The sequence below is a fragment of the Nicotiana tabacum genome, chromosome 19 (assembly GCF_000715075.1).
Source record: "Nicotiana tabacum cultivar K326 chromosome 19, ASM71507v2, whole genome shotgun sequence".
Taxonomy (NCBI): Eukaryota; Viridiplantae; Streptophyta; class Magnoliopsida; order Solanales; family Solanaceae; genus Nicotiana; species Nicotiana tabacum.
The window spans coordinates 98,271,177-98,341,641 of record NC_134098.1 but is presented as its reverse complement, the minus strand read 5'-3'; the positions used below and the strand labels follow the sequence as shown (position 1 = coordinate 98,341,641).

At 35.2% G+C, this 70,465-nt stretch overlaps 6 protein-coding genes across 17 annotated transcripts; 3 read left to right on the top strand and 3 right to left on the bottom strand.

Annotated features, from left to right (window-relative positions):
- Positions 1–17,208: 17,208 nt before the first annotated feature.
- Positions 17,209–21,674, top strand: LOC107831334 (AT-hook motif nuclear-localized protein 1-like). Of its 2 annotated transcripts, none has more exons than XM_016659096.2 (6): positions 17,209–17,571; positions 18,155–18,532; positions 19,276–19,343; positions 19,931–20,062; positions 20,861–21,025; positions 21,113–21,674. In XM_016659096.2, exons 2-6 carry the CDS (start codon positions 18,187–18,189, stop codon positions 21,398–21,400), a joined length of 999 nt encoding a protein of 332 aa, XP_016514582.1. In that variant the 5' UTR covers positions 17,209–17,571; positions 18,155–18,186; the 3' UTR covers positions 21,401–21,674. The 2 variants fall into 2 exon arrangements, with proteins under 2 accessions (XP_016514582.1, XP_075094341.1); XM_075238240.1 differs by having other exon boundaries at positions 17,236–17,571; positions 19,964–20,062.
- A 357-nt stretch (positions 21,675–22,031) lies between these two features.
- Positions 22,032–25,512, bottom strand: LOC107831335 (protein cornichon homolog 4-like). Of its 2 annotated transcripts, none has more exons than XM_016659097.2 (5): positions 25,355–25,512; positions 24,722–24,903; positions 24,494–24,616; positions 24,312–24,390; positions 22,032–22,475 (listed from the first exon to the last, which is right to left on the bottom strand). In XM_016659097.2, exons 1-4 carry the CDS (start codon positions 25,427–25,429, stop codon positions 24,363–24,365), a joined length of 408 nt encoding a protein of 135 aa, XP_016514583.1. In that variant the 5' UTR covers positions 25,430–25,512; the 3' UTR covers positions 22,032–22,475; positions 24,312–24,362. The 2 variants fall into 2 exon arrangements, with proteins under 2 accessions (XP_016514583.1, XP_075094343.1); XM_075238242.1 differs by lacking the exon at positions 25,355–25,512 and adding an exon at positions 25,143–25,337.
- Positions 25,513–27,344: 1,832 nt separating this feature from the next.
- Positions 27,345–32,090, bottom strand: LOC107831337 (uncharacterized). Of its 2 annotated transcripts, XM_016659099.2 has the most exons (8): positions 31,895–32,090; positions 31,688–31,743; positions 31,463–31,519; positions 30,222–30,347; positions 28,450–28,519; positions 28,060–28,152; positions 27,866–27,979; positions 27,345–27,764 (listed from the first exon to the last, which is right to left on the bottom strand). In XM_016659099.2, the coding sequence occupies exons 2-8, from the start codon at positions 31,696–31,698 to the stop codon at positions 27,711–27,713; spliced, it is 525 nt and encodes a 174-aa protein (XP_016514585.1). In that variant the 5' UTR covers positions 31,699–31,743; positions 31,895–32,090; the 3' UTR covers positions 27,345–27,710. The 2 variants fall into 2 exon arrangements, with proteins under 2 accessions (XP_016514585.1, XP_016514584.1); XM_016659098.2 differs by having other exon boundaries at positions 31,688–32,089.
- A 1,306-nt stretch (positions 32,091–33,396) lies between these two features.
- On the top strand, positions 33,397–39,367 carry LOC107831338 (ATP-dependent DNA helicase 2 subunit KU80). The gene is made up of 12 exons (XM_016659100.2): positions 33,397–33,640; positions 33,814–33,906; positions 34,014–34,065; positions 34,641–34,772; positions 35,267–35,670; positions 36,526–36,812; positions 36,934–37,129; positions 37,230–37,436; positions 38,057–38,224; positions 38,329–38,658; positions 38,759–38,889; positions 38,980–39,367. Exons 1-12 carry the CDS (start codon positions 33,626–33,628, stop codon positions 39,098–39,100), a joined length of 2,136 nt encoding a protein of 711 aa, XP_016514586.1. The 5' UTR covers positions 33,397–33,625; the 3' UTR covers positions 39,101–39,367.
- A 1,178-nt stretch (positions 39,368–40,545) lies between these two features.
- LOC107831339 (peptidyl-prolyl cis-trans isomerase FKBP43) lies at positions 40,546–45,507 on the bottom strand. Its single transcript, XM_016659102.2, has 11 exons — positions 45,304–45,507; positions 45,093–45,166; positions 44,139–44,511; positions 43,374–43,644; positions 42,611–42,742; positions 42,221–42,457; positions 41,617–41,896; positions 41,429–41,516; positions 41,306–41,347; positions 41,158–41,206; positions 40,546–40,977 (listed from the first exon to the last, which is right to left on the bottom strand). Exons 1-11 carry the CDS (start codon positions 45,314–45,316, stop codon positions 40,893–40,895), a joined length of 1,644 nt encoding a protein of 547 aa, XP_016514588.1. The 5' UTR covers positions 45,317–45,507; the 3' UTR covers positions 40,546–40,892.
- Positions 45,508–46,171: 664 nt separating this feature from the next.
- Positions 46,172–57,753, top strand: LOC107831340 (glutathione S-transferase 1-like). 9 transcript variants are annotated; one of them, XR_012702865.1, is made up of 7 exons: positions 46,172–46,449; positions 46,559–46,687; positions 48,999–49,088; positions 49,203–49,274; positions 49,594–49,647; positions 49,741–49,816; positions 57,423–57,753. XR_012702865.1 is itself a non-coding variant. In XM_016659103.2 (7 exons), the coding sequence occupies exons 1-7, from the start codon at positions 46,257–46,259 to the stop codon at positions 57,452–57,454; spliced, it is 639 nt and encodes a 212-aa protein (XP_016514589.1). In that variant the 5' UTR covers positions 46,174–46,256; the 3' UTR covers positions 57,455–57,753. The 9 variants fall into 9 exon arrangements, 3 of the variants coding, with proteins under 3 accessions (XP_016514589.1, XP_016514591.1, XP_016514592.1); XM_016659103.2 differs by having other exon boundaries at positions 46,174–46,449; positions 49,210–49,274; XM_016659105.2 differs by having other exon boundaries at positions 46,184–46,449; positions 46,588–46,687; positions 49,210–49,274.
- Positions 57,754–70,465: the final 12,712 nt, after the last annotated feature.

The window sequence follows — 70,465 nt, the reverse complement described above, 5'->3', positions numbered from 1 at the left end:
TTTCTCTTTTAAAAGTCAAGAAAACGATGTCTAGCCTTTTAGAAATTTATTTACAAGGTTCGATATGATTTAAGCATTTTAAATTGACAACAAGATTGTAAATATTACAAGTAAAGCATGCTTTTGGGTCCTAGGCTACCCGAACATAAGCATAATAGTAGCTACGCACGGACTCTCGTCGCCTCGTGCGTACGTAGCCCCCACAAATAGGAGCACACATTGATTTATTTTACCTATGGGGTAAATTCCTTCTTACAAGGTTAGAAAGGAGACTTACCTCACTCTGAAATTCCATAACCGCCTCCAAAGCCTCCCTAGCACCTCAAACTGATGCCCGTCGCTCCAAAACTAGTCAAATAAGTTGCAACCCAATCAAAATATACTCTAATACTCATACTTAATCAATTTATTACAATTTCCAACTCCGCTTGAAAAATCGATAAAATCACCCCACGGGCCCACGTGCTCGGATTCAGAAAATTTTCGAAGATAAACTTTTCCCATGACACCACAAACTCAAATATATAATTCATTTCCAATTATATGCCCAAATGCGTGATCAAAATCCACAAATACCAAATTCTGGGTTTTCCTCTTAAATTCCCAAATTTTTACAAATTTGCATGTCTAAATCCATACAAAATCCAAGTATTTAACTTGCAATGGGTGGGAATCACTTACCTTGATATAGATGACAAAAATCTCCTCTTGAAGCCTCTCCAAAATCGCCCAAACCAAGAGAGAAATGACTGAAATGGGCAAAATTCCTGAATTAAAACAATCTGTCCAGGCCCCGTTCTTCATCGCGTTAGCGACCTATGCCTCACGTTCGCGAAGGCCAAATGTTCCTGCCCAAACATTTACTCTTCGCGTTCGCGACCTCCTCGTCGCGTTCGCGATGACCAACTGACCTGCTCCTTCGCGTTCGCGTTCGTGAAGGCCAAGCGACCTCAGGCCCAACTCCTCCATTTCCTTCTACATGTCTGCGACTGGCCCCTCGCGTTCATGTAGGCTCCTCGGGCACCTCTCTATGTTTGTGAGTCCTCCTTCGCGTTCGCGAAGGCCAAATCCAGCATCCCCAAAATTTCTTCTTCGCGAACGCGGGACTTCCTTCGCGTTCGCGAAGAAGGAAACCAGACACATCAGTTCCAAACATCTCCAATTTGGTCCGTAACCACCCCGAAACACAACCGAGGCCCCCGGGACCCTGTCCAAATCATATAAACCAATCTCATAACATAACACAGACCTGCTCGAGGCCTCAAATCACATCAAACAACATCGAAATCAGGAATCGCACCCCAATTCAAGCTTAATGAATTTTGAAACTTCAAACTTCTACATTCGATGCCGGAACCTATCAAATCACGACCGATTGACCTCAAATTTTGCACACAAGTCATAATTGATATTACAGTCCAACTTTCGAAATCGGAAACGGAATCCGACCCCGATATCAAAAAGTCCACTTCCGGTCAAACTTCTCAAAACCCTTCAAATTTCTAACTTTCGCCAAATGACTCCAAAATGACCTACAGACCTCCAAATCCACTTCCAGATGCACTCTCAATATCTGGATCACCATACGGAGCTATTCTCAGACTCGGAATTCCAAACGGACATCGATAACATTGAAATGCACTTCAACCCAAATTTATGAAATTTTTCCAAAATGCCAACTTCCACAATAGGCACCGAAACGCTCCCGGGTCATCCAAAACCCGATCCGGACAAACGCCAAAGTCCGAAATCATCATACGAACCTGTTGGGACCTTCAAACCCTGATTCCGAGATTGTTAACTCAAAAATCCAACCTTAGTCGATTCTTCCAACTTAAAGCTTCTGAAATGAGAATTTTCTTTCCAAATCAACTGTGAACTCCCTGAATCTCAATTATGACTACGCGTACAAGTCATAATACCTGAAGTGAAGTTGGTCATGGCCTCAAACTACTGAACGATGCGCTAGATCTCAAAACGACCGATCGGGTCGTTACATTCTCTCCCACTTAAACATACGTTCGTCCTCGAACGTGCTAAGAACTGCGCCAGAGTTGTCCGAAATCATTGTTTAACACCTCGTGCACCTACCCGTGCTACCACAACTCAGTTGAGCACATTAGCTCGATCAAATCTGAAGATATTCTCTTTTATTTAGGCAAATAAGCCTTAGAGCCCAGTTCCAACATCCGAAATTCTCTCCCAGGCCTGCTTCTAACATACAAACACCTATCAATCACCACACGATGTACCAAAACACAACTGCATACCTTTGTCGAATTCATACCATGCACCGCAACATTCACATGACCATAATAACATTCTATAATCATAATAGTCGACATCCCCCGAATAATGATGCTCACCATGCACCTCATGACATATATAAGTCTGGTTCCAACTCTTGCAATACCTTAACGACATAATAGACGTGTAGAAATTCATAACCGACTGCCGAGTCAACAAATCATTGAGTCTCTCCTCCTGACTAGAATCATCAGCCCATTATAACCAAATAATGGTATTTTCTTTTTGCTATACTTCATATAATCCGATCGCACTGATCCCGGATCCAATAATCTCGTCTCACCCCAGTACAAGATGCTCAGAAAATAAGCCACCTCAGACACGATCAAAAGTCTCATGTGATGCCACAATGTGCCAACAAGCTACCAACTCGAACATGATACATAAGGAAAATGAACTCTGGAAGGGACTACTCAACCCACGTAACTTAATTAGACAACCGAAAAGGTGTCATGAACCTTCCTCGGAAAATGGGACACAAAACACGCAAAATAGAATTTAAGGGGTTGTACTCAACATCACACTGTTACAGCGTGCAACCCGATCCAAATAACATACTTGTGGAGGTGTGCCACCCGATCCGCACAAAAAGAATCTATAAGGAAACACTTACCGAGCTAAAATGCTCATTATTATAAAATATCTGAATATCGGACACAAGCACGCTAAGTGCATAATACCATCCCTGGGAGTACCGACAGTGCGATACGCTACAAAACCCAAGCACAATTAAGGTGTGATATATGATCTGAATCTTGAGAGCCATCCTTCTCACATAACACCATCGCTATGCGGAACCTCAACACACATGAAATTAACAAGCCGTTTCACAACTCACACGACACAATATAGTATTACCTGAAATAGCTGTCGACAAAATGACATCCAACGTCCGAATACTCCTCCATAAGGAGCGCTATGCTGAAATGAACCCATCCGGCCTGATATAGAGCCCATATTCATATTTAAATCTATCCACATACCTCAAGACAATTCTGATCGCACCGTACTAGGCTAATAACCTTTCAAGGATCCATAATAACCCTTTTTCCCATAACATACAAGAACATCCATCATAACCGGAACAAACTTCCACAATCCACAACCAAATGAACCGAGCGCCCTCCATGCATAAATTCTTGAATAAGCGATATCGCCACAATCTTCATACTTGGTTTTAATATTCACTCAATCAAGTGACTACACGTCATACTTATACCATCTTCCCGTGGGATATGCTCCCACGACCTTCTGCACCAGGTAACAAGTCTGCACATCCATACCACCGACCACACTAAAGTTGTAAAGCAAATCAAGAATCCACAAATCAATACACAAAGTCCCTTACACATGACATCGACCTTAGGTGACGCCGGAAATAATACCATCTTACTTTAAACATCTAAATACTTTTTCCTGCTCATCCAAGCTCATGACATCCTTGTCAACACCGAACTGCAATCTCGAATCCTCAACTTTCGAATTCCATGCTACTTGATGCGCTTAATCACACCAATGCGCAAGAGTACAAGAATTTTATTATAACTTCTGAACCACTAATAGGGTAAACACTTCATCATATAGAAACCTTATACTTAACTCATTTCAATAGAACCATTACAACACGTGACTGAATTCTGATATCCGCAAAAAATACCAACCTCAAGTAGTGGTCTAAACCACCATAACTCTTCCGGGATCCATCTACAAATAACATGCCATAATACTTGAATTCCTCCAAATAAAATCAATTACGGCGGTCGTCAAGCCTCGCACGTTCCGCCACAAATCACATGCATAACTTAATACGCTAAAGGAATTGATCATTTTGATAATACGCTGAAGGAACTGATCATAACTTAATACGCTGAAGGAAAAACAAATCTCATTTTGAAAGCTTTAAGTTGGAAGAATTGACTAAGATTGGATTTTAGAGTAAACGGCCTCGGAATCAGAATTTGAAGGTTCCAGCAGGTTCGTATGATAATTTCGGACCTGAGCATATGTTCGGATAGGGTTTTGGTTGCCCCGGGAGCATTTCGGCACATATTGCAGAAGTTAGTATTTTGGAAGAATTTTACTAATTTGAGTTGAAGTGCATTTTAATATTATCAATGTCTGTTTGGGATTTCGAGTCTGGGAATAGCTCCGTATGGTGATTCCGGTATTGGGAGCGTGACCGGAAGTGGATTTGGAGGTCCGTAGGTCATTTTTGAGTCATTTGGCGAAAGTTAGAAATTTGGATAATTTTGAGAAGTTTGACTGGGAGTGGACCTTTTGATATCGGGGTAGGATTCCGATTCCGGAAGCTAGAATAGGTTTGTAATATCAATTATGACTTGTGTGCAAAATTTGAGGTCAATCGGACACGGTTAGATAGGTTTCGGCATCGAATGTAGAAGTTTGATATTCTAAAGTTCATTAATCTTGGAATGGGGTGCGATTCATGAATTCGACATTGTTTGATGTGATTTAAAGGCTCGACTAAGTTCGTAATGTGTTTTGGGATGTGTTGGTATAATTGGTTAAGGTCCCAAGGGCCTCGGGTGGATTCCGGATGGTTAACGGATCGAGTTTGGACTTGGAAGAAAAGATGAGGCAGCTGATATCTGGTATGATCGTACCTACGCAATAAGGGTCGCAGGTGCGAGCCAATGGTCGCATGTGTTGTTTGGGCGAAGCTGGGCAGTGACCGCAGGTGTGAAGGGATGTCTGCACCTATGAGGTCGCAGATGCGGAGGTGCGTCGCAAGTGCGAGAGTGAGAGAAGGGTCTGGGAGCGCAGGTGCGAGGGTATGTCCGCACCTGTGAAGGCACAGATGCGGAAGGAAAGGCGCATGTGCGGAGTCGTGCTAGGTAGAGGGAATGTGCAGGTGCGAGGTTTTGGCCACACCTACGAGACCGTAGATGCGACGAAGAGACAGCAGATGCGAACGTCGAGGCTGGGCAGTGTGTTCTTTAAAAATGAGGGTTTGGCTCATTTTCACCCCATTTTCTCCATGAGAGCCGGTCTTGGAGAGAGTTTGGAGCTCATTCTTCGTCATCAACACCAAGGTAAGTGATTTCCCCTTATTATAAGTTAAATACATGGTTTGTATAAGGATTTAAACATGGAAATTAGTATAAATTGTGCCTAAAATTGGTATTTTTGGATTTTGACCATGAAATTGGGTATGGAATTGAGAATAAATAATATATTTGAGTTCGTGAGGTTACGGGTAAAATTTATCTTTGAAAGTTTTTGGAATCCGGGCACGTGGGTGATTTTTATCGACTTTTCGATCGGGGTTAGAAATTGCTATAAATTGAATTATACTGAGTATTTGAGTATATATTAATGGGTTTGCATAATTATTGGCTAGTTTTGGAGCGTTGTGCATCGATTCAAGTTGTTGAAGGGATCGAAAGCCGGTTATAGAACTTCATAGCAAGATATGTCTCATTTCTAACCTTGTAAGAGGGAATTTACCCTATAGGTGAAATAAATCAATACGTGCTCCTATTTGTGGAGGCTACATATGCACGAGGTGACGAGAGTCCGTGCGTAGATACTATTATGCTTAAGTCTGGGTAGTCTAGGACTCAAAAGCATGCTATACTTGTAATATTCACAACCTTGTTGTCAATTTAAAATGCTTAAATCATATCGAACTTGGTAAATAAACTTTCTAAAAAGCTAAACATCATTTCTTGACTGATAAAAAAGAAATTTCCATTTCCTTGGATAATTCCCCCTTGATGAAGTCTCGATTGACTGTTTGAATGTGTTTATCTTTGTGGAACGGGCCGAACGTCTCGGCATATTAAATAGATGCATCTATGGTTCGCGCCATTCGACCCTCTCGCAGTGCACAGTTTAAATATTTGTTGGATCGGGCTGTACGACCTCGGCATGATTTGCGCATGCTTGTATTGCTTGCCTTGAAATTTATAAATAATGATATTGCCTCATCGGCCTGAGTTAAATTGTTAAATAATGGGAGATACATTTTTGGAGATTTCTTAATTATGAAAGAACTGCTTACTTACTTCAAAATATTGCGCTTGCAACCATTCATATAATCCATACTTAATTATATCATTGATATCCTATTTATAGCCCATAGTAAGTGTCGAAGTCGACCCCTCGTCACTACTTCTTCGGGGTTAGGCGGGATAATTATTGGGTACGCGTTGATTTACGTACTCATACTACACTTGCTGTACATTTTTGTCCAGGTACACATATGTTTAGCAGCCTTGTGGGCGCAAAGGCGCGATTATGGCGAGAACTTAGGTGAGTTGCATTCTATACGACGCACCGCAATCAGCAGAGTCTCCTTCAGAGTATTGTATTTTCTTTCCTGTCCAAATTATATTCCGGACAGTTATTGTATTTTATTTTAAATTTCTAGAAAAGGCTCATGTACTTGTGACACCGGGTTCTAGAATTATTATGAGATGTTCAGTATTGAAATTGGAAAAATATTGTTATTTATTTTTTAAGTTCATATTTTACTAGATAAATTAAAGTAAATTTACGATTTCAAAAATATTAAAAATGAGAATTTAATTAACTATTAAGTGTTGGCTTGCCTGACAGTGGTGTCCGGCGCCATCACGACCTTTAACGGATTTTGGGTTGTGACAGGTTGGGTAGTGTGCGGGGTGTCGGTCACGTGGATTTTGGGTCGTGACAATCACTTTTGGCTCCTTAATCTAAACATAAGAAAATTATCCTTACCTTCACTGGGAGTACTATACCATCACCGACATAAGAAGGCCAACTAGGTTATGTACCTAGTGGCAAGTATCATATACACTACTTGCTCAGGTCGTCTCATCGTAGTGTCATACAAATTGACTTAGCCATGCTAATAATAGCACAAAATAGTACTCTCTCGAGGGAGAACACTCTGTCGTAGTCTATACCACAATGTGGCCATCTATGCCTACACTGACACGTGTAGTTTCATGACAATGAACACAATATATCCGAAGTCAATCTCGGTATACACAAGTAACTCCCAAAATATTTGATACTTCAAAAATAGAAGCACGAAAGCACATTTGCAAACAACTTAAGTATTAACTCAAAACATGCTTTTAGAGAAAGTCCCTCAAGTAGAGTAAGTTTTAATCAACTCACCTCGCTTTTGCTTTATTTACATTCACAAGTTTTCAATCCTCTTCCATCATTCCAATGTTGATTAAAATCTTCAAACACCATCAACAAGTCGATATCTTAATTACATCAAAATATGACTTAAGATATTGATCAATATCCATAAATGGCTCATAAGTTGGCTACAATTCTCCAACAACTCAAATCGCCAAATAAATTTCCACTCCGTGCGTATCCACCTCTGAATGCTTTCTTGTCTCCTCAATTCAATGCCAACGATCCGAAACTGAAATTCACCCCTTAATGATAATACAACGATCTACTTTACTAAGCAACTTCAATCTACAATATCAACATCCATTGGGACCAACATTAGTAACCCATTCCATAGTTTCATTGTATTCATAAATTTCATCGCCAAGATTACCATTCACCTTCTCTCTTATTTTCTCAAAAGTACTATTCATGCCATGAACTAGAGTTTTATAATCCAATCTTTCAACTATTAAAACTTGTAACAAATGCTTCAAATACTTCTAACTACTCATAATAAACGAGTTTGAAGCATTGCAATTAACTTTAGTAGATCAATCTTGAAAAATAACAACTTTGGTGAGTTTTGTGTTCTTGAGGATTTGATGATGAAATCTAGTATTTGGATATAAGAATGATGTTAGAACTCATGTATATTGAGTAAGAATCAATCCAAAACATCATTAACAACTTACCTTAGTTGATTGGACTTGATTTGAGCTCAAAATCGCCTCTTCACCTCAAGAACTCTAACCCCCAATACACAAAATACTCTTTTTCCCCGATTTTGTATTTATAGGCCCATATTTCTGGGTTTCGGACGCGGCCCCGGATGCTTTGCATCCGCAGTTCACTCCTCTTCGAAGCTCGTACGCAGACCCGAATGCTATGGCAGTACTTCACTGTCAGCCTTTCTTTCGGGCGCGGCCCCGGATGCTTCGCATCCCCAGTTCACTCCTCTGCTAGCCTTTGGTAATTTGGTCATAACTTCTTGTAGGAATGTTCAAATGACAAACGGTTTGAAGTGTGATAAACTACACTTGAATAGCTTTCATTTAATAGGTTGTACATCACATAAATCCTTATATATATGTAAATATGCTTGTCCAAATTTAGGTTTTATGCGTACTCATTTGGAACTTTAGTTTATCATGTAATTTCCAACTTAATTTGTCCCAAAGGCTCTCCTTATGCCTTATATCACTTCAAATACACCTCGTACACTTATTATCATATCCAATTAATATCCATCATATTAATAGTCCTTATCTGTATACAAAATAATATAATTAACGCACATCAACTTTCTTAATAGCGCTTACGTATTTCGAAATTTTTTCGGGGTGCTACAAAGGTAAAGCCTAACAAGCCATTCGACTAGTATTATCTGATGGATGCGAGCAACCCAAAGAAGAAAGTCCAGCCTTCTACCACCATAGGCCTGTCTGATGAGCCAATAGTAGTAGCTTCTGAGGTAGTTGATTTTCTATCAACCTCTGCTGAGCCTTCTACCAGTGCCACTACTATTTCTCCACCATAATCTTCAGCTCTTACCACAACCCCTCAAGTTTCTCTAAAGCCAATGCCCATGCTCACAGTTCCACTATCTGCGCTGTGAATCTCCCAGATGTTGGCGAGTCTCAACAACTGGATGTAGACAGCTACTGCAAAACTGTCTGACTTGTCTAGTTCTGTTGCAGTGCAGCCCCCTTCACATGCACCACATGCTCCTTCTGACATTGATGGGATATTTAAGAAGATTTTGGAGAACCAGAAGATGATCATGGACACCTTGATACATCACGAGTAAGTGATTGAGGAGCTGGGAAAGGACGTAAAGAAGATGAGGAAGTCCCATGTCAGCAAGAAATCAGTGGACAAGCTCCGGCAGGAGGTGAATAGACTAGTTATAGCTGGAGATCTTCCTTTTGATATGTTGCTTGACCCGCACCAGTCCGACCTAGATCCTTCAGCACCATCTGCACTGGTAGCACTAGCTGACGAGCCAGACCTTGTTGCCGACACTGCTGAGGCAGTGCGGGAGATGTTCACCAACCCATTCACGCCTAGATTTGATGATGATGAGATTCAGTTGGCTGATCCTGAGGGAGATGACATTTCCGGGGACACTGAGATGTCCAAGTATCCTTAGGGAGTTTTCTTCACCCTCTCTTCTTTTACTCTTATTTTGCTAAGCATTGGGGACAATGCTTATTTTTATCCCCGGGGAGGGGGGGCGGGGAGTTTATTTGACACATTGATACACTTTGATACATTTGGTCTGTAATAATTTTATTATACTCTTTCTTTTCTTATTTGTATTTATCTAGCTTCTCTCTCTTCTCTTATGTATATTTATCTCTCTTTAGTTGTTTTTGCTTATTAGATTCTTCTTTTTCCCCTTCCATATTAGCTCTTATTTTGTTAAGTAGCTTCTTTTTATGCTTAAGTAGATAATAAGCCTTTGATTTTCTTAACGCCACGGTTCTTTCCAAAGGTAGTTGTTGTGTGAACCGGGTGACTCGTCTCAACGATGGATAGCGTGACAACCTTCTTAAGGGAATGAGTTCTTTTTTGTGTTTAGGTAATAGTGGTGGTAGTAGTAGTAGTGGTGGTAGTAATGGAAGTAGTGGTGGTAGTGGTGGTAGTAGTAGTGGTAGTGGTAGTGGTAGTGGTGGTAGTGGTAGTGGTAGTAGTGGTAGTAGTGGTAGTGGTGGTAGTGGTGGTAGTGGTAGTAGTGGTAGTAGTAGAGTGGTGGTGGTAGTGGTGGTGGTAGTAGTGGTAGTAGTAGTAGTGGTAGTGGTAGTGGTAGTGGTAGTAGTGGTAGTGGTAGTGGTAGTGGTAGTGGTAGTGGTAGTGGTAGTGGTGGTAGTGGTAGTGGTAGTGGTAGTGGTAGTGGTAGTAGTGGTGGTGGTAGTGGTAGTAGTGGTGGTGGTAGTAGTGGTAGTAGTAGTAGTTAATCATGCTTCAATTGGTAACAATACACTTAACTGTTTGCGTAGTTTGAGACATGATTTTTGAAAGAAATAACTCTAGTTAGTGACTTTGTGACTCTTGAGTTGACTTTGGTAATAATTGAATGGTTTAATTGGACCATAGTGATCTTTAAACTTGAATGTGGTCGTAATAGGCTCTTGACTCTATCCTCTTTTACAATCTAGTTGTGTGAGGGGTGAGATGAATTATTTCTAGTCCAAGTATCTGTGAGAAGGATCTAGAACTTGCCCCGAATGTGTTTTAAGGCGAAATCCTAAGTTTTGCTTGGTTTGAGAGGTGATTGTAGGCTTTTCTTGGCACGTTTGAGCTTTCTATTGCTAACCAATGTCGTTATCCTAGTCAACCCATGTTGAGCCGCTAGCCTTTCTTATTTGATAACCATGTTATAAGCCTTTACCCGTTTTGTCATGACCCTCTCTTGGCACCTGAACTTTCTTTAACACACTTGTGAAATAAGTGGCTTAAAATATAAGTTTGGGGGAGAGATGAGGAATTTGAAAAAGGTATCAAGGCACAAAAAGAGAAAAAAAATAATCTCTATGAAAAGAGAAGGCAAGAAAAGAAAGAACAAAAAGAAAAATGCAAAACGTGAATAAGTGGAAGGGTTGATGAATTCAAAAAAAGAGGTAATGATCCCTAGCATGAGAAATCAAAAAGGGAAAAAAAGAATGAAATGAATAAGAAAGAGTGATGTTAAGTCTCTCTAGTCCCCAATGAAAAGAAAATGCCTCTAAGGATTGGTAATTGTGAGCTGAGAAATTAAAATGTGGAGTGCTTAAGGAAAGATGTAATCACTTACCCATATGGTACCCCTACCATAATCCAAAAGCCTTCATTATAACCCAAAAGAAGTCCTACTTGATTTCAAACCAAGTGAGCTTACATTAGTGGCGATCTACATGAGGGGCAAGCCTATGATACTTGAAGTCGTACTTATGACATTCTCTCGTGAGAGATGAGTGGACCTTTCATGAATCTTAAGAATGAGTGCTAAATTCTTAAGTGAGCTTAGAAAATAGAAAGTAGAGGAGGAAGAGTTTGAAGTCCACCATGACCTACATGATAGAACAAGAGTCCTTGATGAGTAAAGTCAATTCTTGAAGCTCAAATGACACATTAGAGCTATATGTGCATGAATATTTGACTTGTCACCCTATTGATAATGCATAAGTAGTGTGGGTAATTGTTGGTCCCAATTGATACGTGAATGGCTCATCTTTGACTCGCTGAAATGACCCTTAACTCTAAGGTGAGAACTAATTTATTTGCTTGATGACAAGTAAAGACTTAAGTTTGGGGGAGTTGATAAGTGGAGATTTTGACTACTTATTAGCATCTTTTTACTTTTGTTTTAGTTCGAAAGTATTGATTTATGTTCCCGAAACTAATGAAAGTGTACAAATTTCAGGAATGTTGTAAGTTTGGCCTACAATGATAAAATCCAACGCAAAAAGGAGTATTCTGAATCACAAGGCAAGAAGGGGCGCATAACTTAAGAAGTGCGGTCCACATAAGGATTTCTGCTGCCGCAGAAGAAAGTGCGGACCGCAGAATTCCATATGCGGCCGCAGAACAAGTGAAAGAGCCCAACAGAATTATGGCCAATGTGCGAACCACAAATGAATTGTGCGGCCGTAAAATAAGGTTTGCACTGACAAATGATTCAAAGTTCAGAGAGTGTGCAAAAGACCAAGACCTGAAGCCTTGTTGAAGTGAGGATCGCACAAGAATTGTGCGGCCGCAGAAGATGCTTTGCAGCCACAATCCAAAATTGTACGGCGGCAGAATTCAAGATCCGCTAGCTGAAGAAATCTGCAGCCTGCACATAGAATTGTGCGGCTGCAGAACCTCCCGAATGACATTTTTATCAGCGAATTTTGGACCACTATAAATAGACAAGTTTCACTTTTTAGGTCAAGTTTCGAAGTTTGAGCTGTTGTAACCGTTATATTTTGCCATTTTAGAAATTGTGACTGTTTTAGGTCTTAAAATCATATTTTACTATTATAATCTTAGATTATGAGTTTAATTAGCATTTCTTCTTTATTTTCTTCAATTCTCACTATGAGTAGCTAGATTCTTACTAGGGTTGTGACCCAACGCTAGTGTATAAATCTTATGGGTACTTAATTTAATACTTGTTTATGATTGTGTGTTGATTATTTAGCTTAGTTTATGCTTCAATTTTAGAATTAATGGTTGCAAACATATACTCATGCCATTTCAACTTGGTCTCTACTTGAGAAAGATGGACCTAATCTAGGATAACTTGGCTAACAAGGAATTGGGCTAATTGAGGGTTTGATTAGCTTAATTAAAGGGTTCAAATTAGAGATAGTGAGAACCCGACTTGAGCTCATATCAACTATTTTGTTTGATACCCATTTGGACTTGAGAAAGTCAAATTGGGCAAAATCACTCTTTTACCGAGATGTATTGAGTGAATAACGTAGAGTTGAGAGCTATAATACACCACAATCAATAAAACAAGTATTAACGTATTTAACCCATTAGGAGAACACCTAGGTTATAGTCACATCCCTAGGCTTTTTAATTTATTTGGAAAAATATTAAAAAAACACTCATTCGCTTCTAGTTTCTTTTCTTAGCTTATAATTGCTAGGGTAATCGTAGAACTAGAAATCAAAACTTGTTGTTTGGAAGCATAATTTAGTTATTCCATTCACTTTCGTCAAGTGTATACTCCTAACACCCATTGTAACTCCATGTAGAAATAGACCCCGACTCTTGTTGGGTACTATTCTTTCAACGGCCGTTTTCACTCACTATTGAGTGCGGATTGGACGTGGATCAACGGGCTATAATTTTCACTAAGGGGCGTCCTAATATAAAAAATTAAACAACTGCAAAGCCAAAGAAATTCAACGTATAATAAATATAAATTAAAAAAAAATTACCTAGCAATACAATGCAATTTTCCGGTGTAGGGGTGTCAATTGAATGAGTATTGATTGTTAATATCCTTTATTTAATTTTCACTATATAATTTTTAGTACAACGTAAATAATTATGTCATTTGATTTACGTGTTTTACAAGTTTATCCTAGACATAAGACACTAGCTTTATACTCAGAATTGTATTGAATTATTAACAACTTCAACGGCAACAAAATAGCAATAATGTCATGTTTTCATTCAATTTAGTTATTTTTCACTTTGTTATGTATATATTAGTATAAGTAGCCGTGCGATGCGCGTACATAAATCATGTCAAATTATAATTTGGGTTATTTGGATTATGTGTAGATAACCTCAAAATTAAACCTTCTATATAGAAAATGTAAATAATTATTAGAGATTAATTAAAAAGCAGGACATAAAATTATTTTTGAAATCTCATAGTGGATAACCTATTTTCTTTTTCTATACCGTAATAACTCATCCCCTTGATTTTGGCACTTGTATTTGTTTTACGTCAATATTAAAGAACACTAAACAAATAACGTTGTGATTTGACTTGTTTGAGCACATTACATCATATTATTTTAGCAAAATTCTTACTACCACTTTATTTTTCTTCTCAAATTCAAATAAGTCTTATCCTTCAATATTTTTAGATATAATTTTTTTCTCTTTTGTTCTTTGCTTATAGTTATTGCATTATTTATAACTTAATATTGTTATACTGTCATGCGATCTTTTATTAGCTTATAAATTCACTTAATGTCTTGCTTATTACCTTATTAATAATCATCAATAAATATAAAAAAATTTATTCTTAAACTTTAGTGTATTTTTACACTATTATCCTCTTACTCGGAACTCTTCCATCATTTAAATCTATCAATACATTTTTTAGTATTCTTTAATAATTTTTTTTAAAATAATGTAAAATATAAGTATCATCGCACTATCTCTATTTTCCTCTCTATATATTCTCTTTCCTATTAAAAAATATTAATTAGTTTTTTCACAAATATTTTGACTTATACTCAAAATAACATCATGTTTTATTTTAAAATATAACTTTGAATTAGTCTAAAAATTAGTACATAAGTTATTTTATAATGGTTTAAATCTATTGAATTTTTTTATAATTATTTTTTGTATTGCATGCAATTAATTGTTTTTAGTTTCAAAATACAAAATTTAGCTTTTAATTTTCATTAGTAAAATTACCTACATGAGATTATTATTTAGTATATTTAAATTTTTAATTTGGTATCAAGTTGTTATTTTTCTTTATCTAGCAAGACTTTAATTTTGTGGTCATATTCATATTTTGAGCATTCTCATCATAATTTTAAAAAAATTCTAATATCAAATTCAAATAGTCTTTTATGTTATTTTTAATATAGATTTTGTTTTGAATTTTAATTGTTTTTCTTACTTTTCATATAAAATTATCTAACATGTAATATTATCACATTTTCATGTGATTTTTTAATTAACTTTACACTTTATTAATTATTCTTATTCACTACTACTTTTTAATATAATATAGATAGATATGTATTTTTATAATAAATTAAATATATATTTTATTTTTAAACTATGCTTGAAAATTTTAAATTGTTTAAATTTTTCAATAATATTTTTAAGTATTGTATACTTACTTTACTTTATTTTCTAAGGTAATTCTTAGTATAAATATCCTCACATGACTTCTAATTTATTTTTATTATTCAATATTTTTAATTTTTTTATTTATGTATTAGATTTTAGTTATGTGGCCTTATCCACATGCATGCCATTTCTTACCCTACTTATGCAAAACTTTCTCATCTCAAATTTAAATAAGTTTTATCCTTTTTCTTTTGCATGATGAAATTTTTAATTTTTTTCTCTATTTGTTTCTTAGTTTTACTATTATATTATTCAATACTTAAAATTATTATAGTGTCATGTGATTTTCATTAGCTTGTCTAAATTTAATATACATTTTTACCATACTCATTCTAATACAGTAGAAATAAATATAAGAATTATTTCAATAGTAACTTTGACTATTGCTCATATTACAAAGTGTGATTTTTTAATCATATTTTTTTATAAAAAAAAATCTTATCTCAAATTTTTACAACAATGGTTCCATTATATTTTTTTTCTACATAATATTTCAAAAACAAACACATGAAATAGAAGAAAAGATATAAATATAGATATATAGATTAGATTTGTCTAAGATATATTTAGATTATGTATAAGATTCATTCAACTACTTCCATTAATTATGTTTTTATTTATAATTTTTAATTATTAATGTTGTCCTAAAATTGCCAAGTGGCTTCATTTTAGCTTGACACTTGGCTTAACCACAATGCATACTACTCTCCTTTTAATATAACTATATATATATATATATATATATATATATATATATATATATATATATATATATATATATATATATATATATATAGAGAGAGAGAGAGAGAGAGAGAGAGAGAGAGAGAGAGAGAGAGAGAGAGAGAGAGTATATCTAATTGTTGTAATAATATTCTCACTATCATTTTATTTCCCTATGTAACATTTTAAAAAATATAAATATTATTAAATGGAAGAAAAATGATCATGTAATTAGTGAATAACTACTAAAATAGGAATTCTTATTTTTGGATAGCTTTTAGAATATATTTACTTTAAAAATTATAAGTCAATCTTAGTTGATTTTTACCATAAATTTAATTTAATCAAATTTAATTTGCCTTAATCATTATTAGATTTATCCAAATTTATTTAAATTATGCCTTAAAAGTGTCAAGTGATATTTTTTCAATATACTATTTGGTTTAATCTCATGTTTCACTATCCACCTTTTAATATAACAAGATATACATAAATATTAGGTTAGAGATGTAGGAAAGCTAAAGAGATAAGTAATATTCTTTGCAGAAAAAGATTTTGAAGATCTTTCTGAAGTCCAAGAAAAACTACTTGCAATCCAGACAGTAGATTGTTTGAATTACCATATTTAAGAGGATCATTTGATAGATTCGGTTGCATGTCTCCCACGTGTGAGAAATTCAGTTCCGCAAGATTAATGAAAAGAACAAAAATGTAAATTAATTATTATTATTATTATTATTATTCGGGCCAAGTTGCATAGTATTTTCAAGAAAATATTTTCATAAAAAATTATTTTTTGATGTTTGATTATTGGAATTTCTTGCAAAAGAAACCATTTTCCACTAAAGATTTTTTTTTTTTGAAAAATAAATCACATTAGACAAGTCCAATACGAAGAACCCCGGAAACTATCAACTTATTTTTCTTACAAAATCATAATAATTAATTTCATATTACTTGATCGGACTAATCGTTGTACCTTATAATAAGTCTTGTTGTTTGGTCGAAATGTTACCTTATAATCCATCGTTATCTCTCAAAAATATTATCTAAACAATCTTCATTTTGTTTTATTATTTTTAATTTTTAATATTCTCCACCCAACAAACAAAAATATTTTCTAGACGATTACCAAATTGGAGATAACCAGATAATATCAGTGGCATGGATTAGTAATTAAACGAAGACTTCAGGGGCATAAGTTTTAACCTCTCACATATACACTTCGTTTGGAAAAAAGGACAAAAGGTAGGTCAGCGGCAAGAAAAAGGTTGACCGCTCTGACAACCTTTTGGTCCCCTACTTCACTTTTTCAGCTTTAATTTGTACAAAATTTAATCCAGTTTTCAAAAAGAAACTTTATCTTTTTCCCCATATAACCTATATAGATCACTTAATTTACGAACATACCCTTCTCAATAATTATATGTGGAAGTTTTTAACTTCTTTACTCGGACTTGAAATTCATCTTAATCATATTTCATTTTTTGGTTTTGGTGCAATTAATAGTTTATCACTAAAAAGGAAAAAAAGAACTTGTCTTGTTTTTTTCTAGTGAACTTGCATTGCATTCAGAAATTTGCTTTCCACTTTTTTATTATGGTCTAAAGAAACTGATTTTGCCCCACCTGAAAACTGGTTTTCTTGCCGGGAAACAGCCATTGTTAATTGTTTTCCTCCTAAAAACCACTAAAAGATTAAAAAAATTAGTTTTATTTCTTTTGGTTTTAACCATTTCTTCCTTTTTTTTCTCTTTTACATCTTCATAAAATTTTGATCTGTGAAGGTAGTTTTAAGGAGCTTTAGATATATTACATCAGTGTAAGTCAAACTTCACTCTCATTCCTAATTTTTTTTCTCTTAAATCTGTCTTCTGAGACCAGTTTCTTTAAAATTTTCTTGGTAGTATTTTTGCAAGTTCAAGCTTTGATTTAAAAAATCTTTTGGATTTTTGTTTAAACATTTGGTTTACTTTTTCTGATCTTTAGACTTTAAAACAGCAAGAACATTCTTTCTGGTCTGTACTTTGGTTATTTCTGGTTCAAGTCTTAATTTTTGTCAATAGAAAATTAAAGGGTCAGAAAATGTTGTTTCTTTTTTTCTCTCTGTACATTCCTTTTCTTTTCTGGTTTTTCAACATAGTGAAGTAAAAATGTTGAATTGCCATCTTGTGTTTGTCTGCGAAGAATTTTAAAGAAACAAAAAGTTTCTCTCTTTTTTTCTTTAGTTAGTTCTTTGAGGGTCTTTTTTATCTGTTTATTAAAATGTGCAATAATGTTGGTTGAGTAGTACAAAAAAATGTAATCTTGTGCTGATTATTAAATGTACTTGTTCTGATTCTAAACTGAGTTTCTACAGAAGTAAATATAAGAAAGATCACTTCTTTTACTGTGTTTTCTTACAGTTGCAAAGCATTAATAATATCTGCTAAAGAAAATGGAGTCAAGAGAAGCCATGAATTCAGGAGTTACAGTGATAGCTCCAGAAGCTCCATCAAACTATCAAATGGCACCAAGAACGGAAAATGCTCTGGTGCCGGCGGGAACATCGCCGGCTGTGACACCTCCGGTAGCTACTGGCATTCCACTTAGCTCAGAGAAGAAGAAGAGGGGCCGTCCTAGGAAGTATGGGCCAGATGGGGCAGTCACTCGGACACTTTCACCTATGCCCATTTCGGCGTCGGCCCCACCAACCTCCGGCAGCTTCTTGTCGGAGAAAGTCAGTGTTGCTCGGCCTGCGTCGGAGAAAAAGCCTCGCAATAAAGTGGGAGCAGAAAATTTAGGTAATGGAGATGTTTATTGAACTCTATTTTGTGTGTGGGTATGTTTTGTAGGACCTGGAATCTTGGGATCTTCAGTAGATATGAACATGTTGAAATAATTAGGATATGGGGTATTACTGGATTTTTATATTTATTTTTTACATTAATAAAGTTAATACATTGACACTGGAAACTTGTGGAAACCTGGGACTTGAATTTGTCCATTTGGTAATTTAGTACTAATTATTGTAGTTCTGAGGGGACCATGTATGCTTGATTTCATGATGCATAGCTGATATCACTGTAGTTTCTATCTTCTTTTCTATTTTTCGTCATTTTTGCCAAATGAAGATTTGAAATTTGTTTTTACAAATTATTAGAGATTGATTTGTAGGGCCTGTTGGGACAAACTGATCTGTGGTAGATATGTGAATGGATTCCTTCTGAATTGGGAAAGTGATTCTCTAGATGCTTAGTTTTGTGCAAAGAAAAATTAGATACTAATCCCTGTTTCTCAATTTACTTGACCAGCTTTACGTTACTCTTTCGTTGAGTAAGAAAATATCAAAAAGGTGATTTTCTTGTATTTTTACTTTGGTTGCATGTAGAGAGTGGATATTGGGAGAACTTATATAGCCTTGTTGAATCCAAAAAAAAATTTGGACGCTAATTATTTCCTTTTCCATATTGATTAATTTCCCCTTAGTGGTGCTAAAATTAGCAATGCAAATCTTGTAACTGATTAAGTAGATCTCATCTTGTAGGTGAATGGATTTCATGTTCCACTGGTGGCAACTTTTTACCACACATGATCACAGTTGAAGCTGGTGAGGTATGCTTTGGTATACAAGGAATTGCATTAACAGATAGAAAAGCTTTGTTTGTCTTTCCTTTGTGATTATTGCTGCCTTTCCTACTCTTTCATGTATATGTAATTGGTGATATATATTTCATTTTTCTTGGGTGGGGTACTGGTTGAGTGATGTCTCAATTCTCTCGTTAGTCATAACTTGCAAAGGTAAACCTCAACTTCCTTTGCTGAAGAATAAAGAGTGAGTGATATTATTTCTAAAAAGTGAAGAAGCCCGGCTTCTGGACAGGGATGGGTGATTTAAGGGAATGCTTTTTCATTTCTCTGTAAGTGATTTCTTACATGGTTATAGTCGGTCAGATGTTCTTCAAGAACTTCTACAATTGGAGCAACCATCTTTTCTAATTTTATTTGGCCCGTTTCTGCACTTCTGTGAGAGTATAGATTATGCTTTATGCATTATCCTTTTCCATGCAACTAGAGTTTTCTTTTGTAATTAGAATTTTTAACCAGGACTTGTCAATACTACCCAACCCTCTTCTTTTTTGTTTATTTTCTCTGCTACTTCTCCAAATCAGAAAATATTTACTGTTTTATTGGCTGTTTAGGATGTTACAATGAAGATAATCTCATTTTCTCAGCAAGGACCTCGAGCTATTTGCATTATTTCTGCTGTTGGTTTGATATCAAATGTTACTCTACGGCAACCAAATACTTCAGGGGGGACTTTGACTTATGAGGTTGGTCATTTGAGTGCTCAACAGTCAATAGCTCTTTGTTTTGCATCACATCATGGTGGTTATTATTTTTCTTTATCAATGGATCACCCTTTCTTTGAACCTTGTCAATGATTGAACTTAAAGATATGAACTGAGGGTTGCTCATTATATAGTTTACTCGCAAGCATTGTAGTGCTGAAGTTGCCTCACAGTTTGATCGTAGATGTATAGCAATTTCAGTAGAACTTATCGTGCTAGAGATGGATGCATGTTTGACAAGGCAGGGTCCAAGTTTTTCTTTTCTTTTACTACAAATGTCTTTTGTGTCTCTTTAGATATGATGAGGCGCCATTACCAGAATATCTTAGCTTATGTAGATATGTATTATGCTTTACTTTAATAGTTCACTCCAAAAAAATTTAGTTTATGTGATATTATATGCTTTATTTCAGTAATTTACTCCAAGTTAATTATTTCAGTTTCTTCAAGTTCGCTTGGAAATATGTTTGAATTGAAAGAAGAGGCCATCATTTGATCGAAAAGAAAAAGGACTACTAGATAGACAAACAAATGATAAGAAAAGGAAGTTAAATTTTGTGAGAACATTCATAGTCTCTAAATTGTCCTAAAAGACAAATTACTGGTTAGTGAATGAAACGTGCACAAATGGAGCTGAATGGATATTGAGAAATCATTTATCTGGCCCCAACTAGTTTGGAATTGAGGCATAGTTATTGCATTAAGAAAGCTGCATTCCTGCTTGGTGCCCTCAGTGACATTTGACGAGTAATCAATCCCTTCTGTAATATTGTTTTGTAGGGTCGATTCGAAATCCTTTCTTTGTCTGGATCCTTTACTCCAACAGAGTTTGGGGGTTCTCGTACTAGCAGAACCGGAGGAATGAGCATTTCTTTGGCAAGTCCCGATGGTCGTGTTGTCGGAGGTACACTTGCAGGACTGTTAATAGCTGCTAGTCCTGTCCAGGTAACCTATTTATGTACTATTGCAAGAATTCTAATAATTGAGGGTGGTCAATCTTATGCTCAAATTTTGCTCTTTCAATATAATCAGGTTGTGGTGGGCAGTTTTCTACCAAGCAACTACCAAGAAGCCAAGCCAAAGAAACAGAAAGCAGAACCCAAAGCAATACCTTATGCAACGGTCTCTCCTGCTGCGCCCCATAGCTCTAATATGGACCCTAGAAGTTCCAATGCACTCACTGTAAACATTCCCGGAGCTGGAAATCAAAATATTATTTCTTCCTCCACCATGCAAACGAATCACTGGACCGCTATGCCAACTGTTCAAGACTCGAGAAAGTCTGCAACAGATATTAACATATCATTGCAGGGAGAGTAGTCTAACTGGACAAGAATTCATTCCCAGATTCTGAAGCTTCACATGCTGTACCAGAATAGTATACTTGTCTGATCGGCTATAACTTGTGTTAGGATAGAATCTAGAATCTCTTCTTTCAGCTCAAGAGCATGTATTATTGTTGTGTAGTTGCAGATTATTAGTTCTAGGGAACTTTAATGCTTTAATATAACACGTTTGGATTAAAAGTTTAAGATTCGTAATTTCATCCACATTGACACTCTTTTTGGGTAGTTTCAGTGAAATCTTGCATCTCGAATTCTGTTGTTACAAGGGCTGTAAGCCTATAATATTACTACTATAATGGATACTTGTATAATAAACTATTAAAAATGTTTTACAAGTATATATCATAAGCTCAAGTTGAAACTTGATTTCACAGTGGAGTTCATTTAAAGTACCAAGCCAAAATGATATCAAGTCCAAGTTCTATCAAAGCTTATATCACTTGAGCTTGAGGTTGAGCTTGTTTAACATTTGAGGACAGTATCAGCAGAGGCACGACAAAAATTAGGTAATCTTTTTCTATTTGTCTAAGTCTTGGCGAGAGAAGAGAAGAATGAAAAGGAATAGGGGAAAAAAAGGAAGAAGGGAGAAAGGATGGACAAAAAGGGATCAGAAGATTATCAATTTACCAAATATTATTCATGTCCATGATAGAACTTACTTACAACTGACAACCTGAACTCTATTTCTAATTAACTGAAAAGACTAGTCTTTTCTACGAGGAAGTAATTGAAATGACTATTTTGAACTAATAATCCTATCTCTAACTAAAAGATTATAAGATATCTTAAGTAATAAGATAAGCACTTCATTATTTTAAAAAATAAAGATAAACAGCATCAATGATAGTGATTAATAATATCTTAATAATCAACGTCAATATGTTTTCCCAAGTTGAGGACAACCAATCCTTTCCTTAAATTGGAATAATTCTCCAGCCCATCAATCAGCATCATTCTCAGCAAAAATGGCATCATTACTGAGAAAACCAACAGAAGCCAGCTCCAACATATACTGCCCAGAGTATCTCACTTTCATCAATTCATCAAACCTGAGAAAGGGGAAGAAAATATTTAGAAAATAATTCCACAAGTTTATGCCACAGATGCTTAGGTCATTTATAATTATAGTTCCCAGAATTGGCAAAAGGTCCTTTACAACTGTAGCTCCGAGAAATTGAAAAATGTAATACATCTTCACCAAGTTAGCAGTTCAAGGCTTAAATAATAAATCCTAAACAGATCTGCTTTTCTCCCATATTTCTTCTGGTGGGTTCTAAGTGACCTACCAATCAGTGGCGAACCCAGAATTTTGTGCAAGCGGGTTCAATCTTAGAAGTACATAACTTTAGTCGTAAAATAGTAGTTGTCAAGTGGGTTCAAATAAAATATTTATACAAAATTTACGCAGCTTTAATCCTAATTTATACATATACACAGTATTATTTTTTGATGAAGCGGGTTCAATTGAACCCGCTTGCCACCACGCGCTTGCCACCACGTGCGTCCGCCACTGCTACCAATAAGTCATTGAATGTTATGACTGGAGTGTTGAGACATCTGAGATAAAATAACAAATTTGTTTTGCCTATAAAAGATGTTTGGTTGGGTAAATCCCCCCCGGGATAAAGTGTAACTGGTGGAGTAAACATGGCAAAAATGAGCATGCACAGCAAAGCCTTCATGTTCTTGCTTTGCTCAAAATGCAAATTCATCCCTGATCTGCAACTGATTGGCAAGGTCCAAATACATCTTTCCAGATTGTATTTTTTCTAGTTTGTGTGTTTTCCTCTTTTCTCTTTCTTTATCCCCACTAGAGAAGTAGCATCGTATGTTTCTCATTAGAATTTTTACAGTTACTTGATCTTTGTTGCACCTGGTAGTATATATGTGGACGAAGGATAACCCTTTTTCTCTTTTTGGAGTATTAGGAACTAGTAGTTTATAACAGAACCGTAAACCATATCAGCTTACAGCAAATGCCAGATTTACCACAAGTCAAAGGCATAATGGCATAGGCTAACTAGCTTTCCTGAGAATCAATAATTTAAACCAATAAGGAAACCACTTTTGGTCCTACACCATCCCATAGCATGTGATCAAACATGACCAAATAAAAACCAAACTGTCCAAGGAACTTTAACTCCGAAGCTATTCTCACAGAAACTGTGCGCAATTTGAACAGGTAGTTCAAGGATCAAGTAAAAGTTAGTTACTTGAATCAGTCATTTGAAACAGAGAGATTTAGGTATACTTGGTTTCGCATGTAAAGAAGTAATTTATTCGGAAAAGTGTCCAGCAAGTGAGTAATTTATTTGGAAAAGTGTTCCACCACTTGCTGCACAACAATATACATGAAAATTTCATACTTGAAGAATACAAATACAATATTCTAGACCATAACTTAAAGCTCACCCATCATGAGTTCAAGAAAATAGGCATCTGCAATAGCACCTAGATTTTCACATAAAACGTCATTATATGATCTAATAACATCTATACTGTGGATTATAGCATGGTTAACAATAGTTGGAAACTTTACACCAAGAAAAAAAAAAGTTAGTTAAAGGGGCAGGTGGAGCAAACATTGCTTTTGGTATTCGGTAGAGTAAATGAGAGTTTGAAAAAGTGGAAGTGCGTCTAGTTTGAAGAGATGACTATACTCCATCTTTCACACAGTAAAAGGTTAAATTAAAAATGATCTCATGTAGAAACCAAAATACTGCTTGTTGAAGATATGGGGAAATATTTACATCTACAAACAAAAATTTTAAAAGAAATTAAGAGAACTTGAAGAGCAATAGCTCTTGTGAGAGCCAATACTGGTTATATGAAGAGAAAGTTAATGTCCTCTATCTTTTCCCTTATGCAAATTTACAGAGCCATACCACAGAGAGAGGAACCAGGGAACCTTGGTGAGAGCATCAATTCCTCATTCTTCATTCAGACACAATGCTCCAGACCATACTAAAATCAACATACAGCATAAGTAAATTAGGTTTAGAAGTTCCAACAAAAACGGAACAGCTTGTACTAAAACAAGGAACAAGAAAAAGGAACAGCACTATACCTGATTATAGAAAAGACAAGGAGTATCCCAAGGTATCCAAGTTTATACAACCGAATCTTCTTTTCCCATGGTAGCTGATTGAAAATCTCAGTTACATCTAGCAAGTGGCGACGATCAGTATAGCTAATCAAAAAGTTAACATCACTTGTCAGACCATTTTGGGATGCCAATGCCAAGAAGCAGCAGGAAGGGGTTAGCAGTGCTACATAATTCATTTAAAAGACTTACACCTTAACGTCATAATATAAGTATGGGAGACAGATCAGACACATAAACCAATGCCCCATCGCAAGATGTACGAAGCATAGTGCTCCTTGCAGAACAAATTCTGGAACCACAAGTTCGTTAATCTCGGATGCTGAATCATAAGGGTTGACATAATCATTTTCAAGATCCGCCAAGCACATGACCTGCAGTAAATAAATCCAAATGTAATATTTATTGACCCTAAAAAAGATAAACAGAAAAGAACAATAGAAAGAAGAGCATTGAGTAGAAAAAAAGCAAGCAGCTAATGTTCAAGGTTAACAACATTGTGCCAGTGAACTCTGACTAGTAGATTTAACAATAGACATATTTGTCACTTATGGATTTCTAGGTCGACTGATACAAGATGATAGAAACAGTATAGCTAACAAATCTAGCTTACACCATCATCATCCATGAAAAGAACGAAAAAGCTCATCAAATTGACATGCTTTTTTAAGCTTCTTAGGTTAACCTCTCTTAACGCTTCAAAGGGAAAAGTTATCATCTTTTTCCAGTTTCAATGACTTAAACAGCCAAAAGATTTACAAAGGCGTATCAGATAGGGAATATTAATTGACATAGAAAAAGATAAGAGATAAAATTTGAATAAACCTGGTAGAGGACTGCGGCGAGAACGGCAACGACAAGGAAGAAGGCAAGAAGCCATGAGAGTAGATCGCCTATCATGGCCTTTCTCCACCTTCTCCTTCTCTTCTGCTTTCTTCACTTTTCCCACCTCTTTCTCCGCTTTATATTTTTTTTTCTTTTCATATGTTAATAGCTTGCGATTAGTTATACATGTTAATTATTTTCCATCATTTGTTTCTAATAGTTTTTTTTTTTGATTTAATAATATTGACCTAAAATTGTTAAAGTTAAAAATTTATATTTATTTATTAAGTATTGGAATGAATAGTTTTTTTTATTGGTTAAATCCTATTATATATCAAAATTACATAGTTATGATGTAGAGGGACCATTGCTCCTTGGCAGTTCTGCAGAGTTCGTACTAAATTACTATTACGTACAGAAATTTATTTAACAAAAATAGTTCCTAAAATGTTTGCTCACCATGACAGAAAGTGGAGGAACTACTAAAATGTTAGTTTCATAAAAAAAAATCTTCTTAGTGACTTTGCCAGAATAGAGAATTTTTATGATTAATGCGTTGACACATACGATAATAAAATAGCAAAAGATCTTCTATCTCCTTCTATGTGGTAGCATGTGTATCAACTTCAATCTTGACAAGTTTACTTGCGAGCTGAACAGAAATTTAACATGTTAAAAACTGAGTACATGTAATGGTGGATCGAAGTTGTGACCTCTGGTTGAGTTCTCTTGCTCAAGGAAAAGCAATATCTATTGATATATTTTTGTGTGATATTTTTGGTGAAAATTTGTTTTGCATCAGCAACACAAAAAGACATTATACTACACGCAAGTTTTGAAGTTATTCTCATTCAGTGGCTGTCCAGTATCTATTTGCTTTCGTACAATCCCTTAAGTTCATGTTTGGATGTGTCAGTTTTGCATGTCAAAGCCAGTAAAACTTAATTACAGACGGTTCGTGATGAAATTAATTTGTGATTGATTTGTGTCCTCTAATGGTTATTATATACTCTCAAACATTGACCCAAATACTTATATCTGTCCACCAATCTTGGGATGATGCCTGCTATTTTGGTTGAAGGGAAATAATTTGACATGCAACCAAGAAATCACTAGCAGTTACCAACCATTTGACACAGATTATATGCGTCTATGACGATTTGCAGCTTGTTCTTTTGGTAAAATGCAGCCTCAACAACTGAAGGCCTAACATCTGTTGAAGCGGTAAAGGGTGTTCATCAGAATTTCAAAAGCTAATATGTTGGTCTGAAATCTGAATATTGACATTATTTCATCCTTCTATTAAGCTTTCCAAAATAAGCTAAGGAGGCTCAATTCATGAGTCAATCTGTTTTCAATAGATGATCTTATTTGTCGTGCTAAGAAGCAGTGGCGGGTTCAGTTATAGATCGCGGTAGTCAATTGTATAAATGCACCAATAAACACCATTTGCGCAATGCTCCCTTTTTTTATTTCCATCACGACTTCAAAATGAAGTCATTTTTTTAAAAAAAAAGTTGGGAAAATATTTTTTTAAATATTTAAAATTTATCTATATAAACTAACAAATTTCATTTCAGAAAATTTAGCAATTTTAACCAAAAAAGTGTTTAACCAACTTAAAAATCGTATTATACCTTTAAGAAATATAACGTACAAAGTTACAAACAAAAGACACGGCAAAAAAGAGTTTTAAACTAAACTAATTAATCCAAAATGATTAAAGAAAAAGATATTGCACGCCAAGCTAAAACTTTGAGTATAACACAAATTAACAATTTCAATATAAACTAAACTAAATTAAATTAAAAGATTACAAGTAATTTCAACAAAGCACTCTCATTCTTTTAGCAAAACTTATGAAAAAGAGAACCAAAATTCACTTTGTAGAAAGCTTTAAATTTTTTTGAACTAAAATGAAGTTTAATAAGAATAGCAAGGAATCATAAAAAGAAAGACAAGAAAAGGAGCTGCAAGGACAAGCCAATAATAAACAAAATAATATACTCCTACGACTATAACAAAAGTGATGAAGTGGAAAATGAATTCAAATGTGTGTTCAAAATACATGTTTAGCAAAAAGGGCAAAGCTAAAGAAAAGATGCTTCAATTCTGTGCCTTAGCGGAGGTTCGAACTCCCAACCATGGACTTATTTTGAACCCACTTGACTATGTTTGTGTCAGGTGGGTTCAAGTACATTAATATCTATCCCTTTCATGTTTTTTTGATGAAATTCGCAAGTAAAAATAAATTAATTTTTCGGATGAAGCGGGTTCAACTGAAACCCTTCGTACAAGGTGGGTCCGCCCCTGCTAAGAAGAAAGAATAAGTGCTCATATATGAAGATCACACCTTTCAGACGGCGTCTTCTGACACCCATCCGTTCTTCTCTAATTGCAATCTCAGGGCCTGTTTCATATGACCAGATTAGCCAATAACTTAAAGGGGGATGCCATTGTTGGAAAGAACAAGAACAGCAAAAAAGTGTTTAGTACTATGTATATTCACACCTTGATTCTCTTTCTATTAGCATCAAAGTCATAATTCCCCAAGCGAGATGCTGATCGATACTGTACAATTGGTTTCTTGCCTGGCGGGAACCAGAACTCCATATCATCTACAAACTGTAATAACATGTACTTGTTCAGTAGTGCCTGCGGAGTATGATGTGTTTAACTGAGCAATTCGAACTTCTAAGACTTACCCCCAAGATAGGACTTTCATATTCCACGCGCACATAATCGTCTTTCTTCTCCACTATTTTTGGAGAGAACTTGTCTGGTTTTGTTGATTTTAGCTGCGGAATACAACAACAACTAAGACTCAATTCAAGCAAGTTGGGGTCGAATTGATGAATTTTCACTGTCCATGTCACACCATTTAAGTCTGTTCAGTCCAATACTTTAAATAATTAGTTTCTTTTAGCGTAGAAGTTATCTACATTTTCTACTAGCATATAAATCTCTAATAGGATTAAAAAATTCCTAGTCTTGTTAGAGTTTTTAGCTGCAGAATGATGCAGATTAATAGTTTGGTAAGTGACATATATTGTTCCACTACTTGTTCTGATGACGACAGGTTTTGAGACCCTTACCACTTGAAGGAGTTCCTCCATTGCCTTCTCTCTGCTGACATTACCACGTTTTCCATCAGGGTTATAGTTCCTGGTCAGAATCAAAGCACCAACATTTTAACATCTCTTTTCAGTATGCATTAATAATGGCTGATCCTGTACACTTCAATTTTATCATTTCCTTTTCATTTCTTTTCTTTTTTCTCATCTTCCTTTCCTTTTTGTCATTTAAAAAGAAAATTGTAAGTTCTTGTGGGTTGCATATTGGTGAACTATCCTAAACTAAAAGAACAGTCTGTCCTCCAAGATGCTTACATGGAAGAACATACTGATTCTTGGGTATAATAATGGATCTAAAGCATCCATTTCATCTTGAACGTTAGCCTGTTACATCTTGTAGTTTTTGATGGACCAGATGGACTGCAAATTAAACTTCTCTTGTCCAGGACCAGGCGGGGCCCACAAATTAATTTACACCCAAGATCAGCCATTGTGATTCTAGTAAAAGAAAAGGTCAAAAAAGGGAGGCCCTTGGATTCAAATGTCGGCTTGTACCTATCACATTAATGTGCACAATTTCCATCTGCAAATTGATAGTGCACTTTTTCATTGTATGTGCACTTTTATGATGATAGAGATAGAGAGCAAAGAAAAAGGCAAAATACCTTAAAACCCCCTAAACTTGGCACTTATTATTTGTTACACCCTATACTTGGTTATTCGATAGCAGTTACTCCTTGGATGATCTCATTCTAGAAAAGTGGTATGCAATCGCCTGCCACGTGTATTTTCATGTCCATGTGCCATTTTTTGAAAAATAAAATATATTTTATACCTTTTTAAGTGTGTTACTTTTTTAGATAATCTTTTTCGAAAAATATTTATAATAAAACTTGGCTAGAACTGCATTATTTAGGCTAATTTTTTTTTATTTAGCTAAAAATAATAAAGTTTTAGTTATTATTTTTTGAATTTGACTTGAAAATAAAGATATAAAGTTGAAATAAATAGTCAAAACATCTAAAAAGATATAAGAAATATATAGTTTGATTTTTATTATTTTGGCTATAACTTTTTATATAGCTCAAAATTATGGAGCTCTAAAAATTTATATTTTTTTTTTTACAGATATTACCGGAAAGAGTAAAAATATACAGTTGAAATAATTTTCATTGCATTATTTTGGCTATACCATTTTATTTGGTAAAAAATAATGGAGTTGTAGCCTTTTTTTACTGATTTGACTCGAAAATAAAAATACACAATTAAAATAAATAGACATTATATCTAAAGAAAAAAATAACAGAAAATACACAACTAGCACTCTATTTTTTTGCTAAAAGTTTTCTATTTGGCTAAAATGATGGAGTTCCAACCAAACTTTTACAAATTTGGCCCAAATAAAAAAAAAATATGCAGTTGGAACAAATAGACATTATATCTATAGAAGAAATTAAAAAGAATAAAAGTTAGAGTAAACTTCACATTATATATTAAGATGAAGCAAGAAGAAATACATAGTTGTAACAAATTAATCATTATATATGACTATATGATAATTAAAAGTTAAAAAATAACCTACTTGAAAGTTAATTTTTCAATTTTTCTTCACTCTCATGCGCTTAAAAGAGAGTGCACTCACACTCTTTGCCACATCAATGTCCAGGGAGGTAATGGCTCTCAAAAGGCCAAGTTCAGGGAGGTAATTAAGACCATGAATAATTTAGGGGTGTAACTAATAATTCGCGTGAAGTTTAGGAAATTTGTAGGTATTCCGCCAAAAGAAAAATTACCAAGGAGGTGCATAGTGGGTAGCATCACTGATGTTCTCAGAAGTAGAAACACAATTGTTGGTGGCTGGACAAAGAGCTAGACCAAGTGGATTCTTCTGAACACCCAAGTAATTTGGCTTTTTACCACTGCATCACCAAAAACAAGATTCAATCTTTTCTACTCAATTTACCTTGGTCCAAGTTAAATAAATGCCAAACAGATCAGACATTCTTAATAGCCCAACCTTCTCGAATCCAAGAAGTACTTTTTTTCAAAGGTTAAAAGTGTTTGGTCAAACAGTTTTGGAGAAGCACAAAAAAGTAACTTATTTACAAAAGCACTTTTTAAAAAAATATTTTTGAGAACAATTTTTAAAAATTTGGTCAAATAATAATTGTTCATTCTCACCAAAAGTTCTTTTGAAACAAAAAACTTTAAGAAAAAAATACGCTAAAAACACTTTTAAGAAAAAACAATTAGCAAAATAAGCTGATTTTTGAAGCTAGTTAGCTAGCGTTTCGGCATAGATTCCCAAATTTATTCTGAAAAATCTGATTTGGATGAAGTTTGGGTTGAAGATGAAAATGTGTTTGGACATCTGTTTTGGGTGAAGTTTGGTTTGGAAAAATATGAAACATGACTTATACCCATAATTTCTAAAAACTATCACAAATACCCAACAATACCATTATCAATGACATTCATTATATTATCGCAAACCATAGTCTTGAACATAAATAAATTTGATACAAAATTATGATGAACTACATGATACACTAATTGGGAAGACGAAGAAACATCGTTACAAAATAATAAATGGTGGGCTCTTTTATAAAATACAAAAGTTTGGGGTAATTTTTTAAAAATATAATAGTGATATTTTGGCTCAAAACCATCTATTGAGCTGGTTTTGGGATTTGAGATTTGGGTTTTGACCAAAATGTAGGCAAAATCTATGGCCAAACATGTGTTTGACAAATAAAACCCAAGTTTATTTTGGCAAAATCTATTACCAAACGGGTCCTTAGACTATTGGTTGCAGATCTAAAAATATCTAAACAAATTACTCAAGCAGCAAAAGAAATTTCAAAATATTAACCAGTAGTTGTGGACTATAGGGACTAATTGTTAAGTCTTGAAAACAGATTAATTAATTGGTTGCTAAAAGATATCAAGAAGGCTTCAGCACCAAACAGATAAGAAATTTGAAGGTGAGAAATGCAGCTAGGAGAATACATTGAGGAAGAAAAAAAACACATGCCTGAAGTTGAAGAGGGCTCCAAGAACTGCAATTTCACTGCTCCTTAGTATTATTTCCCTACATATACGGATATACCAATGAGCTAGATTGAGTGCTATGCCCATCAAAAGGAAAGATTTTGATGTTGCAGATTCATAGTTTCAGACTAAACACAAAAGGGTTCATGGGGTTTGTCTTTCCCAGGGAGAGGGTGGTGGTGGGAGTTTTTTTTTGGAGGGGGAGTACCTGCGACCCATTTGTTTGGTGCTTTCATCTTGCCATGGTTGTTGCTGCTCCTGCTCCTTACATGAAACAATACAAGGGAAGAAACAAGATTTACTAGTATATACTTTACTTTTGAATTTGTTTGGATAAAAATGGTGGGTATTTGATGACGCCATTGAAGCCATTACTGAGAAGTGAGGACTAGTGCTACTTTCGTTTTCTTCTTACTTTTTTGCTTTTCCGTAGTCTTGAATCCTGAGGCAAAATGGAAAATGGAATCCTATTGCGCTAGAAAAGGACCTCTTTAGAGCATTTGCCAATCTTTATAAGCATTTTGGGAAGGAAAAAAAAAAGGAGAGAAAATTAATAAGGATATTCCTTTAGTTGCCACAGCGAAAAAAACATCCTGTTATTTTAATTATCACATGGCCACCTCCTTGCTTTTATATTGTATGAATGAAAACTGTGTTTTCTTTATGACTCACCGAATGAAATGTCAAGTTAAGAATTTAAGATGTATAACTTTCATATTTGACCAGAACCAATAGTAGTAAATTTAGGTGCAAAAACATTGTTTAGAAAAGAACATATAGCAATTTTTTGTGTAATGGTTTCAAGTGATGTGAAATTGCAGTTTCCATTAGTACTTTTTAACTACATTAAAATTTAGAACTACAACGAAAATAAGTTGTTATAATTATGAGTGTACATGGATCGGACTGGTTCGGTTTGTATCAAAACTTAGCCAAACAAACTATATCGGTTTCGATTGGTTCGCTTTTATCATGGGGGTTTCGGGTTTTTTTTGTTATGTAAATATTATTTCAATCTTACTTTCTTAAAGTTATAGATAAAGTTTTGATAAGTGAATATATGTTTAGTAAAAGTTGAAAAAATTGACAAATTTATGATCTATTAAGATATTCTAATGGGAGAATTTTTTTAGTAACACATGATCACATGATAGTTATTTTCTTAGTCGTCTAACAATAGTTTTTCATTTATGTACGCTTTCAACGTTAATCGAGTTTAATAATTAAATATAAAAATCAACATGATAGCTAAATAATGATGTGTTATATTTAATTTTAAATTAACGAACCGTTTCAAATTTGAAAAAGATATAAGAAATCTTGACACATGAATATGGAAGAACAAAGAGATAATTGACGCATTTAAATAACACTTGATAAGAAAGTGATACAAACTATTATTTAAAGTAAATAAAAAGTGAACGCACTACTTCATACTTCTATTAAATATTATATCACATGAGAGTATATTTTTTAGAAAAAATTCAATATAAAGTCTTAAATGTATATATAAAAATTATATATTTATATGTCGGTTTGGTTCAGATTTTTTTACTCAATACCAAATCAAATCAAATCAAATCTAGTTAGACTTTTTAATCGATTTGATTTGACTTTTTCCTCTGGTGTAATTTTCCGGTTCAGTTTGAACAACCTAGTTATAACGAGACTAATAAAAAAGTAGAAGATTAGGAAATGTGAGGTGGACAATTAAAAATGATAACTTTTCTACCGAATACTTTTAAATTGAAACCAAAACATAGTATTCTACTCTACAATGTTATTGACCGTTGTTGCTACACAAAAAAAGCTTTTGATTCACTACCAAAAACTTCGAAACTTATTGTTCCCAAAAAAATAAAAAGTTCATAAATGATGCTTCATTTGGAGGATATGGATATTTTTCAACTTATGGGGGGGGGGGGGGGGGGGGGGTTAATGTATGAATTCTCCCTTTCTTCATTTTTCAAATACTTAATAGTACTAGAACTTTGTGAAAATTCCGCTGCAAGTTTTGATAAACTGCGGAGTATTCAACCAGGGAGCGGGAAGAAGAACCAAACAGCCCTTTGAGCACTTTCTCTACTTTCCAAAATTACTCATAAGGAATACTGGAACACTATTTTCCCTTGTGCTCCTCTTCAAAATGGCCCGTAATAAGGTAATTTTCAGTCTTTAATCTTCTTCTTCCTTCGTTATTTTTTCATACCCTCTATTAATTTCATCAATTTCTGCTTTACTTCCTTTTTATTCTTGAAAAATAGATTAGATTTATAGATTCTTATTACATACTAAAATTATTTCTGGGTTTGGCTTTTTTTTTTTTTGGCACAGGAAGCGGTAGTATTGGTGATAGATGTGGGTCCTTCTATGCATTCAGTTTTACCTGAGATTGGAAAAGTTTGCTCATTGTTGATACAGAAGAAGGTAGTGCGTTTTCACCTTTGACTTTCTTCTTGTTTCAATTTTTGCTAAACTGTTAATTTTCTACATATCCAGTAAAAAAGTCACATTTTGTGCTTTTGTGCATGTAGCTGATTTTTAGCAGATACGATGAAGTGGGGTTTGTCTTATTTGGAACTGCAGGTAAGTCTTTTGCACAGTGGCTGCTGATGCATTTGACATGGATTAAATATTTCATAGTGGAAAATGTTATTTTATCAGGAAATCATTATTTCTAGATTATTTTCTAGTGTTGGTTTGAATATAAGGGTAAGTGATTATTAAAATCCTTATGGCGAAGAACAGAGTATTAGGATAATGTTTTGGTGATATTTTTGTGTATTAAAGTTTGATAACAATGTCTAAGTCTTAGTTGAAACAAGTGATATAGTCTAAGAGTTATTTGTAAAGTAAAATGACTTCTGCCCATAAGCGACGGAAGTCATTTTTTCCCTTTTGGTAGAAAATACTTTCTATAGTTCAAGATAGCAAACCTATTTTATGAAGGAAAGCATTTTCAATCATACCAAACACACTTTGTGTAGTTTTTCCTTTTTTCCTTGCCTTCTTATTAGAGGAGCACGGGTTGTTGGACTTGTGTACATCATGTTTGTATGGTTGCCCATTTCTTTCTAGAATTTGTTGTGGTAAAACATCTGTCTCTTAGCATTGCTGTTGGAAGTGTCATCAGATGACCTATATATGTATTTTTTTCCTAGATACCAAGAACGAATTGACAGAGGAAGTAGGTGGGTACGAACACGTGACCGTTCTGCGGAATATCAAAGTTGTAGATGAAGATCTTGTTGATGCTCCACAAAACCTTCCACGAGGAAGTGTTCCCGGAGATTGTATCCTCTATAATTATTGACTTGTGATATAGCTTGGACTAGTAAAGTTGTTAGGCATGCAACTTGTTTTCAAGTCATTGCCTCTCTTTTCTCAACATACTGTTTCCTCTATGTTGATTCATCTGCTTCACACTATTATGATTGACATAAAATGCATATGCTCATACACACAGCTATGTTAGTGTCGGTGGCAACTGAAATCAGGTTTCAAAAGAAAACATTATTACTGTAGTTAATATCTATTAGACAATAATTGAGTTCTCCACAAATAGAGTAGGCCATATAATGTATAATAGCTATTCATCCCATAGAGTGCCTATTCGGCTGTGGAACTTGTGTTTCTACGCTGGTTAGTTCTGTTGTCGCCTATTCACTGGCATTTTTTGACACTATAGTTGTGGGCTTGTGGCATGTGATTTCATACTGGTAATCTAACTGTTGTTTTTATGCTCATGATGATCTTGAGTTCTTGATTCCTTAACTATCTTTAATAGTTCTTGATGCGATTGTTGTCGGAATGGACATGCTGATTAAAAAGTTTGGACAAACCAACAAGGGGAAGAAACGTCTTTGCCTTATTACAAATGCTATTTCTCCCATCAAAGATCCATTTGAAGGAACAAAAGAAGATCAAGTAAACACCATTGCTACACAGATGGCAGCACAAGGCATGAAGATGGACTGCGTAATTGTTAGAATGAAACAAGATTTGGAAATGAATAGGAGAGTTATGAAAGAAAATGATGTTCTATTATCAGTATTCTCGAATAAATCTTCCTCAAAAATAGTATATGTGGAAAATCCAACTTCTTTGTTAGGTGCACTTAGAACTCGTAATATATCACCAGTCACGATATACAGAGGCGATTTTGAAATAAGCTCACAATTGAAGATCAAGGTGAGAATTAAGAAACTTATGCTGATTTACTCTTCTTTTTTTCCAATGTAGTTTCTTTACCTTTTTCTACTGACAAAAAAAAGCTTTTTTCTTTTTTGCTTTTTTCTTCTTTGAATTTCCCCTATTTACTGAATTTTTTCCAAGTGAGACAGACCAAACTGTGTCTCTGCAATGTGACTCAGAATTGTGTCTTTTACCTTTTTGTTTTTTCCATTATAGGCTATAAAGTAATTTTCTCTGTTTCAAACCTTCTAGCTATTACTTCGAAAAGGAAAAGAAATCCTAGTCAAATGTCTGAAACGTCCATTGAACTGAGGTTATGATTTTCCTTGATTTGTTTGAAGAAAAGGAGGAATTTCTCTACATCTGGTTTGAAAGATAACAAATGCCTTCATTCCTAATAAATCTTGACTCATTGTCTTTGCATTACCTCTGTATGACTTTTCTCAGGAGTCTGTCATATATAGTGTCAATAAAACTATCCTCCCAGAACGTCAATTTTTAAAGAATCAGCACATTTTTTGTGATAATCAGATTGGGTGATTTACTCTCTTCTGGAAGCTGTTTTCACTTTTTAACGAATCAGCACATTTTTTGTGATAATCAGATCGGATAATATACTCTCATCTGGAAGCTGTTTTATCCGATGACCATATATGGAGGTTGTAAGAATTTTATAGGAGTCTAGCAAAAGAGTAGGATAGTAACTTTAGAATTGTACACCTAATATGTATCCCCTTTGGTCCCTAATCTGCTAATTTTATGTGCACATCTCTTTTTCCTTTTCCTTAATATTCTGTTTTGGAGATAGTTTGGCGCGGAGGTTTAGTCTCTAATAAATGTTTTTCTTACTAGGTATGGGTTTACAAGAAAACATCTGAAGAGAAGTTTCCCACTCTAAAAAAGTACTCTGAGAAGGCTCCTCCCACAGACAAATTTGCCACTCATGAAATCAAGGTTGATTACGAATATAAAAGCATAGAAGACCCTAACAAAGTTGTGCCACCAGAACAAAGGATTAAAGGTTTTCGGTATGGACCTCAAGTAGTTCCTATATCCTCTGCTGAGTGGGAGGCTGTAAAGTTCAAACCTGAGAAAAGTGTGAAGCTTCTAGGATTCACGGATGCTTCAAATATAATGCGGTATATTTTGGCTTCTTGAGTACTATATACACAGCTTGTTCTGGTTAACATTTGATTTATAGGGAATTTCTTGTGTCGTTTATCTCTCCAATCTTCTCACAGTGATAGTCCATGTACTCAGGCATTACTACCTGAAAGATGTAAATATCTTCATAGCCGAACCTGGCAACAAAAAGGCCATCCTTGCACTTTCTGCTTTGGCAAGGGCAATGAAGGAAATGAACAAAGTAGCAATTGTCCGATGTGTATGGAGGCAAGGACAGGGTAATGTTGTTGTTGGGGTCCTAACACCAAGTGTCTCTGACAAGGATAATGCTGTATGGTTTAAATTTTCAACTTTTGATTGCTCTTTTCACTTGTTTTTGTGGATATTCCATTTTTAGATTGTTGACATTCTCATGATCATTGCTTTGGCAGCCTGATTCATTTTACTTCAATATTCTTCCCTTTGCTGAGGATGTTCGGGAGTTCCAGTTTCCTTCTTTCAGCAATCTGCCTTCATCAATGCAGCCAAATGAAAAGCAACAAGAGGCAGCAGATAAATTGGTTCAGATGTTGGATCTTGCACCACCTGGAAAACAGGAAATTTTGCCACCTGACTTTACACCTAATCCTGTTCTGGAGGTATGTTGTCATGCTGTTTGCAGGATATCATTGTAATATTTAAGTTTGAAACTACCCTTTCACTTAGGTCACTGATTGAGAGCATCATCTGCATTTTTTTGTGAAGAGTTGCCTGAATATAGAAATATTATTGTTAAAATTTGTTCTTGCCAGTTGGTCACAGTCATTGTAGTAATTAGCAAACTGATGCATTAACATTTCATACTTTCTTTTATCGCTGAATTTGGTTTAAAGTAATAAGGTAGAATGCTCGTTCATGTTGTTAGTGAGTCATAACTGTCTTTTAGTTGGTATTGACAACCTTTTCACTGCTTAGGTGGATAACTTGATTTGATTAATCACTTCCATAATTCATTCTCAAAAAAAAATTAATCACTTCCATAACTCCATGTTATAAGGTTCTAGGTGGTACTTCATATTAAATATATGTGCATAACAGGACGCTGGTGATTTAAATCCCTGGAGAATCGGGTCTTAAGAATATAAATGGTGCTGCTTGTCTGTGAACTCTGGCTTTCCTAATGTGAAATAAGAAAAATCATAACTTAAGAATTCTGATTGCGCTCTATAACTGCCTTTTGCACTGAGTTTCTAAAAACTACGATTCTGCAAATATCCAGCGTTACTACCGCTATCTTGACTTGAAGTCAAAGCACCCGGATGCAGCTGTTCCTCCACTTGATGAAACCCTCAGAAAGATAACAGAACCTGATGTTGAACTTCTTTCTCGACATAAGTCCATCATAGAGGAATTCCATAGGTCTTTTGAACTAAAAGAGAATCCAAAGGTAACTTTCATTATTCATCCTTTATTCAAATTAGACATTCTAGAATAGTCCAGCGATGGAGGTTTTTAAAGTCTTATCAACTTTTATATATCACTAACGTGCAGCTGAAAAAATCAACTAGAAGAATTATGAAAGAGAGACCTCCCGGATCAGATGGGGAAGGAGAAGAGTTCGACAAAGATGCTGATGCCAAGGCTATTGACTCCATAGGATACTCATCCAAAGACAAAGTTGAGAAAATTGGAGACATAAATCCTGTTAAAGACTTTGAGGAGATGATGTCTCGAAGAGATAATGCAGGATGGATTAATAAGGCCATTCAGGATATGAAAAATAAGACCTTTGATCTTGTGGAGAATTCTTGTGAAGGGGATACATATGATAAAGCATTGGAATGTTTAGTGGCTCTACGCAGAGGTTGCATCCTTGAGCAAGTACGTTTCTGTCTTCTCTTTTTGTAGCTAGTTAAATATTGATTATCTGTGCTAAGAGCCCATTTTAACTAACGAAGCAACGCTAATTTTACCTGTTTAGGAACCAAAGCAGTTCAATGATTTCCTGTGCCACCTGTATAAATTCTGCCAAGAAAAAGACCTGAGAAATTTTTGTCAATATCTTGCATCTCATGGCATGACCTTGATAACCAAGACGGAAGCTCCAGACAGGTCTTGTCATACTTCTAATTTCTTTAATATATTGAACTACTGACATTGCTCTAGCTCCATATTTACTTCTTGTTGTGCTGGATTTATCAGTGAAATTCCAGAAGACGAGGCCAGAAGCTTTATGGTCAAGCCTGAACCTGACTCGCAAAATGTGAAATCAGAGGCTAAAGCAGAGGATGATATTATGAGTATATTCCTGGGAGGAAAATAGAAAAGGAAACCTAGAGATGCATATTGTGTGATGTACAGGCAATTAGCATTTTCAGCAAGAAATGACACTTGGTAAAAAAGATTCTCAACTTATTTTGTGCGGCGAAGGGGAAGGGAGGTTTAGAATAAGAGGAAAGGAAAGAGAAGGGTCTGGTGAAGATGAATCTTAGACCTTGATGAGCTTTATTTTATTATTCCATCCTCAAGTTTGTTCTTTTGGTTGTTCAAAGTCCAATTTTTAAATGATTGGTGCTCTTTCAAGATGGAAGTTATCCTGTAGATGCAATGTTCGTGCTTGTTTTTAGCAAGGTATAAAAATTGCCCAGTGATATTTATCACCTCTCTTTTGTTTGCTACAATAGCCACTGAAGCATCAATGGGAGATGGGAACCTAAACAACTGGCAATGACAGATGGTTTCCTGGTTTGAGATTTTATTTTCTCTCTCCATTGGCTGAGGCTTATCTAACAAGGAGCCATGTAGCGCCTGAAGCATATTTGCAGAATTTCAACGAGAATTTTCTCCAACTGGCATAAAGTGAATAGAGAATCGTTAAAGGCATATTCCAACCAGAATTTTCTTACTAGTGCTCATTTGAGTGACTGCATGGAGGCCGTTTGATGAAATTTTTGGAGAAAATGACACTGTATAGTCGCTCTCAAATAATAGCTTTGTGTTTGAAAGTCGGTCGACGCTGAAATTTCTGAGCTTTAGAGTGGTTGCTATGCACCAAGAAAATAGTTTGTTTGATCCAAACTTCGCTGGATAAATATTTACTGCACTATAGAAGAGGTAAATAATAATGCAGTAATTGTTACTATATGAAAGCAAATTTGGGACTATTTTGTATAGTCCAAGAGCAAATTTGACCATCTTCTCTTTGTATGAAAGATCCATGTGTTGAAAAGCTTGTGCCCTTAATCAATGAGGGCAAATCTAGTTCATTCTTGTAGCAACAAGGGCAACTCTAACCTCCGCTATTAATAGATGGCGAATATGGACCATAATGTTTGAGGGGCCAACTTGGACTTTTTCCATAATCCTATTGCATGGATTATTATGCAGGAATTGTCTAATTCAATCCTAATGCATAAATTATTATCTAGGAATTGTCTGATTTAAGATATTTTTGACTTTAAATACTCTTAAACTATACATTGCTAAAGCATTATTCTTATCCCACATTCTAACCTTTATAAAAGTTGTACCAGAACTAGTGATACGTCTATTTTCCACTACTTAATTCCACAAATGGAAATAAAACATTCAAGTAGTTATACATAAATTATACTCCTATTAGTTATCCAAGATCTTATACCGGAATGAAAACTTCATGTAAATCACACAAATATTATACGGAGATCAAATTATTTATACTTCTAACGACACTATCTCTAAAAGTAAAATAATTCTTTCAGCTAGGAAAGCTCACTAAAACAACCCAAATTACGTATCATCAGATAATTTCCATTAGAGAATCAAGAACACAACCAGGTATGCAAAAATCCCCACCTGCAAAGAAGGTGGAGAGGCTGGCTTGTACCATTTTTCTTGTCTCTCACACGCTCAAAAATATTACTACCCAAATACATGGAAAGTTTTGCCTTAGTAGCTTTTCCTCAACAAGTCTGTCCTGGTAATGAAGAAAGTGGTTGTAACTTCTGTCGCTAATTCTGTCTAGAACCTGCCTCAGCACCAACGTCCACAGAGAGTTCACGTGACAAAATTTCAAGAAACGATAAGTTCCCTACAGATGATCTTCCCCCCAGGAATGAATAATGCCTAAGCTGGATTTATCGACGGACTCCAATCAATTCAACATCATACACCAACCACGAGTTTGGTGGGATATTCTCCTCAGCTCCCTGATTACCGTAGCTGCAAGAACAAAAATAACAAGAATTATTCAAAGCCAGAAGGAAATTACATGCGTGAGTGTGTGCACTCAGTAGAGGAACCAAGATTTTGGAAGGAGGAACTTTCAAAAGAATGATTGGGAAGCACGGTGAGGGATTTGTTTTCGAAAAGATATCTTCAGAAGCTGAATGTGCAGCATACCCCATTGATGGCGGGATTGTGAGCCTTCTTTTATCACCCACACGCATGCCTGTTATAGAAACATAATATAAGGATTAGTAGCTGCAGATGCGAAAGAAAAGAATTAAATAAGAAATGAGATATCAGATCTACTCATCACTGCTTTTACCGTCAAGACCAAGGTTCCATCCCTCTATGATGCCTTTGTCGCCTTCAAAAATAAAAAGGAAAAGCAGAGTTTAACAAAGGTTCACGAAAACAAAGTAGGTTCTTCTAAGAGTCCTGTGAGTACCTAGCCGAAACTTATATGGAGACTTCCCAATATTTGAGTAAAAAATCTGTCCATTCTCCTTTAGCTTGCCAGTGTAATAAACTTTGATCTGTGCAACAGGCAATGTTGAGATTGTATTCTTTCTCAGGTAGGGCTGCTTAATGTTACATTAATAGTTTGAAATAACTATAAATTCTCGAGTAAATTACCTTCTTTCCTGGAGCGGCCAATTTTCCATCGGGTTCACCCGTTGCAAGCTCTTCAATGGTCAAACCGTTAGATAAAGTCCTTATTACAGTAGACTTGACCTTCAGACTCTTGTCCTCAACATCCACAGATTGTCTATTCATTTCATTCTCTTGCAGAACCGGAAGATCAATGTTAACCATACAGTCCTCCTGAGCTTTAGTCTTCTTTTTCTTCTTCTTTTTAATTTTCTTATCCAATTGGTGCCCATCAGCTACGGAGTCAGACTTTCCATCAATGCTTCTGCATGCATGAAGTGGTCAACTATTATAACCAAAAGTAGACCTTAAAGACAAATTCTAGGAGGCTTTAGCATTCAACCTTGCATAGGGAATCAGGGAGAAAGGAAACTGCATGATGTGAGAGTATGTTTATCAGAATTGGCATAAGATATAATATTTACTAGTTCAAAGAAGATTCAGGTCTTTCCAACCTATTTCCTCTCAACAAAAAAGATCTTTGACAATGGTAGGGTGCCTTATTCAGAGCTTCAGACAGTAGGCAGGATCAGGATTTAGCGGAGTTTTGGAGAAAACAACACTGCTAATTAACCATTGAAAAACTCACTTATTGATTGTCAGTTTTTGATCTTCATCTATTGCAATTGCTACTGGATCCTCATCCTGCTGACCAGCTTTTAGAGGATCTTGTTTCAGTTGACCCTCTTTAAGGGTGATATCAGCTTTTGTATCATGGCTTTCAACAGATTTGGCTTCCACGGAATGTTTTCTTTTCTTTGATTTTGGACCGCGTTTAGAATCCTCCTCCGCTGGAGGCTCCAGAGTATCAAATTGGCCATCTTTCCTGCCAGAGTATCGTAGCTTGGAAAAAATTAGAAGGGTAATGAGGTGTATAAATAACCTACTGAAAAAATAACTTGATCAGTGCATAGGTGGTGGATAAATCAGTGACTCAAATATGCAAACATTTACATTAAAAAATAAATCAACATCTTACGTATTAATCATTGCCGTCCCAGCATCCACCAGCTTTGCGTTATCCTCTTTGTTTTCAAGAAGTTTACTACCATTGCCCTCAGGCTGTTTCCTCTTCTTGCTTGATTTAATGCTATTTTCATGTCTGTGTTCACTAAGAGGAGCAAAATAAGCAGGGAGAAAGTTAGAACCTTTGCTAGAGGCAAGCAATGAAGCAGTGTTCCCTTGAACGGACAGAATAAAGGAAAAGAACATTCCACATGTATGCATGCCCATAAAGCAGAGAGGAGCGGATAACATGCACGTATTAAGGAATAGCTTCTATTCATTTTTCCTTTTCCAGATTACTCGAGAACTCACCTGCCAGATGCTAGTCATCTTAATACTTAGCATGCTCTGGCAAACAATCATGAACTGGAAACAAGTCCACATGCCACAACGGATATAAGAAAAGAACAATTAAACAAAATTCTTCAAGCTAACTCCCAACTACCAAGGTATGTGGCTCAAAGCTAGAGATAATATGAAACAATTCGATGTAGAATTTCCTTTGGTAGATATTGAGTACCTTGTGTGGATCAAGGAAAAACTATACATTGAAAACTTTCAGCAAGGTATTGTGGAGTTCATGGGAAAATGTAGATTAGAGAAAAAGTGATTTTTGAGGGAGAAGCTCCTATCATACTCGATCCCCTTATTTTCTTCTAAATAGTATAATGTACCACATCAAGCCAAAAAAGGTTACTGCAGTCAGAGAAATCAGTAGTTGCTTAAGTGTGACTTACTTTGCCTTTTCATGTTCAACTGTGCCACCATTTTCTGTCCTATGAGGAGCCTTGGCACTTAGCATGTCATTCTTTTGATTATCTTCTGATGTTTGAGCCTTCACATCAGCTTTCTTCTTAAGTGCAGATAAGAGACAATTGTCTTCATTTTCGTCCTGTAAGATATCCTCATCTTCGGACTCACTTACTTGGTACTTCTTTCTAAGCCTTTTATGGTTGCTATTGTTTTTGTGAAGCTTATTGTCTGACAGGTTCTCATCGTCTACTTGAACTGGAAACACCAAGAAAATTATTAGACGAATAGAAATTCGGAATAAATAATGATAAGAGACTAGCCCCAAGGGTGTGGCTCAGCAGCCGATGAAGGAGGCCAGGGTCTGAATCCTAGCAGACAGAAAAAAAGCTAGGTGATTTTTTTTCCTATCTATCTAACCCTTGGTGGACATACTACCTGATACCTGTACTAGTGGGAGATGCAGGTACCTAGTGTACATTATCGGGGAAAAAAATATTGAGAAGAGAAACTCAGACACCAGCAGGATCATTTGTATCAAAATATTACACTTGGAGAAAGTGAGGGGATTAGCAATCTTCCCTACAATCCCTTTTTTGTTTGTTTAAGGAAAGGAGAGATCCCAGTGGACTATCATATCCCACACTCAAGGAGATAAGCAGTTCCAAAGGGTAGGGGCAGAAGTCATATTCAAATTTAAGGAACAATTGATAGCTTCAATCTTGCATGTTCACATGTGAGTAAAAAGATACCTCCGCTGCTTGAAGCAGGTGAAGGTGGGGATATTTCTGGTTCACCGTCGTTGATAAAGCTATCATCATACTCGTCCTCATCAGTGCCGTGGCAGGATTCCCCTGTTTCTGTATCTACAATATCCTCCCCAAACGACTCTGTATCGCTGTTTACATTTGCGCGTCCACTGTTACCCACATAGTAACCAGTCAGGTAAACAGTTCTTGGACCAAGAACAGAAAAAACCACATCATCTGCCTCCTCGAACTCTAGATCCAAATGGCACGACTCTGTCTTGTTAGGTAACAAAGCACAGAGGAAAACGGGACTCTTGTTCCCCACATTACACTGTACCAAACTTTTAGTTTCAACATTGCCAATTCCCAATGTTGCCTGAAATGCCACAACACACAGAACAAGGAGCTAAAAGTGGTCAATCTCCTGGTTATCCTCAACAAAAAATGAATATGCATCATAAATGGAATCCTAGTTTGACCCAAAAGAAAACTTAATCTTTGCTTTTGAGCTTCTTGCAAACTTTTTCCCTTCGTCTAATCTTTTTGCTTTGTTATGTGAAGTCGAAACAACTCACTCCATTTCATTTTATATAACAGTACACGACTCGACATAAAGCACAATTAGTAATCAATTTGACCAATATATTATGTTCGTGATACTTGAAGAAAGTATTAAAGTAGTGTTTGCAAAATTAATTTGATGTGGAAAATATTACATCAAAGTTCAAGCTGTATAGAAATTAAAATAATTTGGGACATCCCAAAATGGAGAGACTGACATATAAATCGGGACAAGGAGTACATAAAATTAAGATTATAGTAGTTTAAATTACATAGCCCGTATTGATGTTCAACTCGCTTTACTTAAAACTCAGAAATTTAAAGACCCACTTCAAATTTAGCTATAAGTCTATAACATTGAGAATCTGAGATTTAATTAATTTATATATAAATCACCTGAGAAATTCGGAGCCTTCCTCTCGCATTCTCAAAAGAATGAGTGACTGGTTTTCCAGGTTTCACTTCAATTCCTATTTAAAAAACAAAAACAGAAAAATTGCCGCACATAATATTTATGGATTCAAATGGGGTAGCAAGCGTGGCTCTAATGTTAAACGCAGTAATGAATGATAAAAATAGCAGTAGAAAACAGTAGAGAAAATTTTACCCCAAAATGCCATTGGTTCAGCTTCGCGGTGGTAGAACCCTAGGCGGAGAGGAGTGAAGGGCGATCCTTGTTTCTTCTCAAACCCTAAGCTATTTATACGAACGAGTCGGCGGGAGCTGTTTCTTCGCTTTCCTTAGCGCGCTCGCCCTTTTAATATTCTTTTTTTCTTTTCACCGCCCTTTTAATATTCTGCTCATATTTATTTCTGAGTTTAAATTCTACCGTAAAAGATATTTATTGAAACATATCATCTATGAGAAACTCGTATATGACAAAATATTATAATTAAAAAAAATATAAATAGCTTACATATTTAAAGTTATTACTTACTCCGTTCCATTTTTATTGAACATGATTTGAAATTCGATAGTGTGATAGTCAGACTATCTAATTTTTAATGTGAACTCAGGCATAAAATTTTTAAGTTTTTTATTTAAAAAAATATAAAAATAATATAAATTATAATAATTAACAGTTTAAGATATTTAAAAGACATAAAAAAAAAATTGCGGTGAAAGAAAAAAAAATTGACACTTCAAGTAGTAACTATACCAGTAAATTAGGACAAATGGAGAAATAATTATTGGTATAGCTTAATTAAGTATTTTGTGTTCATTTCCTATTTTTAGGAATTTTTAAGATATATTTTTCAAAAAGATGGTTTTTCCTGTTTTAATTAAATACGTGAATAAGAAATTTCAACTGAAATGTTTTTTAAACTAAACTCTTAGCACTCTAGTAAATAAATGAAAACATTAGTCAAGCTAATATTTTTGTACAATTTTCATAATTAAGAGGATGAAACTATTTGATTTTAAAATAAAGGATGTATTTGCTAGTGAGTCACATTATAAGGCAATTTATGCTAAATAAAACATCCTCCACCTTTATGAATTTAGATCTATAGCAGAGAGCTGAAACAGTAAATTTGACTAAAGTGAGTGAGTAGAGCAATGAGGATTAATCCACCAATGTTATTGCAAATTAACAGATCTTATCTTAAATTAGTCAAAGGTGACAATTTTCCGAGGTACTGTTTTCAAAGGTGGTTTGGTGCAGATTATTCTCACACTGAAACTCCAACTACCAAATGCTTCATCAGCTGTTCCCATTTCATCTTCATCCATGGAATCCAATTACTCCCAGGTACAATTTTCTCTCTCTTTTTTCACACACACCCACACCAAAAACACACAGTTGAAAGGAGCAAATTTTGAGTTGAACAAGAAACTGAAGGCTTACTTTTTTTATATAGTAAATTCAAATTTCAATGAATTTTGGCAGAAGATGGCTGCTGATTCAACATGGGTTTCAAAGATTATATTGTATTCTTTCTGGCAAAGTTCATGTTCTTGGAGAGTTCGCTTTGCCTTGAACCTCAAAGGTCTATTCTTGGCTATTTCCCTCCTACTAAGATACAATTTTTATGCAGTTTCTTTTCTTGGTTTTTCAAATGAGGAACTGTTTGATTGCTAACTTTGTGTTTTAGTTTCTGGGGTGCACAGGGATTTCTTATGAATATAGAGCAGTCAACATTGACAAAGGAGAACAGTTCACTTCAAGTATTATGTTTGATTTTTTGCTAGTCATTTAATTGAATTGCTTGGTCAGAAGTACCAAAGGCTTATCTTGAAATGCAATATTGTGTTGATAAAAGAAGATGCAGATAATGAATTCCAAGAAAGCTCATTCCTTGTGGTGCGTCCGGAATGTCTCAGAAGATGCTTAAATCGCGCCTGAATATTGGCATTATCTTTCTCCTGTGATAATTAGATATTATCTGCTTAACTAGACATAGAGATAGTAGGAGCTGGCACATTTTGTTACAATAAGCACATCAGATGTGATTGATGGTTCAATGTCATGGTTCTTCCTAGTCTATGTAAGCCCTTTTAGGTGGAGCTTTTGCTTATAGTTCATGATTACTTATAAACAAAAAGCTTATAGCTCTTGATTATAATAGCGATGAACATAAGTAGCGGCCATCTCAAAAAAGAATATGAATAAGCTGTTTAACTTAGTTTCTTAACGATTAAAAAAAAGCCATTTGACTTTTCTGGCAAAACTTATAACACTAGCTTGTGTGGCTTTTAACTCATGATTGTTATAGTGATGCGCAGAACTAGCAGCTATTTCCCTGAAGGGTAAGAATAAGTTATTTGGCTGTTTCTGATCAGTGTGACTAATCAGAACAAAAAAAATCTCATTGTCTGTGGGTTCTACAACCCCAGGAACCTTCATGAGGTCACCATATCTGTCTGACGTTCTTTATTTTGCCGGTCCCAATAAGATCTCATCTTCCCCATTTTTATCCACAGGGTATCCTTTTCTCAGCATATCTTCCAAATTTATCTTAAAATAACAGCTGTTTTTTTAGGTCCTGATATCATGTTTTTGTAGCTCAACCCTACCCTCCTCTCCAAGACAGCAAAGAATTGTCCAATTGACCTTTCTCTGATATGACTAAGATTACTCCTCTCTACGGCGATATATGCCCATTTAATCACACACTTTCTTTGGTAAGGATGCTGGGCCAGTATCCTAAATTCCTTATATGCAAAGAAATATCCTTTCAGTAATTAATAATTATTGAAAGGATATTTCTTTGCATGTTTGACTCAAGATAACTTGCAGAAAAGGGGATTCCATTTGTGTAATAGATGCTAGTTGCTACTTATGTGAAGAGAATCAGGAAACAGTGAATCATTTCTTCCTCCACTGTAGAATATCCAGACAATGGTGGGAGTTATTCTTAACTATTTGTGGCATTTCCTGGGTGATGCCACAGACGGTGAGGAGTTTGTTGGAAGAGTGGCAAGTCCAAAATGTACCCAGAAAGCTAAAGCGGATATGGAGGACCATTCCATTGTGCATCTTGTGATCCTTATGGCTGGAAAGGAACAATGCTTGCATTAATGGGCATAGGAATCGTATTTCTAGAATTAAGAATAAATGTATTCATAATTTATATTATTGGTGCAATGGTGGCTCCTTAATGGATTTGTATCAGTTTATGGATTTCTTGGATTCGCTAAGTGGGATGTAGGGAGTGTTTGTTGTTTTGGAATGTTCTCTGTATCTCTAAGTACCATCTTGGTACTGTTATAATAAATCTTTACCTTCTCAAAAAAAAAAAATTAATAACTTCTAGTACGATTTAGCTCTCTGTTTTACGGTGCCTGATTCTTCGTGTAATATAAGACCTTTTTTAAGTCAAAGGATCAAGGCATCCAATAAGTAACAGGAAGTCTTACTATGTGAAATCTGTAAATATTATGTGATTAGGTAGCCTCGGTTTGATTAAGCATAGGTATACATGCGCAAGCTCTTGCCGTGTTTGGATAGTAGAAAGAATCAAAGTAGACAAACTTAATCCAGAAAAAGCAAAGGAGACGAAGCGTCTACTTCATTACATTAGAGGACATTCTCTCTTGATTGAGCTATGGAAAGCTAGTTTCTACTTCAGATTTCTACTGCTTAAGATTGTGATACCAGTTAAGAGTAATGTGATAAAGTTTTGTTCCATTTATTTTTACCCTAACGTGACCATAAACACAATCTTCTGTAGCAATCAGTGGTTCACTAGCATAGTTTCAGAACTTGTGCAACTCTTCCAGAATAGAATATTGGTGGTATCTGCGTTATTTTTTTGTTGCATCATTATATCTGACTAATATCATAAGCATAATTTGCAGAGTTTGAGAAATTAAATCCTCTTCATTACGTTCCTGTATTGGTTGATGGCGATGTGGTCATTTCGGACTCCTATGCAATTTTACTAGCAGGTTCTTTTATGTGTGAATAAGATCTTTTAAGCTCATGCATTCTTCTTTGATTCCTAACCCTGGCAGCATCATAAATGATTCAGTTGTGTGCTAATCTCTTTTCTGTGTGGCTAGTATTTAGAAGAGAAGTATCATCAGAGACGCCCGTTGCCAGTTGAATCTCAATTAAGAGCTCTCAATCTTCAGGTTAGATCTAAGTGCCTGTGGATCCTTCAGTCAGAAGTCCTCAAAGGGCATTATGAACTAATCAGGAAAAGAAGTCCTTAAAGGACATTTTGAAGAAAAATATTTTAAAAATAAAAACGAGCTTATTGTGTTGCATGTGTCTACTCATTATCTTGAATCCATAAGGGCAAGATATCTCGAAGAAGGGTGATATATATTTTCTCCACATTTAAGGTTGATGAAGACTTGTGGGAAATTTGTTGTCACAAAATATGTACTACGCAGCAAGGTTGGTTAAGACTAGGATAAAAACTGTGCATGCCTTTTTTATTCTCTGCAGGCAGCAAATATTGTCAGCTCTAGCATGCAGCCACTTCATATGTTGTCGGTGCTGGTATTCTCTGGTTCCAGCAGTTCCTTTCTGTGCTATGAGTGGTCGAGGAAGTTGTTTTGTCAGGGAAAATAATGGTTGTCATTCATTTTTCAGAGATACATGGAGGAAAGGGTTGGTCCTGAAGAGAAACAATCATGGGCGAAATTTCACATACAAAAAGGTTTTGGTGGTAAGTTTCTTTGGAAGTTCCCCTTGATTCTCTTGATATAAGTATGTTATTTGCTTTTTCCCTAACCGTCTCCTAACATTTATCCGCTATATCACTAGAGCTTCAGGAAATTATATCATTCCTGTTAAATTTAGACAAGATTAATGTGAACTAGTGTGAACATTTGAAGCCTCCTTTTAGGAAGAAATTGGTAAATGCATTTACATTGCATGTTCACACTTAATATGATGTCATGCATGACATTATTAAGGCCATTTCTCTTCTATAAATAGCAAGGGTTTTGTTCATTTGAAATCATCTCTCACTTGCCTTCTTATCTCCTAAGGCATTTGAATCTTCTTTCTCTCTTGTAGTATTTCACTTGTATTTTTTGGATGTGAAATAAAGTTTGAGTTGATTGTGTACGAGGACTAGGCAAAAATCAAATTTTACTGAACCTCGTTAATTTTTGGTGTTCTTTTATTATTGTCTCATTTACTATTTATTAGCTACCTTTAGATATAGTAATTGTGATTTAATCACTCTCTATATATTCGGCTTCCGCAACAATTGGTATCATAGCCAAGGTTCTATCTTAGTATGCTCTGTGGTTGCAGCATAGTCTGAACTTCCACATTAGAAAAGAATTACTTTGGTGTTCTGTACTGTCAGCAAATAAATAGTATCTGTAGCAAAATGGGAGATAATAAAAATGAAGAGTGCACATCGGGTGTCAGTAATACGTCGTTGGCATCTTCGCTTATGACAAGAATTATGTCAAATGCGAAATCTGCAGTTGAAATTTTTGACGGGTCAGGACATTTCGGGATGCGGCAAGCGGAGGTTCTTGATGTCTTTTTTCACCAAGGGCTAGATATTGCCATAGAAGAAAATAAACCAGACAATATCGCAGAAGGAGATTGGAAGATTATCAACCGCGTTGCTTGTGGTATCATTCGATCTTACCTCACAAGAGAACAGAAGTATCCATACACAAAAGAAACTTCTGCAAATAAATTGTGGAATGCGTTGGAGGATAAATTCTTAAAGAAAAACAGTCAAAATAAACTTTACATGAAAAAAGACCGTTACACTTCACATATGTTCCTGGTACTACAATGAATGATCATATCACCAGCTTTAATAAGTTGGCGACAGATTTGCAGAATATGGACGTGACTTTTAGTGATGGATATATGGCCTTAATGTTATTAAGTTCACTTCCCGATGAGTACGAGCACCTCGAAACTACTCTACTTCATGGGAATGATGAAGTGTCTCTCAAAGAAGTTTGTTCTGCCTTGTACAGCTATGAACAAAGAAAGAGAGAAAAACAAAAGAGTGGAGAAGGAGAAGCACTGGTCGTGAGAGGTCATTCTCAAAATCATATGAGAACGAAGAAAGCAAGATCCAAGTCAAGATCCAGACCCAGCAAAGATGAATGCGCCTTTTGCCAAGAAAAGGGGCACTGGAAGAAAGACTGTCCAAAGTTGGAAAACAAGGACAAACCTAATACTGGGAAGGCTGTCATGGATTCAAATGTAGCTGATTGTAACGACTCTGATTTCTCACTAGTTACAACTGAGCCATTCAAACCATCTGAATGACTGATGGATTTAGCTTGTAGCTATCATATATGTCCCAACAGGGACTGGTTCATTGATTTTCAAGAAGGGAAATGTGGAGTTATTCACACCGCGAATAACAATCCTCTTACCGCATATGGTATTGGTTCAATCCGATTAAGGAACCATGATGGATTGATCAGAACATTAATAGATGTTCGATACGTATCGGAATTGAAGAAAAATCTCATTTCTGTAGGAGCCCTAGAGTCAAAGGGGCTCAAAGTCGTTGCAGAAAATGGGATAATGAGAATATGCTCCGGTGCACTAGTGGTAATGAAGGGAATTCGGCAAAATAATAACATGTACCACTATCACGGTAGTACTGTTATTGGGATAGCAACAGTGACATCCAGTGATGACAAGGAGGCAGAAGCAACCAAGTTATGGCACATGCGCTTGGGACATGCTGGAGGAAAATCCTCGAAGATTTTATCAGATCAAAGATTGTTAAAAGGAGTAAAGACTTGCAATTTGGAGTTTTGTGAGCATTGTGTCAAGGGGAAACAGACAAGGGTTAAATTTGGAACAACAATCCATAATACTAAAGGTATTTTGGATTATGTTCACTTTGATGTTTGGGGTGCTTCCAAAACACCTTCATTAGGTGGGAAACACTATTTTGTAACCTTTATTGATGATTTTTCCCGGAGAGTGTGGGTGTATACTATGAAAACCAAAGATGAGGTGCTGGGAATTTATCTCAAATGGAAGGCGATGATAGAGACTCAAACAGGCAGAAAGATAAAGTGTCTTCGCATAGATAACGGTGGAGAATACAAAAATGATCTTTACAATAAGATTTGTGAAAATGATGGCATTTTGAGACATTTCACCATCAGAAATACACCACAACAAAATGGAGTGGCAGAACGCATAAAGCGGACTTTGTTGGAGAAGGTTCGGTGTATGTTGTCCAATGCTGGCTTGGGCAAAGAATTTTGGGCTGAGGCAATAACATATGCATGCCACCTTATTAATCGTCTACCATCTGCCGCTATTGGAGGCAAGACACCATTTGAAAAATGGTATGAAAAACCTGCTGAAGATTATAATTTTTTGCATGTGTTTGGCTCAATTGCATACTATCATGTGAAAGAGTCAAAATTGGATCCGATGACAAAGAAAGCTATATTTATGGGGATTACTTCTGGAGTCAAAGGATACCGATTATGGTGTCCAGAGACAAGAAAAATTATATTCAGCAGAGATGTTACCTTTGATGAATCTGCCATAACAGATAAGGTGACAGTTGAAGATGTCAAACAAACTGATGGTACTTCAAAGCAGGTGTAGTTTGAGGAAAAATTAATTTTTCCAACACAGGGAGAAAAAGAGGAAACAATAGAAGATTTTCCCTCGGAAGAAGAGTCAGTGGAAGGGGAGATTCCAACTCAGGAACCCCAACAACAGCTTGAATCAATAGCAACCAGCAAGCCAAAAAGAACAATAAAGAAACCTAATTGTCTCATAGAGACGGTGGCTTGTGCAGCCTCAATTATAGCTGATGGTGTTCCTACCACTTATAAAGAAGACGCAGTCCAAATTTCAGAAGAATATAAGTGGAGGATTGCCATGAATGAAGAAATACAGTCCTTTTCATCAGAATCGCACATGGAAATTGGCCAATCTCCCGAAGGGCAAGAAAGCAATTGGGTGCAAATGGGTATTTGCAAAGAAAGAAGGATTTCCTAACCAAGAAGATGTTCGCTGCAAAGCAAGATTGGTGGCCAAAGGGTACGCTCAAAAGGAGGGAATTGATTACAATGAGGTGTTTTCTCCAGTCGTGAAACACTCCTCCATTAGAGTTTTGTTGGCTTTGGTAACACAGTTGAATTTGGAACTAGTTCAGTTAGATGTAAAAACTGCATTTTTACATGGAGACTTGGAAGAGGAAATCTATATGACTCAGCCAGAAGGATTCAAAGTTGCTGAAAAGGAAAATATGGTGTGCAAACTTGAAAATCGTTGTACGGATTGAAACAATCTTCTAGACAATAGTACAAACGATTTGACAAGTTTATGTTGCGCCATTTCCATAAAGGATATAATTGACAATTCGAAGTTGCACATTATCCCTTTCCTGCAATGGATCCGCAATAAAAAAAGTTTTTGCGGGCGAATCGACTTCGATTCTTGAATAATCCACATCACTTCTGCTTCTATTGGAACACAAGATTCCCCTTTTCTGTGGAAAAGGCCCGTATTAGAAGTACAGAAGAAGCAAATACGATCATTGTGTGTATTTGCGCAAGCTTGAAGATGGATCATTCATATATCTTCTCCTATACGTTGATGATATGTTGATAGCTTCCAAAAGTCAAGAGGAAATTGAGAACTTGAAGATTCAACTAAGAAAGGAGTTTGAGATGAAGGATTTAGGTGAGGCGAAGAAAATTCTTGGCATGGAGATAAAAAGAGATAGACATTCAAAGAAACTCTATCTATCTCAGAAATAATACTTGAAGAGAGTAATAGATCGATTTGGCATGAATGAGAACACAAAGTCGTTTAGCACTCCTCTTGCTTCTCACTTTAAGCTTAGTGCTGCTATGTCGCCGAAGAATGAAGTTGAACGAGAGTATATGTCAAGAGTGCCATATGCGAATGCCGTTGGTAGCTTGATGTATGCAATGGTTTGCACAAGACCTGATATTTCTGTAACTACCCGGGCGGTCGTTTTGAGTATTATAAATCCGTTTTAGCAAGCTGTGAAATGGATTCTACGGTATATTTGTAATACTGTAGATGTTGGATTGATTTTTGAGCAGGAAGATAGTCAGTATCCGGTTGTATATTGTGACTCGGATTATGCGGGTGATTTGGACAAGCGTAGATCAACTACTGGTTATGTTTTCACTTTTGCAAATGCACCAGTTAGTTGGAAGTCTACTTTACAGTCAACGGTTGCTTTGTCTACTACTGAGGCAGAGTACATGGCAATTACGGATGCTGTAAAGGAGGCAATTTGGCTTCAAGGGTTGCTTAGAGATCTTGATATTGGTCGAGAAAGTGTCACACTATTTTGTGATAGTCAGAGTGTTATCCAATTAGCAAAGAACCAAGTTTATCATGCAAGGACGAAGCACATTGATGTTCGATATCACTTTGATATTATAGAAGAAGGTGGAGTCATGGTGCAGAAAATTCGGACTACAGACAACCCTACCGATATGCTAACAAAAGTAGTGACTGCGATCAAGTTTCAACATTGTTTGAACTTGATCAACATTGTTGAACTTTGAAGATTGAAGTTGAAGATACAATCAAAATTTATCAGTAAGAGAAAATTGCAAAAGTGGAATCTTGCCAAGGTGGAGATTTGTTGAATTTTGACAAGATTAATGTGAACTAGTGTGAACATTTGAAGCCTCCTTTTAGGAAGAAATTGGTAGATGCATTTTTCATGCATTTACATTGCATGTTCACACTTAATATGATGTCATGCATGACATTATTAAGGCAATTTCCCTTCTATAAATAGCAAGGGTTTTGTTCATTTGAAATCATCTCTCACTTGCCTTCTTATCTCCTCAGGCATTTGAATCTTCTTTCTCTCTTATAGTATTTCACTTGTATTTTTTGGAGTGAAATAAAGTTTGAGTTGATTGTGTCCGAGTACTAGGCAAAAATTAAATTTTGCCGAACATCGTTAATTTCTGGTATTTTTTTTTATTATTGTCTCATTTACTATTTATTAGCTACCTTTAGATATAGTAGTTGTGATTTAATCACTCTCTATATATTCGGCTTCCGCAACAATTCCTTCCTCCATTCTCAATGGAATTGTTGTATTGTTAGGCTTTATCTAGGATTTCATGGAACAATCACGTCCTTGCTGACGTTTTAAAATTTGAAACTAACGCCAGTATTTTAAGAAAGAAGGTAAAAATGGGAAACTAAGTAAAGCCGAGCAGGCTATCCTTGCTTGTGTATCCATTGTAGGAAAAGCACTCCTGTGGGTTAAGTTTTATGCATGGTCTATTTCCCATAACGATTTAGTCCACATGAAAAAACAGATGTCACCAATAAAGCCTTCAAGTTAATTTTGATGCTTGAGCTTTGAGTTATTCTGGTACATAAGAATGTTCATCATTGTACTATAATGTCCATCGTACTGATTGAGAAAGGAATGTTCATCGTTGTTCTTTAAAAAAAAAAGAATGTTTATCATCTGGAGTCTCTTGTTCCAATTTATTTCACATAGTTTCACTGGATTGGTTATAAGGAGTTAGTTTGATTTGCATATTTTATATGTAGCGGGGTAGTTTGGGGCTTGTAAATAGAGCTTGTATAATAGAGAAAGCATCAAATGAGTTGGATTTCAGTTTTCTATATTATTAATTGAGTTATTAAAACTTGATTCTCTGTAACTTTTTTAATATGGTTAGTTGTACATGTGCTTCAAAAAATTTGGATATCCAATTGAACATTTATTGGATTAATTGTCAGAAATATTATCACAGGGATCGGGATAGAGGTAATATTCGTCTTAATTGGTGACAATATGCCCATTTTCTTAAGCTTCTGGTGTTTAGACAAGATGATACTCTTTTGCTATAGATCATGATTCTTTTTCCTGTAGATTCTAGGATAAGAATGTGGCAACTAGGCCTCCTTGTGTTGTCTGTTGTAGGGGATTTTGTTTCCTACAACATGATTTGGACTAGTTTGATACACATGCTCTAAAGTTCCAAACTTGCTTAACCATATTATACTAGCCATGCTGGGGTGGACTAGTTTGATACACATGCTCGAGTTTGAGATTAAACTCTCTGCTCCATTAATTTCCATGGTCGAGCTTGGCACAGCTTATTATTTGTCTAAACAACCAAGCTTGAGCTCCGTTCGTGAACTTAGTTGACATGAAGCTTGACTCCGAATCATTGTTTGTCTACGTGACCCACCCTTATCCCATTGCTTTGAGTACAATTAACACTCATAGACTTTCTAGATGCCATAGCAAAACCTACTAAGGAAAAACGATAAGTAAAATGAAAACTCCAAGTTACCTGAGTTTTCGTGAAGCGTCAAGCTGAGTGAGAGAAATTAAGCTTTCACGAGCTTTGTTTATCTGATAATTGAGCATCCTTGACATGGGGCTCAAGTTCTGTTTGTTTGTAAAGTAAATGAGCTGAGTTTGATTTTATACGGGTGGATGTCGAGCTTATGAGATGGCCGAGTCGAGTTTTGTTATCTTGAAATACTACTATTTTCATGTAAATTAGTTTCTTGGCAATGGTGTCTTTGGTATGACGTAAATCGTTTTCATGAAATATTCTCCTTTATAAACATCATCTTCAGTTTGATCTTTCAGACTTCGAAAAACACTTAACTAAGTGAAAATATTTTAAACCAATTGCAGATTCTAGTTATTTTCCTCTACATGTATTTTAACAATCACTTTACTATTACAACTTGCAATTCTAAAAAAACACTAGCCTCACCCCACGCCCCTCCTTATAATACTAAAATTCCTTGGACCTTTATATCCAATGAATTACCAAAAAATAAGGAAGGATTAACCCAAATAGCTGTTCACCCTATTACTTAAACTAAAAATAGCCAGTGAATGTATAATTTATGTATTACATATGTATAATTGTGTATAATCAATATATAATCTATGTATATGGCTAGAAAAAGTAAACAATTAATATGGCCGGCTATTTGTGTAAAGATCCCAAAAATAAGTACCAACTTCTTTTCTATGGTTTTTTGTGGAGAACATTTCACATCTTTTTCCCTGGGGATATATACTGTCCTGTCATTGAATCTAACAATGTCTTCTTCAACTTTCTTGTCCGCTCACTCCCCTCTCCTCAGCCTCCCCCACAACCTTCTAAGAAAACAAACAAAACACAAAATACTCAATCAGCAGGTGGTTTAATGAGCATATCTACCAACACATAATTGCTTTTTTGATTTGCATTCTTTTTGGAATATAACCTCTAATGTTCTGTGATTTGATTTGCAATGCACCTTACGTCGTCTATGTGCAGTCCGAGTTTCCCACTTTAACAAGGATATATGATTCCTGTGAGGCTTTGCCAGAATTTCAAGCTTCTTCGCCAGATCGACAGCCTGATGCTGCCCTATAACCTATGCTTAATGCTGAGTTGCAAGAATATTGAAGTCTGCTAAATGTTGTCTAAATGTGAATGAAGTTATAAGCAAAATGTAAAACCTTAAGTTGTGTTTGGTATGATGTAAAACTATTTTCATACTATGTTTTGGTTGAAAAACTTTTGAAAGAAAAGATTGTTGACGAATCTTGAAATATGAAAGTCACTAATCGCATTGTTTTGTGATGTATAAGAAATTCAATTAAAATCTGGGATTTGTTATTGTAGATTTGGTTTTCAGGTGGATTTTTTGAATCAAAGTGGGTTTCTTTTGATGAACGAACACCATCAACGTATAACTGCTATATTTGACCGCCACCTTCCAATTTGAGTGAAGAATAAATATCGGACCCTATTAATTCACGTGTTCCTAAATACTGATCAATATACTGTAGATGTGATTTTTTTTCCCTTCTACTGTCCGAAAGTTAAAACTAAAAGCAAATGAAAATTTTGACCGAAAAGATCTTTATTTGTGCTATTTGAGCAACATTAGTGCTATATTAGCTTATAAATATGAAATCTTTACGGTAAAAAGTGAATTATCTTTTTAAGCTTTATATATTTTAAAATTACAACACATCACGCATTTCTTATAGTAAAATATGTATAAAATTATTGACTCTCTAGTCGTTTTTGTGTCACATAAAGTAAAGTAGATAAATAATTACAAAATCTACCCTCAGCTATTCTTCGGGTGCATACTGGGTATTGAATAATCTGCTCGATGTGCAATAGTTTGCGAAGATACTGCGTTATTATTATTTTGTTTCGTTTTGTAAGCATCTATCTCATTTATTCTTATGAGCATAAATGCCTTTGTCATTTCTCCTATTCAGTCATCCCCATCAAGCCAGACAAATTTGTTGCCTCTATTTACGAATTCCATTCTCCAATTGAAAGAGAAGTGCTTCAACACCTCTTTGTGAAGTGTTTATAGTCCAAAATTAAGAAACTCACAGTCACCTGCACATTCACTTTGAGAACTTTAACCAGAGAATCTTGAAATTTTTTCTTATACAGCCAATAGCATGAACCACCTAAGTCAACGGTCAAGTAAAGATCTATATATATATATATGAGACCACATTCACAAAGAAGTTGTGGAAAATGCGTCTCTACAGAAAGAGTTTTTTTTGGGATATAAGATAAAGAAAAGGGAATATACCAGAAACAAAACTAAGAGGAAAGCTAACGGTGGAGTAATAATTAGCAGCAAAAACAGATGTGGGAAGTGATTGAATAACTATCTCCAGAGCATGCGTCCACCATTTGTTTTAGCCAAATAGTTGAACTAATACAGTGCTAGCAATTAATGGATTAAAAGTGCTTCTTTTTCAAAAAAAGGAAAATGCATATTTTGGAGATTAATTGGGCGTTTGGACATAAGAATTGTAAAATAAAAAAAAAAAGTGAAATTTTTTGAAAATGGTATTTGAAAATTAAAGTTGTGTTTGGACATTAATATAATTTTGGGTTGTTTTTGAAGTTTTGTGAATGATCTCAGTAAATTTTTGAAAAACAACTTTTTAAAGTTTTTCAAATTTTCGAGAAATTTCAAAATTCATCTTCAAGCGAAAATTGGAAATTTTATGGCAAACACTGATTTCGAAAAAAATGAATTTTTTTCGGAAAAAAGTGAAAAAAATCTTATATCCAAACGGGCTCTAAGTGGGCGTTTGGATATAATAATTGTGAAATTTCGTAAAAAATGATTTTTAAAAAAAAATGGTATTTAAAAATTAGACTTGTGTTTAGAGATGAATGTAATTTGGAGCTGTTTTTGAATTTTTGTGAGTGATTTGAAGTGAAAATTTTGAAAAATAGCTTTTTGGAGTATTTCAAATTTCGAAATTTAACTTCAAATAAAATTTAAAATTTTCATCATCAAATATTGATTTCGAAAAAAAATAAAAATATTTCTAACCAAGCGGGCCCTAAAAGTGTGCGGCCAAACTTTTAAAAAAAAAAAAAAAAACAATTGGCAAAAATAACAAGCAGGACCGAAGGGAAGTTTGCTACGTAAAACTTTAAAGTTGAGAGGTCTACATGATATTTGAAACTACAGAAATAATGAAACTTGAAAGTAGGGAAATCTGCGTTAATATTTTAAAACTATAAATGAAGTACATGTGTTAAATGTTAAAGTTTCAAGAAAATGCTACGTGTAGTTCTCTCAACCAAACGAAGAAAAAATCAAGAAAAGGAACTCATCTCCTCAAATGAGTCCTCTTACTTAATTCCGATAGGAACTAGACCAGGAGCAGAGTTAGCAAGGAGTTTATGGTTCGGTCAAACTTAATAATTTTAGTTTAAATTTTATATTAATACTAAGAAAATAATTATGAATATATAACTTATTAATTTAAAATTCAAAAAGTTAAAAGATTAAAATCTCTAAATTCAAAAGTTTCAAATTCTAATTCCATCCGCGAACTAGACCCATTAGTTTCTGGAAAATAATTGCATCAGCTAAGACAGTACAGACAGCATTTCCATGCTAGTAAATTCAAGGTGCAACATTTTCAATTATGTCTCGTTCTTCATAAATATGAGGGGGGCCATCTTTCTTTTTCCTTTAAATTAATTACGAGAAGGAATCAGTGGAGACTACTGTGAATGGTTAGGTTGGCAATAACTAGTTTGCTCCATAAAGTAGAATAAAGTGAAAACTATGGAGTGGTATTTGTACATCTTTTTCTTAATAATAAGATTTTCGTCTTGTTTTCATCAGCGTGTTGTTTTCCAGGGCCAAGGATTAGAAAGTTCTTATTATTAATAACAGAAACGAGTTCAGAAGTTTATTAAAAAAATGTATATTTTTAGTGGTTTTAATATATATATATATATATACAAAAAAAAATATACAAATTTTATATACTTTTCAGCTAGCGAATGCAATTACAGCTTGTTTGGATTGTTACTTTAAATATAATATTTGTTTTGATTGTTATTTAAATTTTATTATATTGTATCGTTAAATCCGTTGTTACGTAACGAAGAAAAGTGCTATTTTATGGAACGGCGGATTTGGTGTGGTGGCGTCGTTACCTTGCTTTTTTCTCTCATCTTACCCTTCCTTGTTATTAAATACTCATATTTTATTCTTTACACTACTCTTTTATATAATAATTGTATTTCGTATCCTATTTTTTCTTAGTAATATTGCATGTTTATTTTTCGTATTGTTGGTGTGTGATATCATAAAACGACGGCAAACGATACAATCTATCCAAACGTTATATTCATCAAACAATTCAGTATAATATAGTACAATACGATACGATATATTATAAAACAGACACGTAATAACAATTCAAACAAGCTGTTAGTTTCAGACTGTTCAATTTTGTATTTTGCCAAGTTTATATTTCAATTGCATCATTTTTGTCAATAGGAACAACTGATCTAGTCTGCTTCTAGTTCATTTTGCTTAACCAGTAAAGTCCAAGTAAGTTTCTCACGAGTTACTTGAGTGTAAACGTTTTATTCAACAGATATCTAATAAAACAGATATTCTCACGTCCTCTCTTTTTTTCAGTCTTACCCTCTGATTTTTCAGTTCCAAAAATCGGTAAATGCATAGACTCAAATAAGAGGTCTTTCATTTTAAGTGCTCAAGAATAATAATTAAATCCATTCAAATCAATTAATTCACTCTTATATCCCTCCTGGCGGCTGGCACTGATACCATTATTGTGGGATAAAAAGTAATCCAACTATCATTTATTGATTCTTATGACTCCTTATGTTCTTCGAAAATAAATTTAAATCATAATCAAGATTAAACTTTATTAACTTTATCAAATTTATGTAAAAAAAAATGTATTTAAGATATCCTTTGCAGCAAACAAAAATTTGTTTGCAAAACAAATTAAAGATGGGTGTAATTTGTTGGGATGGTAGTTAAAGTCACGAGTCATTGTGTAATGGTAAAAAGTTGATAACACGCGAGTTGGATTTTTTGATACAGTAATTTGTATATATTTTGTATTGAATATTGTTTTTTACATAATAATATATCAGTTTCAACTTTTTGTTATATCCATCTTAGGTGTATTCTAATTACAAGATTTAGTTACTAGTTAGATACTTCAATGCAATAAATCATTATTCCAGGTATCCTATGTGAAATTTACCCTATCTTTAATTACTTGTTGAAGCAAGTAGGCTTAAAAACATTTCACATCATATATACCTCACTACTCGTTAAAGTTAGATGCATGTCAAAGGAACGGCTCAAGAACATTGGAGGCCTAAAGCCAAACTTTATTAGGATGCCTCAAACTTTAGAAAAAAATTCATATTGAGTAATGTGATTAATGCTTAATTTATAGTTGATATATGTGCCTTCTGATAAATAATAAAAAGTTGTGCTACTATGAGGTAAAAAGATTAAAAAAAAAGAAGCATAAATTGTAAATCTAAAGCTCAAAAATAGAAAGTTAGATAATAGAAGATGACTCTAGAAGTTTATAATTTGATATTAGAATAAATTTCTTTTAATTATTTCAATTTCTTTGTTGTAATGCTTGAGGACTTGAGAATACTGATTTTTTTTAAAAAAAGATATTCCATGTTTTTCGTGCCTTGTTTTTTTAGAAAATAGATAGCTTAGTAATTAGGGAGAAAAAGGAGAGTATAAAATACGAGTTTTATTATTAAGAAAAAAAATTAGATATTAATATTAGAATGTAAATTAACTATTAGTCACCATCAATCACATTGCAAAATAATTCATTTCTTATTTTATGAATATCTTATAATCTTTTACTAAAGATATTTAATATTTATTAAAGGAAATTGCTATAGAATTAACATATTAATTTTAAGAGGAATTTTTAGAAATGACTATTGTTTAGTGCCTATTAATTTTCTATAACTACCATATACATAATTACTTTCCGTAGCTACCTTTCAGTTGTTATGGTAATGTATTCGACGTATTCGAGCTACTGTATTCATGAATACAGTAGCAAAAATCGGCTAAAATACAAGGCATCCAGATGTCAGCTGCTGTATTCACATGTATTCATACCATGTATTCATGAATACAACGTAATAATAGGTCTCTTCAGTTGTTTAATAATGGAAAGCTACTAATTTAACGGGATACACTCCTAATATAACTCACCTAAATCAATTATAACACACAATATTATCAATCAAATTAATGAGAAGATTTATGAGACGCTAAACACAAAAAAAATAGAGCATTCTTCAGAGTTTTAGTCCCTCTTTTTTTTCTGATACAGTTCAAGATTTTTTTTCTGACATTGTTCGATGTATTCAATTTTATTTTTCTATTCACAATATTTTATTTATTCCTAATGCTTGGTATTACCGCTTTATTGGGTATATTTCATTGGTTGTATTCATTGATTTTCTATTTGTATTGAGAGTATTTTACTGTATTTCATTGTATTGTTGTTTTAAATACATATAGATACAGTTAGGTTGAAAATACAGATGAATACAATTAGATTGAATGCATAACTAATTGATGAATAACATCAAAATGATAGAACTAATAATGTATTTAAAAATATTGTTGTATGAACTCAAATACATATAAATACATCTAAATACAATAGTCAAAAATCACTGTACAAAATAATAATTAGTGTATGCCTTATCGAATATATATAAATACAAGAAGAGAAAACCACTGTATAAATATGTGCCTTATCGAATACATATAAATACAAGAAGAGAAAATCATTGTACAAACTAAAAATCCCAAACCTAATCCTAATCTCATTGGTCGCTGCCACCGTCTCCTCTGTCCTTTCCTCTCCCACGTCAACATTCAAAATCAATTGAGCAAAACCACTCTACACTGATAAAATCTCCTCTGTCAATACACTGGATAAAATCAAGTTGAGTTCTTTGATTTTATGGGTGATGGCGGAAAGGACCCCGACAGTAACATCGGATGAGAAACAACGTTTGAAGGGGAAATCAAGGTGGAGTTTTGATATGCTACTGTTGTTACGGTGCACGTTTATAAGGGATTTGTCAACAAATTTTCGCCATCACCCATCTGCAAAATCTACAATGGGGAAGACAACAGAGAGAATAAACTAAAAGAATGAGAGAGAAAAATATTAAACAGCGTACTTAATGACTTAACTGTAGGAAGTGACCATAAATATATATTTTGCTATAAAAAACTAAAAGGTAGCTATAAAAAATAATATTTTAAAAGAGTTTTTATTTATAATAAATAGGGAATAAAACTTTGCTATAGGAGGTAAAATTTTCTAATTTTAAATTGGGCCCAAAAGTTTGGGGCCTAAATCCATCATCTCTTGTTTCATTTGTTTGGCCTTGAGCTGGCACTACCGTCAAACTCAGAAACATGTGATACAGAAATATACACATAAAGCACATGAAATACCATAGCATCTAGAAATAGACCAGTGAAGTAAAGCCCGTACTATACACGGGCCCAATATTGCAATTAAAAATGTGATGACAGAAGAAGAATCTAATATTATACAATTTTATCTAGCCGCATATATTAGCTAATGAATAATTACTCCTTAAAATATTCTTTATGTCTTAATATTCTCTAGATTAAACATTATATACTAATTGGGGATTGAATAATTTTAGCTAAAATTTTAGAAAAAGTTATTATATTTAAAATTTGAGCATAATGTTAAAAATAGTTATAAATAATAATTGTGTGTAAGATATATCTTGGAAAATGTTTAGGCGATAGAGTTCCGGGGGCTCCGGACCCACTCGGAAGGAGTGGGCTATAGCACACGAAAATATGGGAATCGAGTGAAATTCTAGTGTTTTGGCCGTAAAATGCAAAACAACAAGGAACGGCCATGGCGGGGCGGTGACTATGGTTCCTTAGGTCGTATTTCATGGCCCGAAATAATTTTAGGCGGTCGATCTCCGGGGGGCCCGGACCCACTAGGAAGGCGTGGGCTATAGCACACGAATATATGGGAATCAGGCGGAATTCTAGGTTTTTGGCCGTAAAACGCAAAACAACGAGGAACGGCCACGGCGAGGCGGTGACTATGGTTCCTTAGTTCGTATTTGATGGCCTGGAAAAATATTAGGCAATCCGGTTTCGGGGGACCTGGGCCCACTCGGAAGGCGTGTGCTAGAGCACACGAAAATATGGGAATCGGGCAGAATTTTAGTTTTTTGGTCAAAAAAAGCAAAACAACGAGGAACGGTCATGGCGGGGCAGTGACTATGGTTTCTTAGGTCGTATTTGATTGCTTGGAGAAATTTTAGGCAATCGGGGACCGAGGGCCCGGAACCACTAGGAAGGCGTGGGCTATAGCACACGAATATATGGAAATTGGGCGGAATTTTAGTTTTTTGGCCGTAAAATGCAAAAACACGAGGAACGGCCATGGCGAGGCGGTGACTATGGTTCCTTTGGTCGTATTTGATGGCCTGGAAAAATATTAGGCAATCCGGTTTTGGGGGACCCGGGCCCACTCGGAAGGCGTGGGCAAGAGCACACGAAAATATGGGAATCGGGCGGAAATCTAGTTTTTTGGCCGTAAAATAAAAATAACAAGGAACGGACACGGCGGGCAGTGACTATGGTTCCTTAGGTCGTATTTGATGGCTCGGAATAATTTTATGTGATCGGGGTCCGAACCCACTCGGAGGTGATTATGGTTCCTCGGGTCATATTTGATGGCCTGGAAAAATGTTAGGCAATCCAGTTTCGGGGGAGCCGGGCCCACTCGGAAGGCGTGGGCTAGAGCACATGAAAATATGGGAATCGGGCGAAATTCTAGTTTTTTTGTCGTAAAAAGCAAAACAACGAGGAACGGTCATGGCGGGGAGGTGACTATGTTTCCTTAGGTCGTATTTGATAGCCCGGAAAATTTTTAGGCGATAGGAGTCTGTGGGGCCCGGACCCACTAGGAAGGCGTGGGCTATAGCACACGAATATATGGGAATCGGGCGGAATTCTAGTTTTTTGGCCGTAATACGCCAAACAACGAGGAATGGCCATGGCGGGGTGGTGACTATGGTTCCTTTGGTCGTATTTGATGGCCTGGAAAGTTATAAGGCTATCCGGTTTCTGGGGACCCGGGCCCACTCGGAAGGCTTGGGCAAGAGCACACGAAAATGTGGAAATCGGGCAGAAATATAATTTTTTGGTCGTAAAAAGCAAAACAACGAGGAACGGTCACAACTTCAAGAGCTTTTTTCCTTTTAACTTCAGCCAAATCAAATTATCCAAATGACCGCTAAAATAATTAGAAATAAAATAAACAATGGCTAAACTTGAACTAAAAAACGTAGCAAAAGTTAAACATGCGTTAAATTTGGTCCAAAATCTTTTGGCCTTTTTTTGAAATATTAAGAACGAATTAGTTATTTTTTTGAAAGTTGTCATTGGAGTAAAGAGATTAGTAGTATTTGTTATACTTTTAATGAACAAATTAAGATTAATAACGTCAATTTTATTGTTAATTAATATTTAAAGATGAATTTCTTAATATGTGTAAAAATAACTAAAAAATTAATTAAAACGGACTAGAGGGAATAATATTTAGGCAATGTTATTTTTCGGTGTAATTATTCAGTGTAAAAATTGATAGAATTGTTGTTTTGGCTTCAAACTTAATGTTTACTTATATGGACACGTATACTTGTGTTTATATTTTTACTCTTATTGAGAGTTTTAGCAATCCCTAGATGAGAATGGAGAGTTAGGTGTGAAATATAAAATACTTGTGGGCCCACATGGTTAGATGAGCGGCTGTTTCATAAAGGATAAACATAGCACGTGGAATGACAATTAAAGCTGGACCCACATATAGGAGGGCGAAATGGTCAAGTCACATAAAAAAGTGCATGATAAATGTACTTCTTAACCAATGACAGTGCTCTATTTCCTGATGTTACCGAAATGCCCTTACAATGCAAGGCAAGCATGTTCACCTAGTGCATGTTTATTCCCTCTTCTATAGTAACTAGTAAAAGTTGGCCCGTATTGCACCCGGGCCAGTTGGATTGCATATTGTAAACTTTTAGCATGAAAGTTAACTATGTGTTAATTTATTATGAAATTCTTCTAGCTTGTGTTTGTTTTTTTATCTTTATTTTAATTTGATAATCTAATTTAGATATGGCAAATAGCTCTTCTAATTTCAATTTGTTATTCGTTTGATATTTAAGCTTTGCCAGGCTTGAAAATATGACTTAGATTCTGGTACTTTTGACAACTTGTTTTGTCTTGAATGGCTTTATCTTTCTTATTTGTTACCAGCAATGAAGATGATATTAGATTTGGTAATTGGAAGATCTTCTTTAAAGAGTCTTTTGTCACAATTTTTTCCAACTATGTTACAACTGCAGTCTATCTATACTCTTTAATACTTACAATTATTAATATACTACTCAAAATTTTAATATAATAGCTTATTCAGTTTTTCCTCTAGATTTCCTGAAATATTCGTTTACACAGTCCTGGGGAAGTACCCAACAAAGAAAATAGCAGTCCAAAGAGTTTGATTTTCTTACGAATTAAATTTAAAGGTGAAGTTGAAAAAAGTGAAGAGTTGCTGTGATTATATTTTTTATAAATAAAGAATACGTGCTCGATCTTTTTCTTTTTAAATGGTTGATACTATTATTAATTTTAAATTTTTTAATGTGGTGATATTTTCTTCTTTTCTTTGCTAACGTACGTTATTAGATTTATCTGTACAAGAAATTATTAAATGTTCTGATATCTCCTTTTATTTCCATGATGCTATACTAATTTGCTTTTAATTTCGATACAAGAAAGGGGTTGTAGTGTTGTACTATGTTGATGATGCCACCTTTTACAAGGTGAAATTAGATAAGGGTTAAATGATGAGAAATTTTTACAAACCACTATTGTTTAGTGGTTATTAGCTAGTTGTAGCTATCATTTATTATATAACTTCCTATAGCTATGTTTTCAATTTTTATAAAGTGTATTCGATGTATTTAAGCTACTGCACTTATGAATACAGTAGCAAAACTCGGCGTGAAACAGGGGAGTCCAGCTAGGTAATTATTGTATTCGACTGTATTCGCGAGCTGTATTCGCGAATACAATAATGTAAATTGCGTAAATCGTGGTCTATTCAGTTATTTTAAAACGGTAAGTAAATCAATTAATACAATAGACTCCTAATATAACTCAGCTAACTCAATTATATCACCCAGAATCTGTATTTCACGCCGAATCTGTAGAATATTTTTCCCAACCGAAAAATACAACAAAACAGAGCAATCTCAAGATTTTCAATCCTTCCTTTTTCTGTTGCTATCGTTCGTGGAAGTTCTGTTTTCAACCAATAAAATTCGAGATTCATATCACCTAGAATCTGTATTTTACGCTGAATCTGTAGAATATTTTTCCCAGCCGAAAAATACAACAAAACAGAGCAATCTCAAGATTTTCAATCCTTCCTTTTTCTGTTGCTAACGTTCGTGGAAGTTCTTTTTTCAACCAATAAAATTCGAGATTCATACAATTATATACAGAAATCGGTATAATTCGATTTTACATATGGCAAGTTTAACCGTGCTACTGCGTCATTTTGGCAAAGAAAACAGTGAGAGTAAATGTAACGATCCGACCGGTCGTTTTGACTATTGTAATCCCGTTCCCCCATTTACTGCTCAAATTGTGAATTACAGTTATTATTTGACTTGCCGGGATAATTGGTTTGGGTTCGGTTCGGTTTTGAAATGATTCAGAGCGCTTAGCTCCAAGGTTTAGAATTTAAGTTGAAAAGGTTGACCAGATGTTAACTTAGGTGTAATGACCCCGGAGAAATATTTCTAAGAAAATTAAAGTTTGGTGGTGCCGAGGTAGATCAATTAGTACAAAGATTATAGAAATTTCTCGCGGCTCGGACTTTTTGGGTTGAACAATGCACCGAAGTGGAAAGGAAAAATTTATCGGAAATTGGTCATTTCTGCGACCACTATGCGGTCGCAGAATCACTCTGCGGACCGCATAATGGTCGTAAAGTGGATCAGTAGAGGGGCAAGATTTGAGAAAAATCTGTGGTGCACTATGCGATCGCAGACCTGTTTTGCTGTGCATTATGCGACCGCAGAACAAGTATGCGGACCGCATAATGACCGCAGAACAAGTCAGTAACGCCCAGCTTTGGAGGCCAAATTATGCGGCCGGTATGCGGACCGCATAACTGCATCGGAGCTTCTTTTTTTTTCTCATTTTTTACCCGACCCAACTTCGATTTATAGCCCTTGAAGCTCATTTTTGAGCCAAAATCTGATATTTTAGAGAGAAGTGAGAGCATTTTAGAGAGAGAAAGTGAAGACTTGGTCATTTATCCATCAATTCTTGTTCAAGGTTTGAAGATTTTACAAGGATCTTGCTAGGGCTTCAAGAAGGTAAGAATTTCTTTCCCTAATTCTTCAATTTCGGGTTTGGAGTAAAGATGGGTGATTAATAGTGTGATTTTATGGTAGAAATCTTCATAGACTTTAATTGAAGATTTGAGGATCGAGTTGGTGTCGGATTTTGGTGAAATTTATATGGTTGGACTCGTGGTTAGATGATCGTTCATATTCTATAACTTTTGTCAGGTTCCGAGATATGGGCCCTACAGGCGATTTTTGAGTTAATTTTGGATTTTATTGGAAAAATTAGTATTTTCTTATGGAATTAATTACAATAATTGGTATTGACTTAATCGAATTAATTGTGGCTAGATACGAGACTTTTGGAAACCAATTCTTGTGGAAAGGGCATAGCGGAATAAAGAATTGCACGGTTTGAGGTAAGTAACAGTTATAAATCTGGTCCTGAAGGTATGAAACCCTAGAATTTTATGTTATGTGATTATTTTGGAGGTGACGCACATGCTAGGTGACGGGCATGTGGGCGTGCACCAAAGAGATTGTGACTTGGTCCGTCCCGTGAAACTGTAAAGTTGAATAACCTGTTGTTAGCTATAAGCTCTCTTTGTGTTGAAGAAATTTGACTGTAAATCATGTTAAAAATCATGCTTAGGCTATGTGATAGTACTGTTGGGACCCACAGAGGTCGCGTACTTGTTGAATTAATTGCTAATTATTGTGTTGTACTCAGTCACGATTTTTCTTGCGTATTATACCTTAGTCTTTCTTGGTATTTATTGATATACTATGTTATTCTTGTTTTGGCTGATCTTTGTGATTTCTGAGAGCCCGAGAGACGTGAGAGGTTGAGGACTGAGTAAGGCCGAGGGCCTGTTAGTAAGGTAAAGATATTATGGCACGTGAGTTGTCCGTACAGGATATTATAGCACGTGAGTTGTCCGTGCAGATTATGGCGCTTGGGCTGTAGGAGCACCTCCGGAGTCTGTACACACCCCCAGTGAGTGCTGGTACCCATTGAGTGTGAGTGCTAAGGGCTGAGAGCCGAGTGGTTGAGCTATTGTGATGAGCTGAGTGATTGTTGCCTGAGAGGCTGTACTTATATTGCATTTGTTGTTGTACTTGGTTGCTATCTGTCATTGTTGTGAAATCTCTGAAAGAATTTATATCCAGATTACTTGAAATTGAACTATATAAAATTGATTGACTTAAACTACCGGATTTGAAAGCATGTCTATTCTTTATTGGAACTATTAAAAGTGAACTATGAATGTGTAGCTCGTCATTATCTTCAGTGCCTTAGTTATTATTTTTACTTGCTGAGTTGGTTGTACTCATACTACACCCTGCACTTTGTGTGCAGATCTAGGTGTTCCCGGATATAGCAGGTGTTGATTCTTCCGTACATCTAATTTTTCGGATATTCAGAGGTAGCTGCCGTGTTTCGCAGACCTTGTCTCTCCTTCCCTATCTTTGTATTACTGTATTTTTGGTCTTAGACTATTGTAGACCGTACTTTCCCAGATTTATATTCATATTAGATGCTCATGTACTCA

Coding starts and splice junctions, on each gene's coding strand:
- LOC107831340 (XM_016659103.2), top strand. CDS start 46,257: ATGAGGATTAATCCACCAATGTTATTGCAAATTAACAGATCTTATCTT. Junction 46,688..48,998: donor CTTTGCCTTGAACCTCAAAG/GTCTATTCTTGG, acceptor CATAATTTGCAG/AGTTTGAGAAATTAAATCCT. Junction 49,089..49,209: donor CTATGCAATTTTACTAGCAG/GTTCTTTTATGT, acceptor GCTAGTATTTAG/AAGAGAAGTATCATCAGAGA.
- LOC107831338 (XM_016659100.2), top strand. Junction 36,813..36,933: donor GATGCTTCAAATATAATGCG/GTATATTTTGGC, acceptor CCATGTACTCAG/GCATTACTACCTGAAAGATG. Junction 37,437..38,056: donor CACCTAATCCTGTTCTGGAG/GTATGTTGTCAT, acceptor GCAAATATCCAG/CGTTACTACCGCTATCTTGA.
- LOC107831335 (XM_075238242.1), bottom strand. CDS start 25,247: ATGATAACTTTTCCCTTTGAAGCGTTAAGAGAGGTTAACCTAAGAAGC. Junction 24,904..25,142: donor TTTTCATGGATGATGATGGT/GTAAGCTAGATT, acceptor TATTTACTGCAG/GTCATGTGCTTGGCGGATCT. Junction 24,391..24,493: donor CTTGTCTTTTCTATAATCAG/GTATAGTGCTGT, acceptor TGTTGATTTTAG/TATGGTCTGGAGCATTGTGT.
- LOC107831334 (XM_016659096.2), top strand. CDS start 18,187: ATGGAGTCAAGAGAAGCCATGAATTCAGGAGTTACAGTGATAGCTCCA. Junction 20,063..20,860: donor GGGGGACTTTGACTTATGAG/GTTGGTCATTTG, acceptor ATTGTTTTGTAG/GGTCGATTCGAAATCCTTTC. Junction 21,026..21,112: donor TAGCTGCTAGTCCTGTCCAG/GTAACCTATTTA, acceptor CAATATAATCAG/GTTGTGGTGGGCAGTTTTCT.
- LOC107831339 (XM_016659102.2), bottom strand. Junction 43,645..44,138: donor ACCTGCTTCAAGCAGCGGAG/GTATCTTTTTAC, acceptor TGGTGTTTCCAG/TTCAAGTAGACGATGAGAAC. Junction 41,517..41,616: donor TGGCCGCTCCAGGAAAGAAG/GTAATTTACTCG, acceptor CCTGTTGCACAG/ATCAAAGTTTATTACACTGG.
- LOC107831337 (XM_016659098.2), bottom strand. CDS start 31,851: ATGGCTTCAATGGCGTCATCAAATACCCACCATTTTTATCCAAACAAA. Junction 31,520..31,687: donor ACCAAACAAATGGGTCGCAG/GTACTCCCCCTC, acceptor CCGTATATGTAG/GGAAATAATACTAAGGAGCA. Junction 27,765..27,865: donor CTAATAGAAAGAGAATCAAG/GTGTGAATATAC, acceptor CATATGAAACAG/GCCCTGAGATTGCAATTAGA.